The sequence below is a fragment of the Ylistrum balloti genome, unplaced genomic scaffold (assembly GCF_031769215.1).
Source record: "Ylistrum balloti isolate Yb309-2 unplaced genomic scaffold, AGI_CSIRO_Ybal_v1 Utg370010, whole genome shotgun sequence".
Lineage (NCBI taxonomy): Eukaryota > Metazoa > Mollusca > Bivalvia > Pectinida > Pectinidae > Ylistrum > Ylistrum balloti.
This window is the reverse complement of record NW_026782083.1, coordinates 3,149,520-3,217,752: the sequence shown is the minus strand read 5'-3', so window position 1 is coordinate 3,217,752 and position 68,233 is coordinate 3,149,520. Positions and strand designations below refer to the sequence as shown.

Sequence of the window (68,233 nt, the reverse complement as noted above, 5' to 3'; positions counted from 1 at the left end):
AAGAAACAGAAAATAAGTACCAAAAATCTGAATTGACAAAAGTAATTAATATTTGTTAATTATCATCAATGTATGCCTGAAGTATGGCAACAATCGTTATCAGAAATTATTTGGTATCTTAAATTTATAAAAAAAAAAAATAATAATAATAATGATAATGAAATTTGAAATATTTTCTGCCATCACAAGAAAATCTGTCACTGGAACAAATTTACCAGTCCTGGAATTCGTTGTAGTATAGGTACTTTAAGTGCATATATGTGGCCAAAAATGAGTATAAACTGTAAGTTTCCCAGCAATTTTGCAAAACGTGAATTTGTTGAAATTTTTATGACAAGAAATATGATTTTTCCCCTGTTAAATTCATACCTTTTTATATTTGTAATATTTAGCTTTATATTTGAGTTCAAAGCATGCAGATTCAATGAAGAGGATAATATCCAATTTAATTATTTATGATAAGTTTTTGAACAAGTTTTAGAGTAAGATGAACATCCTGGCTCACACCCATGACAAGAATCATGAAATAGGCCATAGCACAGGCCATAGGTGCCTTATGATATTTTTAAGCATACATTCTTAGGGGTTACTACAAATAACACACAGTAAAGAATAAAGTGGGATATGGGCAAAATTAAATGTACCGTGAAACAGGTCCTTTGTCACAGGTGATTTATAATTTTAAGCACATATAAGTTTTTAGCTGTCAATGCGTCTTGAATATTAATATCCATGGATTCTGTGATTTAGCAAAATCGCAATTATATAATGCGTTTTTGTTGTACCTGCACCGAAATGTACTAACCTATGTTAGGAATTGTGTATTAAATAGGATTATTCCTTGAAAGGTTTGTACATTTCCGCTATCTCAAACTACCCACGGATATGAAATATTCCGAAAAAACATGTCTAACTACGAACAAAGTTAACTATAATTTGGTACTTTATTAATGTTGATTTGATGGAACGATTACACAACAACTTTATTATTAACTTTAGTCGAAAACACTCTTTACCTCTTGAAAAATAAAATAAATTAAAAATATCAAGAATTACTTGATATACGTCCTGTTATCGCCCTTATCATAATATATGCGAGACGCAGCCCTATCCTTAATTCAATGCTCTCTCCATATGAGACACTGTGTACGTTAAGACATTTAACGTAATCCCCAAATGTAAGGTAAATGCAGACCGGATGTAAACTCCTCATCTTTCAGGTCATATGATGAACCCATTAGATTTAAAAAGACAAGTCTAGAGAGAATCCGTAAATTTGACGATCGACTGCGATTTAAAAAAAACTCAAATCACGGAGAGATTAACACATTTGCACTTATAATCAACATGGTCATTGACCGAATTAGACTTTCGTGAATTTTTAAATTCTTAATATTTCCTTGTCCACTACTTAGTGTTTTGGCCAATGAAATTCACTTACAAGCATATAATTAGCTATCATAGTAAAACGCGACAAACAACCACTTGGAACAGATGTACGAGATTAAACTTCCCGAAATAATCGGTCACGTTCATTATTAGAAATCATGAATAAGTTTGGTTGCAAGGACACGCAAATCATCTTTGAAATGTGTTTTGCATGGATGAAGTTATATATGTCTTCATAAGCAATCATCGTGCAAATGATTTACCAAGTTATTGTCGCATTATCACTCTGTATGCACGCGTGTTTCCAAAGAGGAAGTAACACAGTAACATATAAACATAGTTTCCTATGCAATCTCTACTAATCCCACTCATTTGGCTAGCAGTAGGCGTACGTGTGGATAATGACCCGCTTCGATTCAAAGGTAAGACATTGCATACAATGATATTTTGAGGCATGTAGGATAAGACGGTCCTATCATTTATATCAATTAAAATAAATGAATTATTGACAATTTTCAGGTATTTCTTGAAAACTGTATCAGGCTAAAATATACATTTAATAACGATTTGTAAATACATTGTTAAATTAATAGGAATAGTAACATAATCAATATATCTCATGTAAAGAACACAGTGGGTACAATAATAATATTTATATTCTTTTTTATACAATGATTAATCAGTTCGTCACATTTCAATATTGTAAAGAGACACACAGGTTCCTAGTAACTTTCCATAAAAACTAAGAATTAAATGCAGGAGCAAAACAATAAATTAAACTGCACTATACAGCCTGTTTGATATATCAAGGGCTCGTTACTGAAGCTAAGTGCTTATATTTTGAAACCTAGGAGGCAACAGAGGAAAATCAACATTGACCGAATAAAATGTTACATAACACCATAATGCAACAAATTTTGTAATGTTCACACGTCCGAAAATTTTAGAACAACGTCAAGTAATATACATGTGTATATTCTGAAGCATGCCGCTACTCGAGTGAATAAAAAAGTGGTATGCAGGTTACAAATGATCTCGGTGACTAAACGTCAACCAGGCGTGCCTATCACCTGCAATCTCTCAGATAGTTTAACAAAAGTGAAGACCGCCCTTCAACATCAATTAAGAATCATTACGTGTTGTGGTTTGTTGTATCCAGGGTTGCTTGCACTGCGACATATCGCATGCTTTGGTTTTCTATGTTGACGACGAGTTTCCGTCATATTTGTTACTTGTCCTGCTACAATGACGTAGCGTGTTTCCATAGACTAGACTTAGGTAGTAATGGTGTATCGATATTGTGAAATTTACATGCGAACAGATTCATTAAGGGAACTTGCAGTGCTTTCATGAACTAAGGATATTTGGTACGAACCTATTTTTCTTCTATTTTCTTCATAGTTTATTCAATCAGTGTTTTTACCGTATAATTATTTATTCAAAATATAATTTGCAGATTCACAATAATAAAAGCAAAAAGAAAATATTACATCCAAGTTATGACCTAATGGTAATGAACAAATTCTGTTATGAAAATACTAGATAATTATCGTGAACTTTTTTGTTTAACGTATTCACTGATAGGATAATATCATCTTCGACAGAAGAAAATGACCAAAACAAATGTACAATTTGTAATATTTTCAAAATAACATAAGGCATATTTGCATAATCTTAACCGAGCCACCTTTAAAATACCTTAAAACGACCTATGTGGTAAAACTACATAACACTTGTTTTGTCCAACCAGGACTCATTGATTTTAGGAACGTAATTGAGGAAAATAACGATAGGCATAAACAACTCTATAATCTAATCATTTCAATGAAGTTTGCAAACTGAATTATTTATGCTGAAGCTTCATTTCTATGCCAAAGGATCGGTCTCAGTTTTGCTTGATACATAAATATGTATATCAATTTTACATGCACCATGGTATGCTCATACAGTCGTTTACACGCATGCAAATGGATTACTACACGGGAATTTGTAGAATGTCCTCCCTTGAACACTGCTATAAGAATACATACACTCTCGTCCTCCATCTCACAATCCCAAACACCATCACACACGCACCTCTGATATCTCTCTCACAAGCGCTCCATCGCCTTCCCTCTAAGACCCCCACACTCCCTCATACACAGCCAACATACATCTTCTTTCTCAAACACACACATATTCTTGTATGAAATTACTAGTGATGTTTTTCAATGGTTATACAAACAAGTGAATATATAAAGTAAAGTATGTTCATTTAAGTACATAGCTAAACAACATCCATGTATGGTATATGGTTTTTCATTGCTTTTACTCATAACATGACCAATGATATAACGTGATATATCAAGACACCAAACGTGAACAGTGAACAGTGATGGCGATGTAATGTGATAAATTAAGACTCCAAACTTGATCAAGGATGTAATATGTTATATTCAGACTCTTCAGTGTCATGAACTAACATAATAATGCGAATGATGATTAATTATACAATTCTTTATATTACTTTTTTTTACTTTAAGCGGCCTTTGGGAATATCACCGTTCTCTGAGGTGACCAATTTTTCGCTGGTTTCAGGTTAAAATTGCATTTTGTCGAAACCTTTGGGAGACCTCAAAACCAACCACAGGAGAGGGTATTTCTAAATCATATAACAAAACATGACCAATGATGAAATATTATATATTTAGACTTAGATATGCTAGTATCTAGGAGAGTAGACATTCACAGGAAAATCTGTCCTTTTATCAACTTTTTTATTCTCTGGTCTCGATCAGGGTTTTGAAAGAGGTAGGTTGTTGACATTATACATAAAGATAATGGGTGAAGTAGGGAGACGTCAATTGTTTGGACATCGATGTTAGTAAGGCTATAGCATTTAAGACACTAGGGTAGAATAACATATGTTAAGTCGTGATGAGACTATACTAAACATTGAAGAGTCTGTATAACTATGAAATCGTGATGGGACTATACTAACCTTTGAAAATTTTGTATATGTATGAAGAATAATTATTCATATATACTGATACAATATGTCTTAAAATATCTTGAAAAACATGGAGACAATACATTAATGTATTAGTTTAGCTATTTGTATTGCTTTTGACTAACAGTCGGAGGAAAAACTAGGAAAGTTTAACTTTTGAGCTGTATGGTAAGCAATGTTGTTTTAATACCCCAGAGAGATCTTTACTCCCCAAAATAGGTGGCATATTCATATCGCATTTGATTGGATATTCTTGGTCATGTTACCAGATGCTGAAAGCTGACGGAAATCATTTACAACACAGTTTTTCAAGGGATACAGATCAAGCCTAATACATTGAAACGCAAATAATGACCTACGATATGGTGTTATGTACGAAAACATAATAATGCGAATGCAGACCAATAGTTTTATAAGATTTTTTATCTTTATTTCTTTCCTTAGGTAATATCACCTTTCTCTGAGGGTTTTTTTTACCGGTTTCAGGTTAAAATTGCATTTTGTCGAAACCTTTGGAAGACCTCAGAACCAATCACAGAAAAAGGTTTTTCTAGGTCATATAACAAAACATGACCAATGATGTAATATGATATATGAAGACAACAAACATGACCAATCATGAAATGTGATATATTTAGAATCCAAACATGACGAATGATGAAAAGTGATATATTTAGACTCCAAACATGACCAACGATGAAATGTGATATAGTTAGACATCAAACATGACCAATGATGAAATGTGATATATTAAGACAACAAACATGACCGGTGATGGAATATTATATATTTAGAATCCAAACATGACGAATGATGAAATGTGATATAGTTAGACACCAAACATGACCAACAATGAAATGTGATATAGTTAGACACCAAACATGACCAATGATGAAATGTGATATATTTAGAATCCAAACATGACCAATGATGAAATGTGATATATTTAGACACCAAACATGACCAATGATGAAATGTGATATATTTAGACACCAAACATGACCAATGATGTATTGTGTTACATTTAGACACCAAACATGACCAATAATGTAATGTTATATATCAAGACCCCATTGACGACCAATATATAATATGATAGTGCTGATGACTTATGACGTAGGAAGATATGAAACTCTAACAATAATTCACGATGAAATGTTTCAGTACTGTAATCCATGTTGAGTTTAAATAGGATCAATCAAAATATTTCATAGATAAACAACACATAAACTCGAAGTGAGAACATTACGTTTTCCTTAGAATATGTGTGTGCAGTATGATTTTTTAAGTCTCGATGATTAAATATATTCCTATTTGATCAATCGAAATATGGGGGAAACTCATGGCTATTTTCTTTTAAAAAAATATGTCTGGGTTTTGTATATAAATCTAAAATGCAGCTTTTGATTTTAACCGGAAGCTGTGGTTTAGGCAAACATTCTGATCTGAGAGTAAACTTCAATGGCTGCTTATATACTATATGAGACGACTTGCCATTATAAATCGGGTCAGCACAAAAACATAAATTATTTTTTAAAGATTTTTTTATAATTTTTTTATGTCTTGCTTCTTACAAAGGTAATGATAAAACCTGTACCCGAACGTGTATTTTACACCGGTATAACAACATGTGACTCGTTGTAAAGGATTATAGAAAATACACCCCTCTAAATACAATACATTAAAATGAGATACGGAACCCTGCAATAAATAGAATCATACAGCTGGTTGTTGTCTAGGACTCGTCAGTAAGGCTTGGAGTCTAAAGTGTAAGACTGATTAGAAAACACTAAATCAGCCAAACCAAATATAAAAGTCTGAATGAGGAAGTCATTTTTCAAATAATTTAAAAAATATCTTCAAAGTACAATATTGTATAATTTCGTATGATATGTTTATTCTTAGCAGAATCGTTATTCACATGACCGTGTGCCATAATTCAATCGTTGTTAATTATAGAATGTGAAATTCATTCATTTATTTGTTGCGTGAATGGGGTAGCTGCTTTGTGTTAAATATCGGAATATCTTAACTTTACATGCTGTCATGGCTTTCTGTTATGATACAGCATGTAAAAATAGCCAAAGAATTTCGTCCATGATTTAACAGTAATATATTAATACTTGTGACAATGGTTTGTTCGTCCATGATTTAACAGTAATAAATTAATACTTGTGACAATGGTTTGTTCGTCCATGATTTAAAAGTAATAAATTAATACTTGTGACAATGGTTTGTTCGTCCATGATTTAACAGTAATATATTAATACTTGTGACAATGGTTTGTTCGTCCATGATTTAACAGTAATATATTAATACTTGTGACAATGGTTTGTTCGTCCATGATTTAACAGTAATATATTAATCCTTGTGACAATGGTTTGTTCGTCCATGATTTAACAGTAATATATTAATACTTGTGACAATGATTTGTTCGTCCATGATTTAACAGTAATAAATTAATACTTGTGACAATGGTTTGTTCGTCCATGATTTAACAGTAATATATTAATCCTTGTGACAATGGTTTGTTCGTCCATGATTTAACAGTAATAAATTAATCCTTGTGACAATGATTTGTTCGTCCATGATTTAACAGTAATATATTAATCCTTGTGACAATGGTTTGTTCGTCCATGATTTAACAGTAATATATTAATCCTTGTGACAATGATTTGTTCGTCCATGATTTAACAGTAATGCCTTAATCCTTGTGACAATGATTTGTTCGTCCATGATTTAACAGTAATATATTAATCCTTGTGACAATGGTTTGTTCGTCCATGATTTAACAGTAATATATTAATACTTGTGACAATGATTTGTTCGTCCATGATTTAACAGTAATGCATTAATCCTTGTGACAATGCCTGCTTTGTACACTTTGACACATTCAGATATTGATATCAGTAGATTTGATCCTGGGAAGGAATTGAGCGGATATTTTTACGTTTGCACTGATGTTACGTAATGACTGCACAAATTTGACTGGGAAAGCAAGTCGAAATCTAATTTACATGGGTTGACAATTTATCCAAAACATGTAGAAACTTGAAAAATGCAAATAATTGCATAAATGGGTTTTGTGTTTATTAGCGAAAAGCACCTTTCAAATCCAACGATGACAATATCAACGTGTCAGCAGAATCATAATCAAGGCTCAAACTCAATCAAACTAGTACAAAATATGAACGTGAAAGATTTCGCGAGCTAACCGACAACCCAACATGTACATCAAAGGTTTTGAGAGAAACATTTCGATGAAGACAAAGAATAAAAATTCTGGTTGTTAACATGGTCAATAGATCGATAAACCTAGGTATGTAAGTTGGTTTCTTAATGTAAACCCGGTTCTTTTACTACGTAACGCGACATTATTTCCAGAGATTGACCTGAATTTTCATAGTTGGTGTCAGTTTGCTAAATTGAAACCATAATTTGTTCTACTAATTAATATCAACTCTATATTACCATTATGTTAAGGGATTCCATAGTTCTCTCCTAACTGGAGAAAGATTTCAATACAAACACATGACTGACGACAATGTTTTGTGACAATACAAGATCAAGGGTTACATGATATAGCGTTTATTTACAGTGTAATGGTAAATTAGAATAAAGAAAAAAATTGTTGTTACAAAAAAAATCAACAACAACATAGCGTTTTAGTAATTAACTGAAGCTGAAGCTAAAGCAAAGGAGACCAAACACCAAAAAGCAATGCGGAAGTAGTTTAAGGCCCTTATTTCAAGGAGAATTTATCCTACCTATGGTTATAATGTTCATTTAAATCATATTACAACCAGTTTCAAAAAGAAAGAGAAAAAACATTTTTTAAATCTGTCATCAAGACCTAAACACGTGTCGATCAACTAAATGCCCGATATATTAGACCAGTGCATTCAATTCTAACTTTATATGAAATAAAAATTGTCGGCGTCACCAGAGCATTTAAAATGTAGTTTCCACAAATAAACACGCATTCTTGGTTATTATCACAACAAAAGTGTATATCATATGTAAGAAGCTGAATATTTACAGGGACTGAATTTTTACGAGCCGAAAGAGCGAAATTTCACCACATAAAGATATCCTTTGACATAGCAATCATGTAAAACGTCTGATTTTTCATATCAAGCGGTATGGTTTTATAATTCTAGTAATACTGTTAACAGCACTATGATCTATATTATACTTTCCCTTACTATAATCTATATTATAATCTCCCTACTGTGATCTATATTATATTCTCCCTTACTGTGATCTATATCATATTCTCCCTTACTGTGATCTATATTATATTCTCCCTTACTATGACCTATATTATATTCTCCCTTACTATGATCTATATTATATTCTACCTAACTGTTATCTATATTATATTCTCCCTTACTGTGATCTATATTATATTCTCCCTTACTGTGATCTATATTATATTCTCCCTTACTGTGATCTATATTATATTCTCCCTTACTGTGATCTATATTATATTCTCCCTGACAGTGATCTATATTATATTCTCCCTTACTGTGATCTATATTATATTCTCCCTTACTGTGATCTATATTATATTCTCCCTTACTGTGATCTATATTATATTCTCCCTTACTGTGATCTATATTATATTCTCCCTTACTGTGATCTATTCTCCCTTATTATCCCTATTCTCCCCCTTACTGTGATCTATATTATATTCTCCCTTACTGTGATCTATATTATATTCTCCCTTACTGTGACCTATATTATATTCTCCCTTACTGTGATCTATATTATATTCTCCCTTACTGTGACCTATATTATATTCTCCCTTACTGTGACCTATATTATATTCTCCCTGACTGTGATCTATATTATATTCTCCCTTACTGTGATCTATATTATATTTTCCCTTACTGTGACCTATATTATATTCTCCCTTACTGTGATCTATATTATATTCTACTTTACTATGATCTATATTATATTCTCCCTTACTGTGATCTATATTATATTCTCCCTTACTGTGATCTATATTATATTCTCCCTTACTGTGATCTATATTATATTCTCCCTTACTGTGATCTATATCACGTGTTCCCTTACTGTGATCTATATTATATTCTCCCTTACTGACATCTATATTATATTCTCCCTTACTGTGATCTATATTATATTCTCCCTTACTGTGATCTATATTATATTCTCCCTTACTGTGATCTATATTATATTCTCCCTTACTGTGATCTATATTATATTCTCCCTTACTGTGATCTATATTATATTCTCCCTTACTGTGATCTATATTACATTCTCCCTTACTGTGATCTATATTATATTCTCCCTTACTGTGATCTATATTATATTCTCCCTTACTATGATCTATATTATATTCTCCCTTACTGTGATTATTTATATTCTCCCTTACTGTGATATATTATATTCTATATATATTATATTCTCCCTTACTGTGATCTATATTATATTCTCCCTTACTGTGATCTATATCATATTCTCCCTTACTGTGATCTATATTATATTCTCCCTTACTGTGATCTATATTATATTCTCCCTGACAGTGATCTATATTATATTCTCCCTTACTGTGATCTATATTATATTCTCCCTGACTGTGATCTATATTATATTCTCCCTTACTGTGATCTATATTATATTCTCCCTTACTGTGATCTATATTATATTCTCCCTTACTGTGATTATATTATATTCTCCCTTACTGTGATCTATATTATATTCTCCCTTACTGTGATCTATATTATATTCTCCCTTACTATGATCTATATTATATTCTCCCTTACTGTGACCTATATTATATTCTCCCTCACTGTGATCTATATTATATTCTCCCTCACTGTGATCTATATTATATTCTCCCTTACTGTGATCTATATTATATTCTCCCTTACTGTGATCTATATTATATTCCCCCTTACTGTGATCTATATTATATTCTCCCTTACTGTGATCTATATTATATTCTCCCTTACTGTGATCTATATTATATTCTCCCTTACTGTGATCTATATTATATTCTCCCTGACTGTGATGTATATTATATTCTCCCTTACTGTGATCTATATTATATTCTCCCTTACTATGATCTATATTATATTCTCCCTTACTGTGATCTATATTATATTCTCCCTTACTGTGATCTATATTATATTCTCCCTTACTGTGACCTATATTATATTCTCCCTTACTGTGATCTATATTATATTCTCCCTTACTGTGACCTATATTATATTCTCCCTTACTATATTATATTCTCCCTTACTGTGATCTATATTATATTCTCCCTTACTGTGATCTATATTATATTCTCCCTTACTGTGATGTATATTATATTCTCCCTCACTGTGATCTATATTATATTCTCCCTTACTGTGATCTATATTATATTCTCCCTTACTGTGATCTATATTATATTCTCCCTTACTGTGATGTATATTATATTCTCCCTTACTGTGATCTATATTATATTCTCCCTTACTGTGATCTATATTATATTCTCCCTTACTGTGATGTATATTATATTCTCCCTTACTGTGATGTATATTATATTCTCCCTGACTGTGATGTATATTATATTCTCCCTTACTGTGATCTATATCATATTCTCACTAAATTATTTATAGACAACTTCCTGTATACCTCTCTTCCTTGGAAAATGCAAGGATATTAACATGTTCTCATTAGACCGTTTTATGATGTCCTTTAATACTATATTGATGAAGTAACTCGGATTTTTTTTAATTCTTATGCTGAAATTAGTTCCTGTTCATAATAAATACATCATATCCACGAATCAGAAAAAGGCATGTTCCTTTCAACTCCTTATCATTGTCAATTAAGTAGTTGATGTAATTGATGTGATGGTCACCTGACGGAAGTATATTATTAAAAAAAATCAGCCATCTTATCGTCCATATTTGTCAGCAAGTCTACACATTATCGTACAAACACTTTTACTTTAGTAGAATGTTTCTGTGTAGGAGTCTCCTGTCGGCCATACAATGTTTCAAAATTTATTTGAGATAGCTAAGGTAAGTTTAATTAAATATCTTGCACATGTCATGTTTGTTATAGCAATATAACCAAACCATTTCTCTTAGAAACATATAAACATCCCATTTGACTCTCTAAGCCCCAGTTCCAGGAGCCTTTGTTCCAAATATAGCAGTATTTAATCTTAGTATGATTACTCTGCAATTTAATTGTTGTCTTGAGTAAGATTAAATATTCCTTTCATACAAAGTTAAATTTCTCCAGTGACTTATGTCCTCTCCGTGATAGTCGCATTGTTAATAAAACATGTTGGTTGATTATTCATTCTGAATCACGTATATATGAAACAACGGAATGTCACTGGTGGCCTAGTTATTGGATAGCGACCTTTCTTGACTTGTAGATTGTCATACTTAAAGGTGCATTCTGATTGGATCATTGGCTGTAACAACTTCCTGGTAGCTACAGGTAAGTTTCCTTTTATACTAGTACTTACGGAACTCCACATCTTGACAATTTTGATTTCTACTTTTTGCTGTTGTAAGTTATGCTTTATATTTGTTACATATGTATTGAAAAACATTCAAATATAATCATCACATGTGGATGTATTGTGGCGAGAAGGGGGAAAACACGGAGGGTTGGAGGACCGGGGGTGGGGATTTTGAATGAACTTTTTTGATTCCCAAGTGCAGATCCGAAATCTCATAATCCTGCCAGAATACCATTAAATTAGGGCTCCATTGCTATGGATCATGTAATACTTAAGAAAATATAAGAAAATATTTATGTCATTCAATCTTATAAACAAGCCTGGAATTTTGCAAGTGTATGTATACTAACAGCAATAAGGAGATAAAAAGATATATTAAGTATACACAACTGGCCGCGTTATGATATTTATCATTCATTACAATATATCAGTAGTACAGTTTCGTTATTGTACGTATTCCTGTCTTATTTTTATCGTCGTAACCGGTTACAGTTTCCAAGAATTTCTTAGGTTAGGAAATACCTTTTATCTCCGTTTTCTGTAAACTATGTTATTACGCAAGGTCAGGGCTCAGCAATCTACGCGTGCAAGTAATCATAATAGTAATTGTATATTTTTCAAATACCTATTATTAAGTGAAGTGGGTTTTTTTCCGTCTTCATTGACCACATAACGCCAACCGGTATCTGTTCATACAATACAAACAGCTAACAGAGCATGTTATACAGTTATGATGTTTTCCTTATTCAGAAGCGTAAAATGTATCGAGGCATTTGTCATCAGTCAAAAATGATAAATAAGCAGTTCAATAGCAGGCGTCTCAAAATATTAATATTTTCATAATCAGTGGTATACTTTCATAACTTCAAATCTACGTAAACAAACCGATTGCTTGGTCGATGAAAACAAAGAAAAAAAAAAAAAAACAGAAACATTGACGTGGAAAATATCAATATATGAAAGATGTCTTTGCTTACATCAGAAAATGATTCCTATGTTGAGAAGTCAGTACATAATTGTTAAATGATTCGAACAGATGGAACGAACGACAACACAACAGTATATAAATGAATGTAGAGAAGACTTGCTTCAGTAAGTAGTGGATGAATATGTAAATAGTACGCTGTATATATACATTTTACACACATTTTCACCGGATATGTAATGGACTTATAAAGTATAATGACCAAAGACAAGAAACAAAGAATATAAATAGGGAATTCTTGGTCGGTGTCTTTTAAATTTTCGTAAAAAAAAACGTATTCATTACACTATATAAAATTACTTATTTCAACAATTATTTAAATTGTTAAACGTAATTTAAAGTAAATTAATTCTAATTCTGTCGAATTGCCGCACGTGCTAAATTACAGCTGTTTTCCGTCGTCACTGCTGAACACAGCAAAAATATATGTGGCAGGTGTATTCCGACAATGGCAGTGCCAATTTCAGGATAAAATAAAATTTTAAAAGTTGATACGACGGAGAGACTTTAATTTCACAAACCTCAAGTAGTTGTTTTCTATGTTAAAAATTTAGAACGTGGAATGTTTGTGATTAATCATACGTTCGACACGTGGAGACATATGTAATAGTACATGTTGTAATAGTCTTAGAGACATAACACGGTGGCTCCGTCAAAACAATCCAAGTTTATATTTCAATAAGTAATAATGATGTTTACACGTTAATGAAGAAATAGATTATTGAAGACTAATATCAAATAACATAGAAATTGTATAGTTGTCAACCTATCCCCTAAAGTATATGAGAAATCCAACAACTAAACACTGGCATATACACAAACTTGTGAACAGAAGTTCATACTACACAATCAGTAGCAGCTTTTAGTGTGACGTTTCAATAACGATACGGCCACCTTCATCCGAAAAAAAAGTGCCGAAATAAATGACTTGTGAAAAAACAGACATGGCGGAGACCATAGCAGTCAAACTATTGCAGTTACAACTAGCTGTTAAGGATAGGTGGCTTTTGAATAAATGAAAACACACCAAAGATAATACTGATGATATTTAACACTGGGAAAGTGACAACAACCATCAGGTTAATGCTTCACGGGGAGACCGCAGGTGTTACAAGCATGAATGTACAATTTTGTTGATAAATCATCTGTTATGGTTAGTCATTCAGAAAAGATAAGCGATACTCCCACGTAATAGAGAGTTTTGTATCTTTGCTTTCGAATTAAGAAAAAAAACTTTTTGTCTCAAATGTTTGATAAATAAAATAATCAATAAAAAGAGGTAAACTGGGTGTGACGTGTTACCAAAATTTATAAACAAGAATTTTAATTGCTACACTAGTTCCAGCAATTACTTATGGATCAGAAATACTGAATTTTATCAATTTATTCCAGTTTTTGTTAGTTTTTATCATCATATTTACTTAGTTATTCCTAGTCACATTCAAGATACATTATCATCTGAAAAACAGAAAGCCAGTCGGGTTTGTTTCTGATAATGATGCTGGGAATTTTATATCATATTCACAATGCAGATTTTTTTTTCAAGCAAAACATTAAATAATAATTTTTTTTTATTCATTTTGCAAAAAAAAGTAAAAGCTTTCCCTGAAAATAAAACACGTGTAGGCATGGAAACGTACAAATAGCCATACATATTTGTTACCGTCGTGGTATTGTGTGACGTTAAAGCCTTAATATCTTATCAAAATACAAACAAATGTACATTTTATGTTTTAAAAACATTGACAAATTAGTATTGCACGTAACATTTAATATCACACACACTTTATAACTTACTGTTGCTGAAAGTCAAATGCTAGTATCAGAACACAGATTGCTAATGGTATCTATTTATTTACTTCAACACACTGAATTTAGTATTGACTTAGTAAGATAAAATTATAATGGTTTCTGTTTACCAGATATGTAGGGACAATTAAATATTTAATGCATAATGAATCATAGAATATTTAACACTGGGCAGACCAGAACAATTCATTCAATGGAAAGAATTTTTAATCTAGTGTAATACTATATTAGTTACAGGATATATACATAGTTACGTAATCTGTTGCTAAAAATACATATTATGTCGGTTAGAGTTATCTTTCTTGTTAAAAGCTTAACTCTATTTGTAATTCATACACATATTCCGTTTTGTGTTGTGATGAAAGCTATACCTGTACATAGGTGTATGTTACATATACAAGTATATATTCATTACACACTATATTTACTATTTCCATCTAAATGTTGTATCAACTTTCAAAAAAAATCTCTGCTCAATGTAACTGCAAAAAACTACCATCTATAGTCAATAGAAACAATCACGGAACAGATACACGTAAAATATACTGAAAAGTTAGCATTGTGGAATATCACATTTAGTGTTCAAGTTCATATATCACTGTAGATGTATATCATTATATCTGCTTTCAATATGGCTTTCACTCTGCCGGAAAAGAATACATTGGAACCCGGAAGTAAATATATCCGATCCATGCTTTCTTAAAATCTAAACCAGGACTTATCAAACACTTCTTACCTTGTTAATAATACGTCCAGATACTAATTCACTGTCCTAAAGAATCAAATATCCCTTAAGAAAACTGATTCCGTATCCGAGATGAAACCACAACACTTTAAATATCGGGAAGTCGGTTTTCCCAGATTTCTATGTAAACTTCACAATAAAATGTAATGAAAACAAAACGTGTGATATGTTAAGATGTGTACACAAATAGTTAAATCACAAAAATAAATAAACAGTGCTTACACTATAAAAGTTACATCACAAAAATAGTAACCCCCTTCCACCCCCCCTCCCCCCTCTCTCTCTCTCTCTCTCTCTCTCTCTCTCTCTCTCTCTCTATATATATATATATCATATAGTTAAACTTATATTAGAATCGAACAATCAAAGATCAGATAGTTAGATAATAGAACACAAATGCATTAATATTTACACATCTTCAATAAAAAAAATTAATACATACACTATATACACAAATAATTACTAGATAAACATTCAGAAAAATAACATCATTTTAGTTTATATCTGTAAGGATTTAAAATAAACATCAAGTTATGTTATTAGACACACCCTGTATATAACCAAGGAAAATATACTTACATCACATTAAATCAATAATATATACATCAAAAGTGTCCTACCATAAGATACCATTTTAAACACATTTCCAATAACTTTGTTATACCGATATTCATACCAAATCAATAACAACTTTTATCAATCGATATTTAAACCACACACAAATCAATGTAGCCATCAATAATAAAATCACCTTAGAGGTGTATGAAGGTAAGGTTAATTTTTCAGTTTTCTTTAGGCGGTGACTTCTTGAAAAGTGAATATAAAGAAACTAATTTAAAAACAATGAATTGTTACCGTACTTGTTTTACCGTTACAAGCGTCAGAGTATGTGTTATGGGAATTTTTTTTTCTTTATTTTCTTAATTTGTGAACGAATATTGATTAAAATGTTAAAACACTACACTGGGATAACATGAAACACAAAATTTAAAAAAACACACTTTTTTCACGTGATTTTTACAGGATTCAATCTGCATAGGAGCCGAAATGGTAAATTTTGAAAAAGGTGTTTTAATATTGATTTTGACAATGTTCATAATTTACATATTTTTCTAAATTTTCTAAATACATTCTGACTTGATACAAAAATGTTTCGAGATTCTTTTTCGTTGTGAAAAAGACGGGGTTGCTGTGTTTATTTTTTTTCACAATTTTATCCAAATGTCCATTTTTCAAGACCTGATCTCATATGTTTATTAACTGACCTAAAAATCACGAAAAGTGATTCGTCTGTAAGCATTTACGTATCCACGATTTTAGTGATATGTCGTGCGTTGAATGCTTCCCAAAACTTCCAAGGTTGTTAGCAAGAGTAACAGAAAAACGTTGAAGTTGTCCATGGTAATAAATTAATCACAAGGTCAACTTCGCTGACACAAACTGAAGCCGACAGACCAGAAATCTACAAAACTTAATACTAAACGCTCCACTATTGGCTAAAGATAAAACTCTGAAAGTCTGAAATCACGTTGGAATTTCTTTTAAACAAACACATGTCAAACTAGCAGCCAAGCAACCAGACTTCCACGCATTCTTAAAGATGTATAAACATACAGAAACCGCTGTAATCATGTCAAATTCACTTTTACACAATTAATTAACACCAATATACCAGTTACACGAAAAAGCATTATGTCATCCAAAACTATATCAATTTATACGAAAGATTAGATACATTTGTCTAACTTAGGGGATTTCCTCACTGTCCCTTTACAGGATACCATAACTTTAGTTATACTCAAAGGATTCGCAAATCTATCTTATATTAGGACAGTTCAACTCAGGATATCACAACGTATATCATACACAGGATATCAAAACTTATATCATACACAGGGTATCATAACTTATATCATACACAGGATATCATAACTTATATCATACACAGGATACCATAACTTTAGTTATACTCAAAGGATTCGCAAATCTATCTTATATTAGGACAGTTCAACTCAGGATATCACAACGTATATCATACACAGGATATCAAAACTTATATCATACACAGGGTATCATAACTTATATCATACACAGGATATCATAACTTATATCATACACAGGATATCATAACTTATATCATACACAGGGTATCATAACTTATATCATACACAGGATATCATAACTTATATCATACACAGATACCATAACTTATATCATACACAGGATATCATAACTTATATCATACACAGGATATCATAACTTATATCATACACAGGATATCATAACTTATATCATACACAGGATATCATAACTTATATCATACACAGGATATCATAACTTATATCATACACAGGATATCAAAACTTATATCATACACAGGATATCATAACTTATATCATACAATATCATACACAGGATATCATAACTTATATCATACACAGGATATCATAAACTTATATCATACACAGGATATCATAACTTATATCATACACAGGATATCATAACTTATATCATACACAGGATATCATAACTTATATCATACACAGGATATCATAACTTATATCATACACAGGATACCATAACTTATATCATACACAGGATATCATAACTTATATCATACACAGGATATCATAACTTATATCATACACAGGATATCATAACTTATATCATACACAGGATATCAAAACTTATATCATACAATATCATACACAGGATATCATAACTTATATCATACACAGGATACCATAACTTATATCATACAATATCATACACAGGATATCATAACTTATATCATACACAGGATATCATAACTTATACCATACACAGATATCATAACTTATATCATACACAGGATATCATAACTTATATCATACAATATCATACACAGGATATCATAACTTATATCATACACAGGATACCATAACTTATATCATACACAGGATATCATAACTTATATCATACACAGGATATCATAACTTATATCATACAATATCATATATCACACAGGATATCATAACTTATATCATACACAGGATACCATAACTTATATCATACACAGGATATCATAACTTATATCATACAATATCATACACAGGATATCATAACTTATATCATACACAGGGTATCATAACTTATATCATACACAGGATATCATAACTTATATCATACACAGATACCAAAACTTATATCATACACAGGATATCATAACTTATATCATACACAGGATATCAAAACTTATATCATACACAGGGTATCATTACTAACTTATATCATACACAGGATATCATATCTTAGATCATACACCGGATATCATAACTTATATCATACACAGGATATCATAACTTATATCATACACAGGATATCATAACTTATATCATACACAGGATACCATATCATACACAGGATTAACTTATCATACATATCAAAACTTATATCATACAATATCATACACAGGACATCATAACTTATATCATACACAGGATATCATAACTTATATCATACACAGGATATCATAACTTATATCATACACAGGATATCATAACTTATATCATACACAGGATACCATAACTTATATCATACACAGGATATCAAAACTTATATCATACACAGGATACCATAACTTATATCATACAATATCATACTCAGGATATCATAACTTATATCATACACAGGATACCATAATTTATATCATACACAGGATATCATAACTTATATCATACACAGGATATCATAACTTATATCATACACTGACTAGATAATTCACCTCAGGATATTTTTTATTCAATATTTTCTCAAATGACACATATAAACAAAAATGATAAAACACAACAGCTAGTGAGTAACAAAGTATTATAAGTTTTACATAATAAACTGTTTATACAATAAGATAAAATATATATTTTTACTTATATGATATAAGTTTGAATTAGAATAAATCACACACGATAATTGAGCAATGTCTTTACAAACATAGACTGGTTACATAGTAACAAATTGTTTCATATATGCCTGTATCTGTTGGAGTCCTTCCGTCTGAAATAAGAGCATTATATATATATTTGAGCATTCAGAACACATTAACGTTAGTTAGAGAGGATCCTGGCCCCACTTGTATAAAATATCTCAACTTGAGATTTCCTCAAACCCAGATTTTCCTCAGCTAATATCTCCTTGAAAATATCTTGTATGAAAATTCCTCAAGGAATTTCAGGACATCCTAGCCGAGGACTTCCTTCTGTTCCTTAAGAAAATTTTATACAAGCCGTTTTTGAGGAGATATCAGCAGAGGAAAATCTCGACTTGAGGAAATCTTAAGTTGAGATGTTTTATACAAGTGGGGCCTGATCACTACACATGCAAGAAAACGTAAGATCTGCAGTAATGCATTATCGTACCTATACCGGTGTTTCCTCGGAAATTTCCAATTGTTTTGGAAAGTCTGAAACCTCCAAAGTGAACAACTTATAGAGATGTTCATTTGCGGCGTTTCTCCATCATCAAAGTTCCTTTTTCCACGTGTTTCTTGCTTTTCCCTCTATCGATAACACATCCTTATCAAGATACATCTATATGTAGGATCGAAGCGACACGAATGCCCAAGCCGGCAACTAAGGAGCTGTTTCAAACTTTCTATTGTTTTGTTAAGTCACGACTATGGTTAAGATTCTGAAATAAAATTTAAGCTCTGCCTACAGATTTCATTTATTTTATATAGGACCAAGGCAACGATCTCAATTTTTGGTATTACCACTTTTGCGAAGATTTTATTTAAAATCCTTAAATGGCCATACTACTGGGAAAGTAAATTTATCATAACGGAATCATAACAAAACCTGGGTATTATTATACAACTAATCTGTAACCGTGTGAGAGTAAGTGACCGGAAACGAAATAAATTGTCGAGGGCTAAAATATTATTGGTTGATATTCAATCTGATTTCTATTCGTATTTGCCATGATACAGAATTTTTTTGTGGATTCATATGGAAAAGTTCTATTTAAAATCAATATCAGTGTTTATGTCATCCTTACATATTATGACACCATCAAGCCGTAATGTTTACTAAATCAATTTCTCTGTTTATAATAAATAAAAAAAAATATACGACAATAGGTGTAATTAGCCATTGTAATAATTCGATTAACAAAGGCACTGTGGTTATATGATATAGCTATGTATGACAATAATGTATAACTTAGACCTCGTCATACAGGTTCGTCCGCTGACAATGGAGTATGACAATGACCGTATGCCTCTTCTTCTCACAATGGTGTGCGTGCATACGACATTTTGTAGCTTCTTAAGACAAATGGACGAGACAAACACCTGATGTAGCTTCCTCTGACAATGGAGTGTGCCTAAAATTTTACGTAACTTCCGTCAATGGGGCATGCCATTGACCTCCTGTGGCTATTCCTTTGACAATAAGGTGGGGCTTTGGAGATTGTTATGACAATGAGGAATGACTAAGACCTCAGGTAGCATCTTCTGACGGTGGGGCGTGACTAGGGCCTGCTTTATCTGGGGCGTGACTAAGATCTCCTGAGAATGGGGCCTGACTATGACCTAATTTATCTTTCTCCTACCATGCGGCGTGGCTAATACCGTATATACTCCACTTACGTAGCGTCCTGCAACAATGGTGCACGACTAGGACCGCATGTACCATATTTTGACATGTGGGTGTATCATTAGGCTAGTACTGTATACATCATCCTCTTACCATGGGGTCGACAATTACCTCATGTAATTTCCTCTGACCAGTCTGACGTAACTAGCACCGTACACTGTTTCCTCTGACCAGTCTGGCGTAACTAGCACCGTACACAGTTTCCTCTGACCAGTCTGGCGTAACTAGCACCGTACACAGTTTCCTCTGACCAGACTGGCGTAACTAGCACCGTACACAGTTTCCTCTGACCAGTCTGGCGTAACTAGCACCATACACAGTTTCCTCTGACGATGTGTCGCTACTCCCGCTGACTTTCGGGCATAATACGGATCTTCTACAGCTTCTCCTGATGACGTTGCAGTACAAGGACCTAATACAGCTTCTCCTGATGACGTTACATTACAAGGACCTAATACAGCTTCTCCTGATGACGTTGCTGTACAAGGACCTTATACAGCTTCTGCTGATGACGTTGCAGTACAAGGACCTTATACAGCTTCTCCTGATGACGTTGCTGTACAAGGACCTTATACAGCTTCTCCTGATGACGTTGCTGTACAAGGACCTAATACAGCTTCTCCTGATGACGTTGCTGTACAAGGACCTTATACAGCTTCTCCTGATGACGTTGCAGTACAAGGACCTAATACAGCTTCTCCTGATGACGTTACATTACAAGGTGCAGCTTCTCCTGACACAAGGACCTTATACAGCTTCTGCTGATGACGTTGCAGCTTCTTCTCCTGATGACGTTGCAGTACAAGGACCTAATACAGCTTCTCCTGATGACGTTGCAGTACAAGGACCTTATACAGCTTCTCCTGATGACGTTGCAGTACAAGGACCTTATACAGCTTCTCCTGATGACGTTGCAGTACAAGGACCTAATACAGCTATTGACAATGTGGTGTAATTAGGGTCTTAAGTAGTTTTTCTGAATCTCTGACGATAGAGCTTGACAAGAACCTCGTGTATTTTTTTCTGACGATTGGGCTTCACAATAACAGCATGTAGCTTCCTCTGACAATGAAATGTAATATGAACCTTGTTCTTCTGGCCATGGGGCATACCAGCTTTCTCTGACAATGAAATGTAATATGGGCCTTGTTCTTCTGTCCATGGGGCACACCAGCTTTCTCTGACAATGAAATGTAATATGGACCTTGTTCTTCTGGTCATGGGGCATACCAGCTTCCTCTGACAATGAAATGTAATATGGGCCTTGTTCTTCTGGCCATGGGGCACACCAGCTTTCTCTGACAATGAAATGTAATATGGGCCTTGTTCTTCTGGCCATGGGGCACACCAGCTTTCTCTGACAATGAAATGTAATATGGGCCTTGTTCTTCTGGCCATAGGGCATACCAGCTTCCTCTGACAATGAAATGTAATATGGACCTTGTTCTTCTGGCCATGGGGCATACCAGCTTCCTCTGACAATGAAATGTAATATGGGCCTTGTTCTTCTGGCCATGGGGCATACCAGCTTTCTCTGACAATGAAATGTAATATGGGCCTTGTTCTTCTGGCCATGGGGCATACCAGCTTTCTCTGACAATGAAATGTAATATGGGCCTTGTTCTTCTGGCCATGGGGCATACCAGCTTCCTCTGACAATGAAATGTAATATGGACCTTGTTCTTCTGGCCATGGGGCATACCAGCTTCCTCTGACAATGAAATGTAATATGGACCTTGTTCTTCTGGCCATGGGGCATACCAGCTTCCTCTGACAATGAAATGCGATAAAAAGAATTACGTGACTTCATGAGAAGGACCTCAGTGTGGCTTTATTGATAATGAGGTTTAGAGGACCTTGTGTATCTTCTTCTGAATGTATGATGTAACTAGGACCTGACGTAGATTTCTATGATAATCTGTTGTAATAGTGCCTTATGTAGCTTCCTGCGAGTATGGGGGTTGACAAGCACCTTATGTAGCTTTCTCTGACAATGGACCGTGACGTTCACATCTATGTACGACTAATGTGGTATCCGAGGTGGTGGATGATATGGCTTTATAACATTTTTTGTATATTTACCAAATTAGCAAAGTGGCAAAGGAACATAATTATATTGACTTTACCACATCCTATTGGTAGAGGAACCGTGCTATTTTAACATCAACTCAAATTCGATAAACATGGATGTAAATATGTTTAGTGTAGTCTGTTACATATTAACGTAGTTATCCTTGATGGGTGCTTGAGGAACTATTAGGGCGTCACGTAACATTGCTGAATCTGAAAATGAAATCAAACAAGTAATAATGACATCTAATTCTGATATAAATGTAAAATGATCATCACGATATTGATAATAACGTTTACTCTTAATCGTAAGCATGTTACCAAGGCCATTTAACCTGATCCTCTCTACTCCCTAGAATAGAATAGCATGCTGTGATGTCTATTCGACAGCGAGTTGAATGACTTTAGAAACTTGTCAAAAGATCGTGGCATGGCAGGCTATTTAAAGCTACATAGGTACAATGACATGTATTATACACCCTGTAATTATTGTTTATCACTGAGTACAAATTCTTTCATGAGTAAGGCAACTCGCACACACAAGATATGTTTCCCAGTACTGACCTGCTCCGATGTATCGTTACTGACACAGAGCGACGCTTCTTCTGTTTCCGGATATTAACGTTCTTAGCGGAAGTGTTTCCCGGAAACGTGTATTCATGCATCACGCTGCGGCGGAAGTAATCACGTTAGTGACAACAATGCTCTCTGTTTTCTCTCTAAATGACTGTAGATATGATGTTCAAGCCCTAACCTTCACAATGTACCTGCATAAGAATAAAGCAGAATGGATTATTCGTTTCAGGTAGGAAGTATGATTTTTATTTCATTCGAATCTGATATGTAATGATTATTCTTAAATAGTAAAATATTATCTAATACGATGGCTGTTGACATAAAAGGGAATGTTATAAAATTGTGAGATCATTTTTCAGACAGGTAGTTATGTTCCAGAATGCATTTGTTGTTTACAGAAGTGTATCTGTCGTGTTAAATTTGAATTACGTTAAAACCTGGTACGGTTTTATAATCGACATCAAATTACCACTGGCATCACTATAGTGCCTTGTACTTCACCAACAAAGAACTGTACATAGAGAACGAAACACAATACTTTTTATTGTACTCCCTGAAATCGTGGAATAACATTATAGCATACTTTCATCGTTCCTTTGCAGATCTTTTCGATATTGAAATTTGTCATAATGAAACTATGATAAAATGAAGAAATGTGAGAACATAAATATAGATAAATAAAAAGCATATGCTGCATATCGTGATTAACCGTGGTACATGATAAAGGAATGAGGTGAAGATGTGGGATTCTTAGAACCCTACATTCTATCTTATACCACCTAGAAATCTGACCGTGTACATATCGTCATGTGGACACAGGGGAACGTCACAGCGTTACAAAGGTACGTCTTAAAGGTGTCAAGTGGTATCCGATAAGCAATAGGTAGGAGAAGACATATACACGTCATCCATTCCAAATACATGTGAATGGAGATATGTATTGATATGAGTTTGTCAACTTTACGTTTTCAAACATCTTTTTAGATGTGAGATCATATTTGGATACATAGAGACACTGCGCCAACGCCTGTGTCGTTTGAATGCTCTCTCTGTTTATTTCATGTGTGTTGACATTATTTTGCATATCGGATTTGGAATTTTCATATTTTATATACAATATGTTTTTATATTATGGAAAGATATTTGTGACTTATTTCCAGGGCTATAATTTATTTTGTGTATTAACTACCGGTCTTTATAACAAGCCAGAACACCATCATCTCATACATTTAAGACAAAAGGAAATTAATATCGAAATCGGAAGTGAACGATTCAGTATAATAAAAAATAAACCTATATAGTACTGGTGTATATAAACAGAGGTACAATAAACCTATATAGTACTGGTGTATATAAACAGGGGTACAATAAACCTATATAGTCCTGGTATATATAAACAGAGGTAGTAGTACAATAATACTACTATATATTAACACAGGGTAGTACTACAATGTGGTACATCTACAGTACTACAATGTGGTACCTCTACAGTACTACAATGTGATACCTCTACAGTACTACAATGTGGTACCTCTACAGTACTACAATGTGGTACCTCTACAGTACTACATTGTGTACCACAGTACCACAATGTGGTACCTCTACAGTACTACAATGTGGTACCTCTACAGTACTACAATGTGGTACCTCTACAGTACTACAATGTGGTACCTCTACAGTACTACAATGTGGTACCTCTACAGTACTACAATGTGGTACCTATACAGTACTACAATGTGGTACCTCTACAGTACTACAATGTGTTACCTCTACAGTACTACAATGTGGTACCTCTACAGTACTACAATGTGGTACCTACACAGTGTGGTACCTCTACAGTACTACAATGTGGTACCTCTACAGTAATACAATGTGTTACCTCTACAGTACTACAATGTGGTACCTCTACAGTACTACAATGTGGTACCTATACAGTACACAATGTACTACAATGTGGTACCTCTACAGTACTACAATGTGGTACCTCTACAGTATTACAATGTGGTACATCTACAGTACTACAATGTGATACCTCTACAGTACTACAATGTGTTACCTCTACAGTACTACAATGTGGTACCTCTACAGTACTACATTGTGTACCACAGTACCACAATGTGGTACCTCTACAGTACTACAATGTGGTACCTCTACACTACTACAATGTGGTACCTACATACTACTACAATGTGGTACCTCTACAGTACTACAATGTGGTACCTACAGTACTACAATGTGGTACCTCTACAGTACTACAATGTGGTACCTACAATGTCTACAGTACTACAATGTGGTACCTCCACAGTATGGTACCTATACAGTACTACAATGTGGTACCTATACAGTACTACAATGTGGTACCTCTACAGTACTACAATGTGGTACCTCTACAGTACTACAATGTGGTACCTCTACAGTACTACAATGTGGTACCTATACAGTACTACAATGTGGTACCTCTACAGTACTACAATGTGGTACCTCTACAGTACTAAAATGTGGTACCTCTACAGTACTACGACGTGGTACAGTACTACAATGTGGTACCTACAGTACTACAATGTGGTACCTCTACAGTACTACAATGTGGTACCTCTACAGTACTACAATGTGGTACCTACAGTACTACAATGTGTACTACAGTACTACAATGTGGTACCTATACTACAATGTACTACAATGTGGTACTACAATGTGGTACACTACGATGTGGTACCTATACAGTGCTACAATGTGGTACATCTACAGTACTACAATGTGTACCGCAGTACTTCAATGTGGTACCTCTACAGTACTACAATCTGTACCACAGTACTACAATGTGGTAACTATACAGTACTACAATGTGGTACCTATACAGTACTACAATGTGGTACCTCTACAGTACTACAATGTTTACCACAGTACTTCAATGTGGTCCATCTACAGTACTACAATGTGTACCACAGTACTACTATGTGGTACCTCTACAGTACTACAATGTGGTACCTATACAGTACTACAATGTGGTACCTCTACAGTACTACAATGTGGTACCTCTACAGTACTACAATGTGGTACCTCTACAGTACTACAATGTGGTACCTATACAGTACTACAATGTGGTACCTATACAGTACTACAATGTGGTACCTCTACAGTACTACAATGTGGTACCTATACAGTACTACAATGTGGTACCTCTACAGTACTACAATGTGGTACCTATACAGTACTACAATGTGGTACCTCTACAGTACTACAATGTGGTACCTCTACAGTACTACAATGTGGTACCTCTACAGTACTACAATGTGGTACCTCTACAGTACTACAATGTGGTACCTCTACACTACTACAATGTGGTACCTCTACAGTATTTCAATGTGGTACCTCTACAGTGCTAAAATGTGGTACCTCTACAGTACTACAATGTGGTACCTCTACAGTACTACAATGTGGTAGATCTACAGTACTACAATGTGGTACCTCTACAGTACTACAATGTGGTACCTCTACAGTACTACAATGTGGTAACTATACAGTACTACAATGTGGTATCTCTACAGTACTACAATGTGGTACATCTACACTACTACAATGTGGTACCTCTACAGTACTACAATGTGGTACCTATACAGTACTACAATGTGGTACCTATACAGTACTACAATGTGGTATCTATACAGTACTACAATGTGTACCACAGTACTACAATGTGGTACATCTACAGTACTACAATGTGGTACCTCTACAGTACTACAATGTGGTACCTATACAGTACTACAATGTGTTACCTCTACAGTACTACCATGTGTTACCTTTACAGTACTGTCGTTTATCAATACCCAGGGTTGTGCCCTTTAATACCTATACATTACTAGTATTGATATTATGTTGAATTCCCCGAATGATAGTAGATATTATAAGTTCATCCCTCAGATTACTGACATCGTGGATATATTTTTGATGTAGCCGTGTATAGGCGTTTTATCAGAGGAAGTACATTCTCAGCTAAGTAGTCTAGTGGAAGCTTGATAATATGGTGCAGCGTGACACGAGACTGATAACACACGAAACGTACTGATTACACACATGTACAGATAGTCAGTGTCAATACTGCTCATTCATGTATATCTTGTCTGGTGTACACGAAATCGCTCTGATTCTTTAATCTTGTTGTCATTTATTTAATAAATGATTTTATTGACGTTGTGGCCATTCGCGTAATTTGGCCATCTTATTCCTCAAATAATTAAATCCCTTGAGGTATTGATACAACCGATGTTGTTTGACTTTACTAAATCACCCCGTGCCACGACTGGTAACACTAAAGAATGACCACGTACAAGTCAGTAACATTGGTTATACCTGTATGATAAATGTATGTGTGTTTGTTATAGTGTGTTGTGTTTATATTTAACCATGTTAGGGTGTGAGCACGCCACGACGACTTGCGTAATACAGTGATATACGTACACATATATATCATATACAGCTACACAGGTAAATGTTAAAAATGAGATAAGTCTGATTTTTTTTCTTACCGTCAATGTGACGAGAGACCGATTAATGTACAACATAGATTATATATGTCAGTCTGAAATAACACATACGGTGAGGCATGCGAACATATACCTAAAAAAATTCGCGGAGACCTGTTAACTTCGCCGGTACAAGGAAGTCGATTTGATTGGTTGAAAATGTCCCAATCATATATCCGTTTTCCGGGAGCGCAATGTGTCTGTGACCTCGTCAAAATACCTGTACAGTTGAACGTTCAGCTTCCTGCTGACTGAAAGGCGTTTAGCTGTGTAAGGACTAAATCTACAACGGTAGTTTCGTTTCGTATTATGTTTTGTTGTCAACAGACATACACATAAACAAATAGTAATATCAGGAATGGAGGACATTTCTAATTGAAATATATGATGTATGATATTTCCGTAGTAGTGAACACAGCATAGGCTGATGTTGTAAAACGTGTACAATGTTTGAGTAAGCTGACAATGCTTATAGAGAGGATTATATTTATATATATATATATATACTAACGATTTTCACTATAAGATACGGATATGGGTATAGGGTTTTAAAATTTACACGGGCTTTTTGCACAATACGTCTCCTACAAACCTAACATCAAACAGGTCTTAAGTTAACAATGATTATAATCTATAGGTTTTTGTTACAAAATAAAATCTCGTTGCAGTCACAGAGGTACCACATGGCACAATACTGTCGGTGGATTTGAATACTAAAAAAAACATGTTTACTTTACACCAAATGCAATTATTCCAATGAATGATTACAAACAAAATAGTGTTAACTTTAAATGTGGAAAAAATGGTGTGTATATGCTGTTTAAGTATAATTTGTTGTGACTCTATGTACGTACATGTGTGTACGTGTGTAAATGAGCTGTGTGCGTGCACTAGCACTGTGGTGAGACAATAGAAGGATCACGTACGTATCATGGTCCGATGTCTTATGCAAGTGACCGTAACTACCGTCTGCTGGACACCCTAGCACAGGTTAGTGACCCCATGCGTTGCTAGTATATCACTCTGTACTGTACAGCTATTCGATCGATTTTCAATTTTTGGTTGACGACTACGATGATCACTGTACAGTGTCGTTGCCATTATGTTTCATATCTCAATGTAACCTGCATCCTTACTAACATTATTTCTCACTAATACTGAAGATATCGGGACGTTAGGATTTTACATGGAAAATACGTACTTTTGAGATGAAACATTGCCTGTTCCTATTACAAAGCATACCGTCTTGTGGGTTTTCCCAAAAATCAACAGGAATGAATGTTTGATAGAAACGTTTAGTTGACGAAGAATTGGTAGATGAATCTCTGTATTTCACATGTTTTGTATTGTCATTATTAAGGATACAATGATTTACAAAACTGAATGTTTCAATATCATTAATATGATTTAGCTACTATATCAGTTATTTTAAAATACAAAATGAAAGCGACTATCCTAGGTCATTGGTTTCCTCGAAATTCGAAGTTACTCTAAGGATGGGTATTCAAACGGACATCAAAATATTACATGGATTTCAAAATAGTACCTGTATATTTAAAATACACCGACATTCAAATGATGTTATCGATACCATAAAACCTTACACCAGTCTGCAAAACAGAAATAGAAACAAGAAACTTCTGTTGGTACGCCCTTACTATAAACTTACTGCGCTTCTTTACATGGGATTGTAACATGGAAAAATAAGTGTTCTCCACTACGTACTAATGGGATATTTCACGTGACATTTCTGTGTAAATATCAAAACCTTCATTTTATTAGTTCTTAGTCTCAGAATAGTGAAGGAATAACTTATGGAACAAAATTTCAATTAGGTTACAAACTTAGTCTTTGTTTTCATTTTATGCAGGTAATAACAGGTGTGTTATGATGAATAGTGATTAATAATATCATTTGTCATATTATATACCTTGTGTAAAGACAATTTGTGATACAGGTAATATCTGGAGACAGGTGTGTTATGATGAATAGTGATTAATAATATCATTTGTCATATTATATACCTTGTGTAAAGACAATTTGTGGTACAGGTAATACTGGAGACAGGTGTGTTATGATGAATAGTGATTAATAATATTATTTGTCATATGATAAACTTTGTGTAAATGACAAGTAAAGACAGTTTATGTTACATGTAATATCTGGAGACATGATCGTTAAGATGATTATTAATAAGTAATAACATTAATAATTTGTTATATACGTAATATCTGGAGACAGGAATATTATGATGAATAATGTCTAGTAATACCATTTAGAATGTTATAAACTCTGTGTAAATGAAATAGAAATACAGGTTATATCTAGATAAAGAAGAATTATGATGGGTTTGAGTTAGTAAATAAATTTACGGTATGATATTTTTTGTGGAAATAAAGACACGATTCAGAGCTGATGGCTTTACGTGTTATAGGATATTAATATCATAATAATTAGATTTAAACATGCTGCTACTGACTATCTATATTTTGTTAGTAAATCGATATTTATAGAAAATGTTTATCATGATAATGTAGCTACAATATTATTGTTATTGAAATAGACTACATGGAAATGTAAAACACCTATGATTAGTAATATATCATTATTAATCCCTGCCCTCCCCCCTCCCCTTCATTATAACTAGAAAACATCCAGTACAGTACCCCTAATGGTTCTCTATGCTGTTGTATACCGAACGTTGAGTATATGCTAGAAAATTTCAAACCAATTTAATCTAAATAATAGAATTACAATACATTCCTTTCATTGTATATATTTTCAAAGCAAAAATATTTATATGATAATATACGTATTATCTTCAGTCTATTACTGAAAACTATGACACTACTGAGTAATACAAAATACCTATCAGATTACTATCAGATTATTGGAAATATGCCAAAATTTAAATACATTTTATGCCAGTGATAGGATTATCATTTAATTGTTCAGAAAACAATAAATAACAATATTTTCAATTTTTCTCTTTGTATACCTTAACTTTTTACAATGTTATTTATGGTATGTTATTTGCTGAGTTATGCTCACGTGTTTTAAAGTCTTTATATTATTGTTGGAAGGGCATCAACAATTATATAGCATATCATGTTGTCATCTTAACTAAGTAAATTAAACCGTCTAGCAGAAACTTGTAATCCTAGGCTCTGAGTGGCTGATACACATTCGATGTATAAGGAACATGTCTTACTTTCTATACGATTCTTAATGAATGACATTTCCGGAGTGTACAAATGAGATAAGGACATATCATCAATATGAGGAGGGTTAACCAGGCAATGATGTGAAGCTAATAAAATGATCCATTGAGACAGTGGATATGAAATATAAAATTACCCTCCTCCTCCTCCTTCTCCTCCTCCTCCTCCTCCTCCTCCTCATCATCATCATCATCATTAATGCTTTTTTCACACACAGGAGGTCACATTGAGACAGAGAATAATTCCATATTGCATTTGTAGTAAAAATCAGTGGGAATTATGTGAAAGTTTTTTTCTGTATTTCATTGCTAGGAAGGACAAACTAGAAAAAGATAAATGTTTATACGTTATATTTTCTAGAAAAGCATGTAGTTAGGAAACAAGATTGTACAAAATCACACAAGATAATAACATCTTTCTTTACAAATTTAGAGTTAGATACAATAGAGTTAAACAATGAATTAAACAACATCATACAACTGTTTTATCCTGTTAAGACTCGTCAGTGATAATGAGGGGGCTATATCTAACTAACCAGTTCAATGTTTTAAAAGTTCTTTGTATCATATGCAAAGTATTATGATACTTATTATTGGTAAGTTGTTGTTTAAACTGAATGAAGCAGTATCTGTCTACCAGGTGTGTCATTTACTGTATATCATATCATTTTATGGGTGCTATTATTTTCACAGCATAGTAAGAAAGTAAAACTCTCCGTTATATCATAGTATGAGTGTAATACTATCTGATATATCATAATATGAATGTAATACTCTCTGAGACATCATAGTATGAGTGTAATACTCTCTGATATATCATAGTTTGAATGTAATACTATCTGATATATAATAGTATGAGTGTAATACTCTCTGATATATCATAATATGAATGTAATACTCTCTGATACATCATAGTATGAATGTAATACTCTCTGATATATCATAGTATGAGTGTAATACTCTCTGATATATCATAGTATGAGTGTAATACTCTCTGATATATCATAGTATGAGTGTAATACTCTCTGATATATCATAGTATGAGTGTAATACTCTCTGATATATCATAGTATGAGTGTAATACTATCTGATATATCATAATATGAGTGTAATACTATCTGATATATGATAGTATGAGTGTAATACTCTGATATATCATAATATGATATATCTCTGATATATCATGTATGTGTGATACTCTCTGATATATCATAGTATGAGTGTAATACTCTCTGATATATCATAGTATGAGTGTAATACTATCTGATATATGATAGTATGAGCGTAACACTATTTGTTATATTATCGTACGAGTGTGATACATATAACCCTGTCTATAACATTGTTGTATAGATAGACCACTGTATGATTCTACCTATGATATTGTATAGATAGAACACTATATAATTCTACCTATGATATTGTATAGATAGAACACTATATAATTCTACCTATGATGACGTATAGATAGAACACTGTCTATGGGGGTTTTGTAAGACTGTGATGTTAATGCCGACCTCTTGTTGTACATGAGATTATACCAGAGCTGATATAAATTTTACATCTAAGAACTCTGTTAACTATTGCTGCTCAAGATCGGTATATAGAACATCGTTCTCCCTACATGACGTTTTTATGTAAGAAATGGAAATATTTATAGTGGGGAATAGCGTTACACAGATTGTCAATCACGTCATATTGAAAACAAGTCTGAATAGATACATTATAATATATCTAATGCTATCCATCCGACTTTGATTTCTGAAACCCAATCGTAATATTTTAAATACTACTTCAAACTTAACAATACAAGTGATCAGATGGAAGTTTCCACCAACATTCAACACATTCGAGATTGGATTTATTTTAACAGTCAGTATGCAGAAACGCTATTGCAAGGTAGAACAGTAATAGAAACTGCTTATCCTCTGACAAGACGGTATATTACAGGTTTAAAATTAATTCTTGGTTTATCATTTCCCTTTTGATACAAAATATTGAAACATGTAGGTGATTGATTTAAAAAGTCAAACCAATTATTAAAGAGTAATGAATATTTTATCCCCGACACCAAGATACAATATATATAACAAAAACACCATCATTCTTATCATTTTAGAACATGGAAAGATAATAAAAATAGTTATACGGTTTTAGTTAAAATAAAAGCATATTTAGTAAAAACGATGTTATTGAAAGTACATACCTGTTCGTCAAGGGACAGAGTAGACCTTGGGCTGTCTAGATCTGTAATGGATTTACTTGTCTAACAAAAGAAATTAGTATGTTCATTTGCTCTCACTTCCTTCCGAACCTAGCACACGTGTTTGACTTTCTGTTTCAGTTTTAAATTTTCGGTTTCGATACAGTCACACCTATAAATATCTTAAAAATTCTTCCGTATGGGCACACATCCATGTCTATTCATACATATTCAATATTCTATAAATAGATTTAAGAAATCCTAGCGAACTAAAAATAAAATACAATCATGTACGTATTAACAAGCATTATACATACGTGAAATTTTACTTTCACTTTTATCTCTCAGTATTGGAAATCTGAAACTTCGGTATCGACAACATATTTTATGTGTGCTGCGTGCATATATATATATATTTATGAGAATAATACAAATCGACATCCATTTCTATATTTAGCATTTCTATGTGTCTAATTGTATACGAGATGATACATGTCCCCAGGTAAAGAAATACGTGTTTGTGCAAAGTTGTTTTTATATGACTCCTGTCTATATCTCAGTGGTTAGGAACTATGGAGAGGTGGCCTGGATTCCGAGGATGTCTTTGTACAGATCAGTTATTGATAACTGCATTTATTTGTAGGTTTATTAGCATTTTAATTATTTTGTAACTAAATTGAATCTATTTTCCACGTTTATTTCAATGTTCTCGTTCTAACAAAAGGACGACATTGGTATTAGGTTATAGGTACCATAGACAGCCTATTGGTAGGCAACTGAATCCTATATATAACTCTACAAAGCAGTCTGTGTGGGTTACAGTAGTTTTATGTCGCGACTTATTTTCGATTTAAATAACATTTTCAAGATTTGGGGCTGGATATATGGTTGGACCCTTTCTTGGTAACATGGTAGTCCTTTCCTTGTATTCACTTTAAGGGGTACCCGATCACTGACCGCTCTGTTGTCACCACCCTTGTTCCTGGTGATGATATATCTGTAGGAGATAGTCTATGGTCTCTTCCATTCTACTCATTAAACTTTTCATTGTATCCTAGCCGCTTAGTGACAAGTTTGAATCATACTACCATAATAAATGACAAAATACTCATGTGTACGTTATCTATGTGATAATATTGGTAAGGATAGAAAAAATGTACATAAATAATTGCATTTTTTAATGCAAATAAAAATTAGATTAGATAAAGTAGAGTTAATAAATCAAACAGTATCATACAGCGGTTTGTCCTAAAATCTAGTAGGTGACTGGAATATCAAAATTGATGAAAGAAAAATGTCAGTGAATTTAGATAAGCTGGAGCACGTCCTATACATTCTACATCTATTGCCCATGTCGCTCAAATTCGCGAACATGTTACGTTTACAACTGAGCACCATCAGTAATTACAAAGACAAATCGAGATTAAAGGTAATCTATATAACGGAATGGTTTATTGATGTTTCACTGTTTATTTCACTAAGTTGTGAAAAGTTTAACGTTATATACTTCTTCAGGTATTTAAGTATGTTATCACACTACACGGGTTAGTAAGTATAACAGTTATACTTATTTCCAAATATATAATGGTTGTTTACCATTATATATTTGTAAATATGTCTATTTCCTTTTTTATAGTGTTATTACTCGGTATAAACAGATATTACCATAATCTAGATGAAGAATGAACTTCTTGCACTAACAACGTGGCACTGACAACGTACCGCGCTGCCTTCGGTAACAAAAGTTTCAACACGAAGCCATCCTGGAACTGGAAACCCGAGATTTCACTAAACAAAGTATGGGTAAAAGTGATACCATCCTCTGGTCTACAAGAATTGTGTGCACATCAGATCCAAACTCGGTAAGAATTCCATGAAGAAAGTCTGCACAGGGGGTACTGGTGTCCATGGAGAAAGTCCGTACGGATGGCACGGGTGTCCATGGAGAAAGTCCGTGCGGAGGACACTGGTGTCCATGGAGAAAGTCTGTAGTAGGGCACTAGGGTCCATGGAGAAAGTCCGCACAGGGGGTACTGGTGTCCATGGAGAAAGTCCGTACGGATGGCACGGGTGTCCATGGAGAAAGTCCGTGCGGAGGACACTGGTGTCCACGGAGAAAGTCTGTAGTAGGGCACTAGTGTCCATGGAGAAAGTCCGCACTGATGGAACTGGTGTCCATGGAGAAAGTCTGTAGGAGGGCACTGGTGTCCATGGAGAAAGTCCGCACTGATGGCACTGGTGTCCATGGAGAAAGTCCGTACGGATGGCGCTGGTGTCCATGGAGAAAGTCCGTGCGGAGGACACTGGAAACAGAGACAGTATGAGGAATGAACTGGAGTAGCTGACACAGACAACACTGAACATAATTTGTAAAAAACATGCTGCTGCCTGCCACGTTCCATAAAGCAATTCCTGAAGATGTCAAAGTCACGCCCATTCTCCATTCTTGCTTTTTTTAAAGCCGATGTCCCAACGGACCTTATGGCGAACAAAACGATAAATTTCCAGAATATCATGGAAATATCCTTTGGAACACACTGTTCTGGAGTTTTCAGGCTTCACTTCCAAAAACGCATACAGTCGTTGCAATGAAGATCTGTTTGATTACTATAGAGTAATCCAACGAAATCATTTTTTGGCAATTGAAGCAGTTTCCTCCTGTCAATTTCGGCGGAGATTCTTATCAAGCCTAGCATTGGCACAGCAATATTGGATCTTTTGCAACGAGACAGTCCTAGGATAAGTTTTGCGGCATAGTTTTTGAAGCGACCCAACATCAAGAGGTCGCTTTGGCTGAGCTGTACCCAGTGTTCACAACTGTATAAAAATGAAGTTATGACTATTTTCTTGTAAAGACTGGCCTTTACGAGTGGTCTGATGAGAGACCAGGTCTAATAATAGAATGAAGTGTCTTCCTTCCCTTATTACATGCAGCGCGTATCCTTTCAAGATTAGACAAATTGTTGCAATTCCAAGGTGAACTTGTGTGGGGACGACTTCTAGGTTATCAGTCCTAAGCTTCCATCTTATATATTACTGACACGGTATAAGATTCCCAATCACAATTACTTCGCTTTTAGATTGATTGAAGTCAAATTTCCATTTTATACTATAGCCATAACAGATGTCCAAAAGTCTCTGTTGAGATAGAGGAGAAATGCTGATTAAAGCGATATCGTCAGATAGCGTAGGGTTTCCCGCTTTTACCTACTCGACCTCCGCACTGTGATCACTGTTTTCTTACCTTTACCAGGAGATTGTCGATGGGAAAAAATGGAGTACAGTGTGTACGAGATGATTTTATCAGTATATCATCATCTACATATATCTGTCTTAGATCACTTCTACCCATTGTCGGTGAAGTTTGTACTTGTAAACATGTTTGGGAATATATTACAGTTATCTGAAAATTATGAATGGAGATGTGATAATTATTGTACGCACTTGTCATCAACCCTTTATTTCTTCCTCAGTGATTATTATTTTATGTATATATATTATACACCAGGAAGATATGGTATGTAATTCATCAAAGGGCAGTATATGTATCTACACTTATGCCTGTCAATCAGGCATTTGAGTAATCTGATCAAATATAATTTTACACCTGAGTATCCTAATATTCTGACATATTCGACATCTGAGTGTTCCGTTATTCGTACTGTCTGTTTTGACATATGAGTATTTGGATATCCAAGATGTCTAATTTGATACCTGTGTATTCTAATATTTTAGATGTCTTATTTCTGATCAATATGTCTTGTTTCTTATTGATATTTAGATATTCTGATATTTAATGTCCAAGTAGTTTGAAATTCTAGTTAATACGACATCTGAATATTCTTATTCAGTATTCTGATATTCTAGCTAAATTGACATCTGTGATGTCCTAAGAGCCTAATTTGAAATTTGAGTATATCTTAGCAGTCTAAATTGACTTAAAAGAGTATTCTGTTAGGTCTGTCTATTGATATATTTCCTAACAGATGGAATGATATCTAAATGATATTGGATTGAACATTTTTTTAACTATTTTTTAAAAAAAATTTTTTTTTTTTTTTGGGGAGGGGGGGGGGGCAGGGGGGAGGGGTTCTAGATAAATTTGATGACAAATCGGGGTATGCAATGTAGTCATAGTAACCATGCTAGACCAACTAAACCTCATAAATATGTTGAAATAGACATTGCAGTTATATTTGCTCAATTACATAGCTTTTTCCAACATTTTTGCAACATATGAGGCCGGTAGCGGATGGGGAGCGGATGAGTTTCTCTGGGATTGGCTAGCTTAACACTGGGTGCACCACTTATATGGCTATGAGTAGAATTAAGATAATGCCTAGGAATGTAAGGGGACTGAACTCACACACGATAAAGAGAAGAGATTCTCCAATATTCTTTGAGAACTTTCTGTCCACTTTACAACTCTTCAACAATAGTCCATTGATATGTGGTGATTGGAACACGTTACAGAACAGATAAATAGACACTCATAATATTCTCAAACTACATATGACCTTATAGTCCCCAGGAGGTGTTTTTATCCAGATTTGAGAAACTTTGCTTGAGGGCAATAAAAAAATCCTTTTCGACAAAGCAAGCTAGGTAATTTGTTTAGTTTCAGAAGGCATATATTCAAAAACAAAAGATTCAAAAACTTACCTGTTACAGAACAGATCTCTCTAGTATAGTATTAGATTTAAATTTCAGCAACGTAGAATGTTGTAGAGGATACTGGTGACGTAATGCTGCTCTCTTAGAAGATTTGACTTTGAACAACAAGTGAGGGACTGCATTACAGAAACTGTAGATGGATAGATTGTCGAAAGAAGTAATAAACTTATTTTCAAATTTGAAAGGTTAAAATTCGTTCACTCTCAATTTCTCATTCCATTTCAAAAGCAAGAAGTAAGATACAACTTAAGAAAGACTTAGAGATCGAAATAGAGAACTGGAAAAACAGATGCGTCAATGTCCTAGTGATTGATCACGGGGAAATTTCAATAACAAACGACATTAACTGGAATCTATTAGGTGAAGTAAAGTGGAAGGTCTTATTTTACGATCGAAAGCAAATTGGTATGAAAATGAGGGAAAAGCAACAGTATTTTTGCGATTTGGATAAGCGTCATTTTGTAAATAAAAGTATTACTAATTACAGAGGGTGGGGGAATATTGGATTACCGGGGAAGGGGATAATTGAAGCAGATACAATTTTTTGATAATCTGTATACATCGAAATAACGGGATTTTAGACAATTAGAAAATTCAGTTTTTCAGCATAATATTAGACTAAATAACACTGGTAAGAATGGCTGTGAAGGGGAACTAGCAAAGGCCTTTTAATGTATGGATAATAGGAAAAGTCCATGGCAATTAATTATGCATATAACACATGTCATTTGTCTGATTGTCAAAATCAAGGAATTACTTTTTTGTATTCAAAAAGAGGATAAGGACAGAAGGTATTTAAAAAACTGGTGACCCACTTCTTTATTAAATGTAAACTACAAGATTGCCACTATAGCTATAGCCATCAGAATTTTAAATGTTCTTGCAAAAATTATAAGTTAAACACAAACAGGTTTTATTAAGGGCAGGTTCATATGGGATAACACAATACTTAAATGACATCATGGACTTTTACAGAAATCTACTCTGTACTGGATAGGAATTAAAAAAATATCAAATAAAAACAACTCGTTTATTACCGAAATTTGTTCATTTGTTTTTTGACACTTCCAAATCCTTCTAGAATATAACTAAATAAGTTAAATATATGTAGTTTCATATGGAATTTTAAAACTGAAAAAAAGTCAAACGACACAGTCTAATTCCATGTAGGGAAGATGGGGGATTAACATGAATTATGTTTTCTCTTTTAGTGAATATCTAAAATGAATCAGATGAATATTTGAGGAAACTAGAATACTTTTGTTAAAAGAAATTCTACCATTTGAAATTGAACTTTTGTATGATCTTGATAGCAAAACACTAAAGGAATTAGTCAATTTTTATGCTAGTTGAAAAATATAGTTATGTAACCAGTGGAAAACACAAACTGGTTTAGGTTACGTTAGGGATGTTTTCCACGATGGTGTTTTTAGAGAATTTAACTATTTAGAAACAATACCTTATTCAATATTATTATTCTAAAGAATCATAGAATAGAACATCATGAAGTTAGGAAGGAAGATATTGTATCATTGCAAATTTGTTTAACACGTTGTCATAAAACTATTTAGGAGTTAAGAGTAATGGAAATCTGTTATAGAAATAGATGATAATTTTAACTGGCATGAGATATATGCCAATACATTCAAATATACAACGGAAACAACAATACAAAATTTTCAAAATAAAATCAGTCATAGAATTCTCCCTACAAATGAATAGGGGAATTTTTTGTTATAGGGAAACAGAAACATAAGAACATATCTTTGTTCACAGCTATTATATATACAATTTATTTGAAGAGTTCAATTTAAGGTACATTTAACATAATGATAGACATCCATAATACAACTTTTCCTCTCGGTGATAAAAACTATGGACAATTATCAAAATTTTCTAATTTTATAAATCATCATATATATTATTGTTGCATAAAATTTCATTCCATTTTAGGATGAGCAGAATTATTTTTTACAAAAAAAACTATGAAATTAGAGAAATACATCAGGAAGATAAATGGATCATTAATTACTCTTCCAGAATAAATGGGGTGTTTTTGAAACAATATTTGTATGACAGATTAGGGACAACAAAGATATACTGTATTTCTTCAGCAGAAAATAAGTTATCTCTCTTTGAAAATTAATACATATATTGTTTTGGCTCCATGGGTGGATTATTGAGTGTTCAGTTGGCTTGTCGAGAGGTATGCCTCATCTATCTTATATGTTATCTCAGATCAATATTATGTCAGATTTGTAAACAAGTATGAATGAATTATTAACTTGTATTAAGATATAGATTCAATCATTGCAAAGACAATTAATATGAATAAATAAGACTTTTGATGAATGAATGAATGAGTTGAAGAATGAATTATGAATTACAAATTGAATAAATGAATTACAAAATGATAGGCAAACTAATTACATAGAGATATGAATGAACGAATGAATGAATGGCAAACTAATTATAGAAAGATCTGATGAATGAATTAATTGATTGATTAATTAATTAATGTCATGACAGTGTTGCTGAGAGCATTCTTGCATGAGGACATATTTGTACAGATGTTGAATCAAGGGTCCTAACCCTGGCAGTGGTCTATGCGTTCAAATGTTCTCGGGCAAAAAGATATTGAGTTTAAAAAATGTCAATTAATGTTTGATTAAGAAATATGGATAACACTTACTCATCACCGTGCGCATTATATCAGTGTATGAATCGTGAATCGTGTTGAAGATTCTTCCTTGGACGCCAAAGTCGTTAAGTATACATATGAGACCTTCGTGCCAGACAGTGTCAAAGGCCTTCCTTATATCCGATAAGGCTAAATAGACTTTCAGTTCAATTCGAGATTGTGATAAACGGCTTCTTGAAGGCGAAATGTGGCTGTCAAACAACCCTGTTCCTTACGCAAGCCGTTCTGCTGGGCGCATGGAAGCGGTGCAACAGAGGTCTCCAGACAATATTGTATTTTGACACTTTTCAAACAATTTGTACAAGCAACATAACAGGGGATTAGCCGATAACTAGCAGGATCACAACGGGACTTATTACCACGTCTGAAGATGGGGAGAACGATGCCTTTCCTCCAGATACAAGGTGCATTTTCAAGTTCAATACATTTGGTGATGGTTTTATGTATACATAAAAGCATCCAGGGCTTTCTTTAGATTTAGGTTTTTAATGGAAAATTCAATTTCGGCAAGTGTTGGCTTCTTGTTCAGATCAACAGAATAAAAAATATTAGTAGGTTTATCTGACAGATTACAACTGATATTGTCTGATAGACCAGCGTTAATCCTATAGATGTCATGAAAATAATTACTTCCGCGATACAATCAGGAGATCTGAGAGTTTCGTTGTTGGCGTTCAGCGTCGAAAAGCAGCGCCGAGTAGGCTCTTTAATTCGCTTCAGAGCCTGCCAAAAAATTTGCTGTCACCGTGTGTCGCGTCATTCAGTTCAAGCTATAGGGAGCGTTAATGTTCCTCATATGCGTTACATTGAGTGTTTCTGAATATGCGCTTGGCCACTTTGTATTGACGATAGGAATGATTTTGGAAGTCGCGCGCTTTTCCTTCCTTAAACACCGCAAAGCGTGAACAGTCTTGTAAGCTGTTTTGACGTCATGATTCCAGTAAGGTTTCAAATGTGGGTTTTATCTCGATATAGGGATGCAAGTGATCAGAGAGTCTATGACAACGGTATTGAACTTGTCTATATCAGGTGATGACTGACAAACATGATAGAGCATAGCATTTATAGAAATATTACAGGAAACTGGTTTTTTCGTTATATATGTTTATATAGTACATATAGTATGTTTGATTTTGGTTAATGATAATCAAGGATGTTGACATAAGCATACGGACACCTCATATAACTGGTTTGTTGAAATTCATATCCCTCATGTTTTGTGTCACCTTCCCGTTGACTTCATATTTGGTCCGTATCATCATGGTGTCAAATTAACTCTCACATTACTTGAATAGCTCGACAGACTAATCCTGTACACATGTAACATAATCAGAAATTTAGAAAATAAGGAGCGTGGTATCGATTAAGACGGACAAGTATTATATCAGATACAGAATTAGACATAGCAGACAGATAAAATACGTTGTAGGGGCAGAATACAACACAGAAGACAGATAAAATATTACATAAGATACAGAATTAGACATTGCACAGCAGACATACATATCCTGAAGCTTCACTGTCGTAGTATCACGCGGGAACCTTTGAGCTAAATTGTTAGGGCATTATTCAAGTATCAAACAGCTTCACTATCAGGGAACAACACGAGAACATTTAAACTAAAATGACAAGGCACCATATAAAGCTACATATGAACTATCAGGGCACCACACAAACATCCGACAAGTTTAACAGTCGGGGCACCACACAAGTATCCTACAGAAAAACAGGCAGGGCACCAAACACATATCTTACAGTCTAAACTCAGAGCACCACACGAGTATCTTACAGGCAAACAGTCAGGGTATCCAACAATCAGGGCATAGCACAAAAATTCTGGAAATTAAAAGTCAGGGTACCACACAAATAGCTTACAGTTAAGCAGTCAAGACACCACACAAGTGTCCCACAGTTTAACAGTCAGGGCACCACACAGGTATCCTACACCTAAACACTCACTCAGGGAACCACAGAAATATCTTACAGTTTAAAGTCAGGACACCACACAATTATCTTACGGCATAAAAATCAGGGTTCCACACAAGTATCTTACAGCGTAAAAATCAGGGCACCACACAAGTATCTTACAGTCTAAAGTCAGGGCACCACACAAGTATCTTACAGTCTAAAGTCAGGGCACCACACAAGTATCTTACAGCGTAAAAATCAGGGCAACACACAAGTATCTTACAGTCAAAAGTCAGGGCACCACACAAGTATCTTAAAGCGTAACAGTATCACACAACATCATGTGAAGACCCGTGAGCTAAATTGTCAAGGCACCAGACAAGTGTTTACCGACCATAATGCGCAAAGGGAATTAATCGAATTCTCTTTTAAATCACAACTGGTCTACATGGTGTACTGTAATAACCTGCATCGGTAATCATATACAGAATCTTCCTTGTCCGGATGGTAGTGAGCTGGCGTTTTATAGAAATGTATTGCCATACTGTTGATTCCAGTTTTTTAAATATAGTACTATACACAGGAACTGTGATAAGAAAGAGATAATCCTTGTCTCTGTGAGCAAACAGTTGCTTGGTTTATCATCCCGGGATTATCCCCTCGTGACGTATGTGGGGAAGTGAATATAGGTGTATGTCTGTAACACTTCGTTATCCTTGGTTATAGAGATGATCCGAGAATTTAATCAATATTCAAGTGTGATACTGGTTATTTGTACGTTTTAAATATATGTATAAGATATGCGAAAAATACTTGTTTTGAAAACAATGGACGACGCTTCTTTTAGAGGTTAACAAGTGCCAAATGGGAAGGTTTATATATGCTTTAACCAAAACGAATGATGAAAAACATAATAATACTTAACCACCAGCTGATTTGTTTAAATTTGTAGATTTTCATGAATGAGGATTCAAATAAAAACACTCAGTTATATCTAAAGACAGTCCGGAATATTCCTACATAAAAGAAAAAGTAAAGCTACGACATAGTCCTATATTGGCGTCGAATGCAAACAAACAGTTCATTAGGTGCAAATAGTGCATTTCATCATTAAGAGGATCCTCTCTTAACTCTGTGACAGATAACGTTGATAATTCATAATACTGATATCAGTAATCATTTAGAGATAAGATAAAGCTCTATTTTAAAGTATCACTAAAACTGCAAAGAGAGATGTTTCTACTACAAACTTATGTGAAGAAAACAATTCTGAAATTTATTTACAATTGTAGAAAAATAAGACTTTATGACAAACACCTCACCAACCATTTACAGTACAAATACTTCACCATTGAACCCTGACTTAGTATAAACAATAACAGACACTTCGCCATCGAACTCTGACCAACCATTAGAAATAAACAATTCACCATCGAACCCTGATCAACCATTAGAAATAAACACTTCACCATCGAACCCTGACCAACCATTAGAAATGAACACTTCGCTATCGAACAAAGACCAACCATTAGAAATAAACACACTTCACCATCGAACCCTGACCGAGCATTAACAATAATTAACACTTTACCATCGAACCCTGACCAAACACTTTGCTATCGGGGCTTTGATTGACTATGACAACACCAAACACACTTAACACACAGTGATACCCGACATTCAGATTCTCATTATATTCCTCTGATATCTATAAAAAGGAGTCTCAGTGTCTCTCAAGTTTATTTTAACTATTAGAAATATGAACATGTTTCTCGGAGGGTAGAAGAAATTATCAATGACTATCATTGATTATAAGTATATAGCGAGTATTTCAAGTTATTATATGTTTGTGTTTAATCAATAAAAACGGTATATAGATAGAACATGCCAACAATAAACAATGGCAATATTTCATTTGCGAGTTATAATCTTATATAGATGTATCCATGTTACATATCACTCATAATGTTTTAGTTGAAAGAAATATCTTACTAAGAATATAGCATTATTTACGAGTAATTACAACAATATTCAAATATCTATAGAATATACCTAGTGCATGTCAACAGATCGATATCTTCACTACCTAGTCAGTCAACATTTAATGGGACATATTATCAGAAGGTGTGGTCAAAGAAGGAAGGTTGAATAACGATTGTAGAGACATTCATATTTTGACATGCAACGTGCGTGATACCTACAGAGAGTCGCCTTCTGACCGCATTTTGCCCCTTCCGGGTGAGATTCGCAGAATGTTTTAGGGTCAAGATGATCTGGCGTTGTCACGGAAATCGCAACTGTCAGAAATGGTATTTTATAAAGAAACTTCCAGAGCACATACAAAGGGCATGAATAAGGGCTTTGTGAAATGATCCTGTTTTAGATAGTTGTTCAAATGATTGGTATTAGATCGACAGGTGGCTATGCGAATTTGTGCAAATACTCGAGGCATAATATCAAATCACTGACATTGACGGCGTTAGCGCAACAAATGGTATTTAATATTGCTCATTGTATTTGTGCTTAAGTATGCAAGTTTATGTAGTTATTCTAGTTAACTGTAATTTTACCCATTCTAATGTGATAATTTCGATCACTGAGATATGCTAGTATTAGTATTTAACAAAATTGCGCGTAGAAATAAAGCTAATATATTTGATATTGTAAATTTTATTTAATTCATACTTGTAATTGTATTCTAAAACTAGCATTATTACACTGAAACGATGTAAGTGAAACCTACTCTTCTGTTTTTTGACAGTTAAGATTTTCTCTATTGTCTCCTAGGTTTCAGCATTTATTCTCCTACTATCACTGACATGCCACATTGTATGCTGCAGTGTGATTAATTATTAACGAAATTTAAAATCTGTGTTGAAGGAAGTCATCCACTCTCTTTTGTACAATCATGTATCCGTCTTTACAATATTTCCCTCTGATCTCCTATACTTTCGCTGTCTTTACCTTAGTCACCAAAGCAATTTGCTAACACCGGTCCCCCACTTTTTTACTCATTTTATCAATGGTGTACTCTGACCTTCTGACCTATAATTAATCATCTTCTAAACAATTTGTTTCACCATTACTCATAGTTTAGCCATTCTAACAATGGTGTACTATGACCTTCTTTAATCAAATCATCTTCTAAACAATTTGTTTCACCATTACTCATAGTTTAGCCATTCTAACAATGGTGTACTATGACCTTCTTTAATCAAATCATTTTCTAAACAATTTGTTTCACCATTACTCATAGTTTAGCCATTCTAACAATGGTGTACTATGACCTTCTTTAATCAAATCATTTTCTAAACAATTTGTTTCACCATTACTCATAGTTTAGCCATTCTAACAATGGTGTACTATGACCTTCTTTAATCAAATCATTTTCTAAACAATTTGTTTCACCATTACTCATAGTTTAGCCATTCTAACAATGGTGTACTATGACCTTCTTTAATCAAATCATTTTCTAAACAATTTGTTTCACCATTACTCATAGTTTAGCCATTCTAACAATGGTGTACTATGACCTTCTTTAATCAAATCATTTTCTAAACAATTTGTTTCACCATTACTCATAGTTTAGCCATTCTAACAATGGTGTACTATGACCTTCTTTAATCAAATCATTTTCTAAACAATTTGTTTCACCATTACTCATAGTTTAGCCATTCTAACAATGGTGTACTATGACCTTCTTTAATCAAATCATTTTCTAAATAATTTGGTATACTAGTCTTCTATACTTAATCTATCTTTACAATGGTGATATCCAGCCTCCATCTTTGAAATATTGTAGTTTGATATCGATGTCATCGTATCTTTTAGTCAAGTGATATTGTTAAGAATATATGTATTACCATGCTTATTTCATTTCTTGTTTGACTGATATGAACGTCATTACATGCTTAGGAACAATTAAAGTATAAATCACACACTTTGATTTGTAATTAAAATTGGATTTAGTTGTGAATTTTAATCCGTTATTATTAAACGATAGTACAAAATTAAACAACCATAGGACATGTATCACATTTAGATGTCTTACATTTGACACCCGAGAACTCAAATAAGAATGATCAAATTTAGAGAATGTCAACATTCTTTCGTGTATACTAAGTAGGATATGAATGTTTATCTCTTCCTTAATGTTTCATACTACACTGTTTTTATTCTTCACATTTGGAGTATATATTAAATTTCATAAGGTTAAAGGAGATCATTTATTTATCTATTGGTCGAAGACATTATGCAAAAACACTAATTTCGATATTTTTTTGTATACAATTTTCTATTTTTCTAATTTATAAAAGTGAAGGAACATTACTTGAATTTTACTTTCCATGGTCATGTTCGAAAAGATATAACGACGAAAACAATTCTTTTCTAATTGAAACAATATCTAATCATATTTATGTTTTATAATATGAATCATACTTATCATATAAGATATGTCTTCAGATACACGTATCATCATCATCATCATCATCATCATCATCATCACTATCTTCATTCTTACCTTTCGTCATCGTCATTCGGCCTTTTCTTTCTTCACAGTCATTATTAAAAATTATCTATCATTTAATGATGAAAATATTAGCCTGCAAATGGAATTATATCTGTTCTAGGATATGATGTACAACGGCTGGCAGCAAACAGTGTACCAACCTGTTGCGCAGACACTGGTACTACCGGCCAGCCTCGGTAAGTCATAATATATCTATAGTTCATATCTACAAAACGTGCTGGATATCGTATAAAAATTATTTTACTGATAAATCTTGACACCTGAACGTTTACGTCACCTGTTTCGATGAATGTAAGATGATAAAGACTATATGAAAGATTTGCGGTCGTAACCAGTGGTCTCATTGGGAGACATTATATATCCACCTACGAAATTAAAAAAGTAAACATTCTAATATGATGAATCCTATTCTCATTTGGAAACGTTATGTAACTTGAGTTTACTAAAATTCAATGACGAGTGTCGTTGAGGAAGGAGAAAATGCTTTCTTTCCAAATCATCTGGTCATTCTTCTTAAACTTTTTGATGTGTATTCGTGTTAATCTTTTATATGTTTAAATACGGTAATTATCTTTTTTTTGGTTAGAATTAATATTTTGTTGACTTGTCGAAAGTCTCTTGTTGATTCTCTCGGAATCCGCTGTTCTATGTGTCCGTTGTGTAATTGCCTTTTTCATTAACTAATGCTATAATATTGTCTATCAGCCATGGATAGTTATACAGATTTTCTTTTTCTATTTTTATTATTTGTTTTTGCAATTGACCGTTTTCACGAATGTGATTGTAATGCCAACTCTATCGATGTCTATGTGAATCAGTTGTGTCCTAAATAAAACAAACGTTGTCTATGTATAATTGATGTTTGTTATATCAGAAGCGCTTCGTGGTAATAAACGTTTGAACGCCACCGCTTTTTGCTTTCAGTTAAAATAAAACTGCAAGCCAGGGAATCATTTTTCTTCTTTACTTGGTTACCATACTAAATAACACAATGTGATATTCAGACAAAGAACTGGAGATCATTAAATACTTGTTTCAACCAAATATAATGCTTTATAATTGGACGCATTAGTCCATGAATTTTAGTCACAATAAAATATTTGTAAATGTTTCATAAAGGAATGTGAATGACTTCCTTTTTTTGTAGATACGGAATAGTTCGGTGTTATCCCTGTAGTACTGGTCATTCCGTAACAACGATAACACGTTCAATCTACTTCAGTGATAGAGACAGTTAAGTTGTTGCCTCAATCATCACAGTTAAAGCTTCTTTATCGCGACATAAACTATTGGTTATGATCATAAACAGATATACGCAGTTGGAAATCCGTTTCTCCATATTACAGTGACGTCATAAGTAAATGATGCACTAAAACGGCAACAGTAAGATACTTATAAGACCGTACGATCATTTCCTTCAATCCTATATGTGCACGTAATACTGCCACGGGGAGAAGTATTCGGGTTACAGATTTCTGAATCCGCTGGTCGGTTTTCTGTTGGATGTATTTGAATATCGCGAGGCAAGCAAGAAAACACAATTGAATATAAACTCACATTAATACCGAGATATTTAATTTCATATATCCACTTATATTTTACTTATATCCATTTGTCTATGATACCATTTTGCAACGTATTTGACTAGTATTTGTATACTAACAGAATACGTTGTTTGAGGTTCGGCTTTAAGTATAATAGGACCTTTTACGTTCTCTTTAATAAACAAAAGCCTGTCATACACCGATGTCTGTGTTTCGTTTTGTTCTTAACATGTTAATATCCATATATGATAGCATTCCTGTTTAATCCGGAAGAATGTATGACATATAGCTGTTAAATGTCAATTAAGCCATGTGCATGAATAACAAAGCCATTATCTGATAGCACATTTCTGTTCAGTACATAAAATCTTATGTCCCATTTCACCTCTACACCTAATTCTAAATGACATGAAGGATATCTATCTTTGTCCTCGGTTGATACTTTTTCCGCGTTAATAAAACTGAGGTATCGACTTCGAAAGAAGTCTATAACGGTATTCATCACATAGTTCAGCTATCCACTCAATTTTCCTATGAAATATCATGAAAATTACTTATGGTCACAATACAACTCTAAAAACACACTTTGTTCGTTTTGTGATAAATGATATTTCAAATTTATTCTATTTCATATGAAATTTTATTAAACTCGTCTCTAAGTTTTAATTTTCATCCGAAATGAAAACTCATTTATGATCTTATTATAATATATATAAACTCGTCTCTAAGTTTTAATTTTTGCGATCCTTAAATAAATAAAAGACTCGTCTCATAAAATTTCATCCGAAATGAAAACTCATTTATGATCTTATTATAATATATATTAGTATGCATATTTGCTTTGAATGTTTCTCTCTGAATGTGGATAACAGGACAATTTAATGTAATGTAAACCTGAATGATGATCTTTGATAATTTGACTCTAGTCGGCACTTGGTTTCCTTCGTGTGTAGTTTTGTATTTAGATTCCAGGAGTGTTTTTCCCATATGTTTGCTTTACTGGGCGCAAATGAAATTATACACTGATCAGACAATTCTTTAATAAAAAAAGGAAAATAATCCCGGTCGACTTGTGATCTTGATATGTTATGAATTTAATAAGGATTGTCTTTTTTTAAGTCTAGGTTTTGCATGCCTTCTCGTTCTGTCTATAACAAAGGTATTTTGATACTATAATTGAGGCGTCGTTTAACCTTGGCACGTTCCACCCAAGTAAAACGTGACCAATGAATAAAACTTCCGTATTAAAATTCGTGGAAAAAAATCTGGCCAGTGACCCCTGATATACATGATATCCGTGTCCAGCGCACCCTGATATATCTGTAGGAGATGTGTGGATTACCTACCGATTACACATACGTTTAGGGTAGCATTAAATCACCCGTTAAATTGTCGTTACTTATGACGTGTTTCTGTATTATATCTGATATATGTTATCTACTTACACAGAACAAAAAGACGCTGGTTGTTGGTAAACACCTATAATTTTTAGTGTAAACAGACGTCAGATTTTTTACGACAATGGACTGTAAGAAGAATATATATGTTTGTTTGTATAAAAATAACTCACGAATGTAGCGCGCCCTATAGACATATTTACCAGTCCAATATAAAAATATTATTGAAGGATAGCTATTTTCTAGTGATACGTTAAAACTGAGGCAGCGTAAGCAAGGGCGGGATTTCTATATATTGATCGCCCCGATAGACAATATTTCCACACTCTGATTGAGTCTCCTGCATCAGTTAGAAAGTATTGGTAGATACCCTTGCTCACCAGTAGGTTGTCTAAAGTGTGGTACAGTACCTAGATGATACGTTTTTTGTGTCACTCTGTATCAGCGCAGATGTATATCTCTGTAGCTATATATAGACGTAGATATAATACAATAATGACTTACCTGGACATAAATCTTATTCGAGTTCCCGGAATCTCGCCCGCCACCAACATAGGACTTCCTGTGTGTTATGGTGGTAATCAGTTGTAGGCAGTATGTTACTGGACCAACACGTATCTACATTTAGCGGAGAGAAGTCAGTGTACAGGCTACAAAGTCTCTTACAATCAAGTAGGTGGAACTCATTGCTCATGTCACATGAATTAATGTTACAGTTATTTTCTATTTTATTTTTGGGTTCTGTTTTTATATCGTCTCGTTGTTTTTTTCTTTTTCATTTTCTCAAAATAACACTTCTAGCTAAGCGGAATATTTTTTATATCCAATATGTCTTAGTATTAAAGCCGTTTCTTATTATCATTATGGAGATAGACAATATTCGAGTTTATATATATATATATATCTTTAATGTATACAAAACATTAGTTGAAGATGAAGGAGATATTTTAATATTAAAGTTTTTTAAATGTTAAATTTTTCGAGCCACTCGTTGGATTTATACAGAACATAGATATCAATATCTTCTTCCATACTGATATTCATTTAAGCACCATAACATGACAAGTTTTAAAATCTAAGCATTTGTATAAATTCCATGTATCATTATCGAACTGACCCAACCATACTATCACATTGTAAATATCGAGTATTTCATCGATTTTCTAATGTTTAGATAAGTCAGTACGCATAATATTCGATTGAATGAAAAGATTATTTAAAAATGTGAATAGCACCTTTCAATGTAAATTTCGAACTAGATACAGCAGATCCAAATTATAAAAGTCAAATACTATATACAAACTTCAAATATATTACATGTACTAACTCAATTGAGTTGATAGGTGTTTCCTGGAGAGATATTAGTGCGATATGTTTTTGTTTTGGTCATGAAGTGGAAAATATCAAGTGTGTGGGTTGAATTAGGGATTGTTTGGTATAGCATATTAATTGAGATAGGTACTTTTTAAAAACTGCACTGTTGAATTCTAAGTAAGACTATGCAAATTCTACACACACCTATTTTTGTTAAATAGCCATTATGTGTATATTACAGTGAAGAATAATTTAACACCTCCTTCGTTTATGTCAAATTTAGAATTACATGAGGGATTTCTATATGGAATTGAAAACTAGAGCCCTTTCACTGTATGTAGCTCCACATTGTCCCCAACAAAATATTTTAAAACAAAAACAAAACAAAAATCCTCTTTGAAGTGCTACTGTTTTTTTTCTTGTAGGCATATTAATACTATATGAAAAACTAGCAAGATCAAAAAGTCTTCCTATGAAAAGAAACACTCCTTCGTTAGAAACACGACAATCAACCTGCTCTCGCATATGAATGCTTAATGACGTCACTGTGGTTTTAGTTTCTACTTAGTTATGACTTTCCAACGTGTTAAACGTTATTTCTGTCAAAATATAAATGAAAATAATGTGACAAGTGAACTTTGTGGGTAATTACAATAAACCATTAATATTCGGTGTGTGTTATCGTCACTCGAGTTTAGTATATTGTGACAGAAACTGAGGACTGCTAACGTTGTAACACGGGCGAAATTACATCACCGAGTGTGAGCATTACCAAATGATAAGGAATGAAAGAAAAATCAGTAAATTATTGGTGAGGTATATCATTTAAATCAGTTCGAAACACCTGTGTGTCCGAACTTTATTTTATACGTCATGTTTGTCACTGATAACGTACTCGATTACATAATGTACTGCTTTGTGCGAGTCTTACTAGTGTGTCTAGGAATAAAACAGACTGTAAAATAATCAAAGTGTTTTTATACCGACCTGCATCCGTGATCAGTCGTCCGCCCGTCCGTCGTCCGCCAGTACTTAAAACAATAGTTGTGAATTTATTTCTTTCGAGGATAGCCGAAGTGATCTTTTGAAATTTCATATGAAGACTCTCTTTGCTCCTTAATTGTGTATTTTTGATTCTCTGGGGGAACAAATGGTTGATAGGGTATCCCTCTCGGATTTATACTATGAAAGCTTTCATTTTTATTTCTTGGGACGCACGATTTGGATCTTACTCAAATTTTAGATGTAAGTTTACCTTGGTCCCTAGTTGTGCCTCTCTGACATATTGTCATTTCCTTTTGTTTTGACACTAGAAGTTTGTTACAATTTTCGTCACTTTAACAAAAAACATCAAGGAAATACAACATGGCAACATAATCATAATCCCAAACTCAACTTCCATAAAACTAGGGCCTCATCGACGACACCCGCAATGAAATATTCTGAAAGACCAAGAACAAGGTATACAACATAGGAACCAACAGACAAACTAACGAGCATCAGACAGCTTCATATCACACAAACAAATAGAATATAATTCTCATTTAGATCACTATGGCGATCATACAACTTCCCCATAATTTTTTTTTATCAACCAGCATCTTTCGAACCTCTGTGTTACGAAATTGTCCGTCAGTTTACAACCCAGTTGACGGGAAGCCATCTTGAATTGGATATTGAAATATAATTATCACAAGGAATTTTAACATTGAAAGTATATGCTTTCTTGATTATGTTTAAATGAATAAAGCAATTCACGCATGGTTTTCAGATCAATATTTAACTATATATCTTTTTTCAGCCAAACATCCCCAGCAATGGAGCAAACATGAAGTAGGCACTTGGCTCCGATGGTGTTCAGAAGAGTACAGCATTGATAACATACCTCCAGACAAAATAGACATGAACGGTAAAATCAATTTATCTATGTATATATAAATCTCCTGTATCAGATCTTTCTTTTTCTTTTCACAAATTTCATGCACTTGTGCACTCTCACAGAATGAATATTAAATAGTTGAGAGAAAAGGTGATAGAATATACTTATGTGCGTGTCATGATACAGTAGAGAGTATCTATCCTAGTAAATTGATGTCGCGGACATGTTAGTGAAGGGTTCAGGAAATGATTGGATGCATTTATAATTTTCATTTATAATGGGTATTCTTTAAGTGGGATATTTGCTGTCTTTTCGGCACAATACAGTCAATAGATTGTAAGTTCAGCAACGCCTACAAAGGTGTATTTTATCATTTAAAAGCACCCTATTTTTTTTCCGCTCTGCCCACTTTGTCATACAAATAGTTTCCATATCTCACAGGCAGACGAATTGTTTCTATGGCTCTCTCATCTCCTCATTGTACTACAGCCGACAAGGTCGCCTCATGTGATATGAGTTTGAAATTCTATCTGCCTTCATAGCTGTTCAAAATAGTTTTATTAACCACAAGTTTTGAGGCTTAAGAAATTCCATTATATCGAATCGTCCACGTATTTCCGCTCGAGCCGGATACCATGTCCGATCGTCGTCTCAGACTGTTGCGATTGAATTTAGTGTTTCCGCTTCACCATAAATCCCGAAAAATTGCAATTCAGCATCGCCGTGAAAAATATTCTCATGATTGATACCGATCACCGGTTTTACTTACATTACAAACGTTAGGTACGAAATAATACGAGTTAAACAAGTCATGAAATTACAGTACATGACGCTTTAAATCAAGTCACAATCAGTCAGTTAGAAATAAAAGGTTTCTGAAAACTGCTGGCCTTCTTCTAGCGTAGAAGATTTCATGATGAAAGATCTAAAAGTTGTTGAAACTTGCTAATGATATCAAAATCACTCGTGATGAAACGTAACAAATGTCTATCACAGGTAAAGCGTTATGTCTACTGGGTCGGGAGGACTTCATGACGAGGATACCGAAAAATGGGGACCTTTTATACAATGCCCTACAGAAACTGATACAACGAAACCCTGGTAAGTATTAATGACTTCAGACTATCGATACGTTGATTAGTGTTCACACATTACTTTCTTTTTCACCGCAAATATTTACAAAAAAATCCAAGTTTGAGATTTACTGATGTCTAAGGCCTTACTTCTGTCTGCAAAAGTTCTTTAAAATCATAAAATATGAAACAGAAAATCATTGATTGAATCATGGGGAAAATATTTTACACAATCTTTCCTGTATAGGGTTTGATTAGCATCAACGTTGGGATTTTTAACAATTTGAAACCTAGCATCTCTGATTAAGCTTTCATGGACGAAACAGTTGTGCATTTTCACTTATTACTCGGCATATTGCCAATTTCGTATTGAACGGTGAAATTCACTTCTGAATTTCCTGTACAGTCCTTAGATTTCATACCCAATGTTTCAACTGGTACTGAAATAACAAAAGCAGTAATAGTTTGGCAAACGTAAATCTTCAAGCCTTGGAAATATGTCAAACATCTATTTTCAAAAGTCAAATGATGCATTGATGTTCTGGTTAGTGTTTAGACGTGCCTTCAACAGAAACAAAAAATAACACACACTGGCGATTGGCCAACATATACAAAAATCACATATATGACTAGAACATTACAATAACATTGAAATTATCAGATGTTTAGAAAACTACGTTGTGATATTAGTCTTCTTATGAAAATCAAACTAATGTTTCCAGCAAAAACTAATCAATAGTAAAAACTAGAATGAAATAGAGATAAAATGCATTTTTCCTGATGTCCAATTCAATAACACGTGGAAAAATCCTTTGACCCAGTCGCAGTATAAATGATTTGGAGCATATTCTAAATTTATCTATAAATTAGAATCACATATTTTTGTAGAGAAGAAATCGTGGTTTTGTTAACGTAACTATACAAAAGTGGCTTACCACTTTATTAATCAGGAAGATGAAAACCTTTGAAAGTTTTCACACCGTAACTGCGCATTAGAAGAATCAATTTACTGACGATGTACTACTATATCTCTGACCTATTTACTGCAGTTTCACTATTTTCAAAGCGGAAGTTTATTCGGAGAAATGAAATATATATACTTATAACGAAGAATTGTACAAAACAAAACAAAAACTCTGAAATTGAATATCACCCATCTGTACGTAATTTCCTCATTAGATATTGAGAGACAAGTAAACTGCATCAGGCAGCTGTTCCGTCCTTCGAGGAAAATCTGAAATAACTCAAAAATGACTGAAAGCCGTCTGTGAACTGAACGCTACGTGATACAATAACGATACTGCCTCTGTGTATGTATCACTTCTACAAGGGCCCAGTTGTCCTGTCTGTGTAAATGTTTGTATCAATTCTACAAGGACCCAGTTGTCCTGTCTGTGTAAATGTTTGTATCAATTCTACAAGGACCCAGTTGTCCTGTCTGTGTAAATGTTTGTTTCAATTCTACAAGGACCCAGTTGTCCTGTCGGTGTATACTTGTTTGTATCACTTCTACAAGGACCCAGTTGTCCTGTCTGTGTAAATGTTTGTATCACTTCTACAAGGCCCCAGTTGTCCTGTCTGTGTAAATGTTTGTATCACTTCTACAAGGACCCAGTTGTCCTGTCTGTGTATACTTGTTTGTATCACTTCTACAAGGACCCAGTTGTCCTGTCTGTGTAAATGTTTGTATCACTTCTACAAGGACCCAGTTGTCCTGTCTGTGTAAATGTTTGTATCACTTCTACAAGGACCCAGTTGTCCTGTCTGTGTAAATGTTTGTATCACTTCTACAAGGACCCAGTTGTCCTGTCTGTGTATACTTGTTTGTATCACTTCTACAAGGACCCAGTTGTCCTGTCTGTGTATACTTGTTTGTATCACTTCTACAAGGACCCAGTTGTCCTGTCTGTGTAAATGTTTGTATCACTTCTACAAGGACCCAGTTGTCCTGTCTGTGTAAATGTTTGTATCACTTCTACAAGGACCCAGTTGTCCTGTCTGTGTAAATGTTTGTATCACTTCTACAAGGACCCAGTTGTCCTGTCTGTGTATATTTGTTTGTATCACTTCTACAAGGACCCAGTTGTCCTGTCTGTGTAAATGTTTGTATCACTTCTACAAGGACCCAGTTGTCCTGTCTGTGTATATTTGTTTGTAGCACTTCTACAAGGACCCAGTTGTCCTGTCTGTGTAAATGTTTATATCACTTCTACAAGGACCCAGTTGTCCTTTCTGTGTAACTTGTTTGTATCACTTCTACAAGGACCCAGTTGTCCTGTCTGTGTATACTTGTTTGTATCACTTCTACACGGACCCAGTTGTCCTGTCTGTGTATACTTGTTTGTATCACTTCTACTGACTTATATAACTATATATTGATATGAAAGAAAACAGCATTTAAGGTCTGTTAAACGCAACATTTCATGACAATTCAGTTTTCATTTTTTGTTTCTTTGCTAAATTGATATACTGAATATCGTCTTCCATATAGGTTCCATTACAGTTAATTCTTAATAAAGATCTCATGTTATTTCTGTTAGACTTCTATATGCCGTATTCAAATTCATAATTAAAACACGATAGGAAATCGAAAAGATCATTTAAGATTTGGAATACATTAAATGTAGATTGTCGCTTTTTTATGCCGTGACAAGTCGTAATAACCAATACTATAAACACTGCCAATGTCGAATTAGACAACATAAAACATGCTCTGAAACAGGTCATACTTCAATTCAGATTTCATAATGTATACTTCCGGGAACATTCGCTAAGTAAATAGCATTTGTCCTTTGTGACAATCAGTTCATATTACTTGATACACAAGAAGTACTTAGTATCACCATATGTCGCCTCACATTCCTAACACTCTACTTCCGTTAGATGTTTATATACACTATATGTAAAAACCCGGATGTAATACTAATAGCTTTCGTATCAACATGTTATTGCGCAGTTTAAAGAAAACACATCCTGTTGTTGTTCAGAACATTTTTTTATAGATCTTTTCCCTGTAAAACAGACGTTGATCTCCAGATTGTACTTTAGAAATGAAACCGAACTGTGCCTTACTTTCCAATATTTTCATAATAAAAAAATGATGTTTAACAAATTATTACAAACAGAATTTAACGGACTGCATGTTATTATCGCAGCATAACGACTAACATAGTGACAACTGTTATAATCTTGTAGACATTGCATTTTGGATTCCTTTTCTTGAAAAAAAAAAACTACGCAACTAAATGGTTTTAGCTACGTAATGTAAGTGGAAAATGATTATGATAATTTGGTTAGTGACTAATCGCATTAAAAATCTACGTCTTCATTCTACCACATATTTATCCCAACATCTTAACCGGATATGACTTGCCATCAAAACGATAAAAAAAAGTCACACATGAAATTTCACTTAATTATTTTCGATTAATGATGTTTTTGCTCGCTTAAATGCAGTTAGTGTTCTATACCAGTGGATATCCAGGATGTACTATATGTGCGAAACGCAGATCCGTCAGGCTGGAATATTACCATACATTACGGAGTCAGTATTGTAACGTAGGCTAGCAAACATTGCGTAAAAAATAAGTTCGCATTTCTTAAAAATACCTTCGGTCGGCTAGCACGGAAAATATATACAAAGATTTAAAAAAGTTACTTTTTATCGCTTTAAAATTGATGATAAACATGTAGATCATTTTCGATATTGATACCAGACTTGATAATACATTTTTTTTACCTTCGGGGAACAATTTATGTGGTGTATGCAGCTTTTAGGGGTGGTGAGGTATAAAATGTGATTGGTCAGTTGATTTATGTCTGGAACTTATCACATATTACAACTATTGGTTTATCGAAGATGTCCTTAATAAACAATGTCAGGGCAGAAGGGCATATTTTATCAGGATCTAGAATGTTGACATTTGAAGTGAAGATTTTCAATTGTCTTCATATTCAAACCGGATACGGTGCTCATTGGCTACCGGTAAAAGTAGATAAAGTATATTTAATGTCATCTTGATGTTGTCACGAGTTGGGTTTTGGTTGCAGTGGATATATAACTAAAGTTGCCCATTTCTTGTATTTTCATCTGCAGCCAACCTAGTCTGTTCACCCGTGCCGACCTACCATCCGTCCATACTGCCACCAGTCAGCACCAGCTTCTCAACGGCTGCATTTCAACAGAACAGGGGAGGTAAGTAGTGATACATATTAAAGACACATGTACGGAATAGTTAATGTTATTATCTCGCCTGGCCCAAAGGTGAATTCTACAATCAGACTAATTTCATTGAACATGTACCTCAGGACCTTGCCAATACAAAACTTCAGTAAATTTAAAGAAAGTTTGCTGAAAGTTGATATCAAGTCTTACTTTACTTAGATCTTGGGCAAGATCAGCTATGTAGCAAGTTCAGTCATAACTTCCAATGTTATGCCTTGGCTATTTTATAACTGGACCTTGTATACACAGGAACTCGGGAGTACCGAGATGTGTAGTTTAAAATCAAGCCATTTCAAACCCCAATTTACAGAGCTGTTATCGTTTTCTGTGATATACATCCCTTAGTTTTACAATTTTCATTAAATATAATATGCAATACCTATTCAGAAATAATTCATGTTATCCATTTAAGGATAAAACATTTTTGATTGTAGGGTTAAGGCCCTTTTCTACATTTTCTATTTGATGGAGTTAAATGTCACAATACAGTACTCAACTTCCTCATTATCAAATTTCTTGAACACATTGATCCATGCAACATTACTGACAATCTTCAATTACACAAATGATGTTCACCAATAACATACTGCCAATATGTTTGTATACAACATAACTTCAAGCCTTATTTATTCTCAGATAACCATTAAGGTCCATTTACCTTGTGTTTCTTTATTTAAATAATGATTTTTATACCCATGTTTTTGTTCGTCAAATGAATTTCAAAAAATCAAATATATACCAGGTGAACGTTTCAGGCCCATAGGGCCTCTTGTATATTTTGGTATACGTGCTGTAAATTTCCTTCGGTGTTAACAGAACAAAGGAGCAATTCAAATACACAAACAGTTCCTATATTGATACATCCGCACATGGCTGACTTCATCTACAAGAAAAAAACAACCGGATATACGTGACACGTATTAATGATAGCTGTGGTATCACACCTACTGTAGTAAACGTTTAGTGACGTGTACCTATAGACCACACTTCCAGGTATTCCATGACAAGACAATATGGGTCGTACGTGATGTTATTGTGACTCACTCTGGACTTTACAAATATCCGGTTCCACTTCACACTACAGTAGTTTACACACTTTATCGTATATAGAAGTTCTGCGGTTATCCTTATAACCTTTGACAGTCGGCGCAAATTACTGAAATTAATCATTATGTTTGTGAGTACATGTATATTTATATATATCTTATGAATGCCTTGTTCAACAACGAAATCTGTGATTCATTACTACTTAACCTGCAACACTACAAATTAGTAACAAACCCATGAGAGAGATTCCTTCACAACAATAACTGAAGTCAAGGCCCGAAAAATAACATTGTTAACAAATCATTCAGGGAGATAAAAGAAGGCGTGACATTCTGAAGCACATTTATGTATTTGAATGAAGCCCTCTAAATAAATAATCACTCATGCAGAAGAGTATATAACAAAAATGATCAGTCTCAGATATGCATGATGCATACCATTTTCGTACTTTCGAATGATATAATTTATCGGAAACTTTAATGTTCTCTCTATCCCTACATATATAATATGTACATATATACACACATACATATATATATATATATGGCCCTTTTTTCCTTTTAACATTGCTAGGTTACGGTATACACGTGTCTGTCTCTAGTTGATGCCCGACCCCTCCCTGGGATTATTTTAGTTAATATTGAGATGTCATATTTCATTTTAGCAATCATTTATAAATAAACGCCATGTTTTGATATGCAGTAACATTTTGGAGTTTGTGCCATGACAGAGAGGTTTGTTTTTTTTACTTACAGATAATAACCATAACGCTGGACTAATTGTCCTTAGTTCATCTGACACCTCACAAGCCACGACAACGTCCTCTCCTGCTCGTCTGGGACAACAACAACGCTCACTGGTTCCAATTTTACCTCAACCGCCAAAAGCATCACCCATTCATCATCATAACACAGTTGTTCCTAACCCGATCGCGACTACTTTGCACCAAAATGACATATCATTACAGCCAACATCCGTACCAGGTAGTCGTGCATATTGTGCTTTTTAGTAGATAAAAAGTTGAATGTATAATGAAATATGTTATGAATCTTATTTCATCACTTGTTTGTCGTGATATTTAATGAATATAATCATATAATATATTTATGTATGAAGTCATGTAATTAGATTTATTATGACGTCACACATTACACGTGAAGACGTTACAATGGAGACCGATGACGTAAAGACAATCAAGTATCGATTATTAGCTCATTGCAATACATAATTAAATGTATCAATTTTCGTGAAAGGTGAATTTAACATACATTTATGTACGATATCTTTTAAACAATAGATGTATGATATTTGACTTTTGTAGGAGTTTTAAGTCCGGCCCCTACGATTGCTGACACCGACAGTGCGTCTGATGAGGAGCCAGTGACAGATCCAGACGGTCAGTAATTGACTAATTTAACTACCTTTTTCCTCAACTCTAATGTTTCTCATTAAGGACAGTTTTGACGAAAACTGTAACAGGTTTCGATTCAACGTAAAATATGTAAGCAATTAAAAGTTTGCTACTAAACAGGAAAAAGGAAGGCTATAATAAGTAATATTCTATTCCCATTACCTACAACAACATTAACATTTACAAATATACCCACCAAGCAGAGAAAATTAATTGTGTCCAATAGAGCGAATTATTTATATTGATTAAGTCTTGTTAAGCAGTGTGTATGACATTAACCATAGTTAAAATCACCTATCAATATATCACAGTGATCGAAGTATTTATGGCAGAGAAAATCAAACACTCGCATTCTTACCTCTCTCCTGGTCTGGTATGCTCCTAATGTGATAATGATCAATATGATACTGAAAGTGAAAGTAAACCCTGAAGATTTTTAACCCATAATTAGGATTCATAAGGAGAGAGAGGGATTATCTACCATTACCAGAAAGTGAAACATTTATTGAATTACTATGTTTTGGATACGATGCATTATATTTAGAATTGAACTATTTATTCCAGATTGTGACAAATTACCCGACGAGAACAGTTTATGTGATAGTTTGACGTTTTCCCCCAACATGCCATCAACATTACCTACAGGGGACACAACTCTGTCACACTCCCTGATGCTCCGTAAACAGGACTCCGGTATGTAGCTAAATTACATACTGATTACTAATTGAAGTAGTCTCTTTTTGTTCACTTAAAAGACAGAAATAATTTGCTGTTTTTTATGAGGAATGCCCAATTTAATTGGAAATGATATTAGCTTTTTGGAATACAAATATATTGATGTTGTCCAGTAATATTTATTTTGTGAAATAATCTCAACAATGTTGTAAAGTCAAAAATTACTTTAGTTAGATATCTTTACGCATTATACTAATCGTATGTTTAAATATTGATGTCTCCTTATGTGTGTCTGAGTGATGTCATGGTTTCTAGGCGTAAAATCTTCTGTGGGATACATGTATATACACATTTGTATATTTCATTTCATTTCATCAAATTTTATTGACAAGATGACACAAACAACTTATGCTTATAAATTCTCTCCATCAAGTGGCCAAGATAGAATCAACTAGAGCGTAAGAAATAATCTATATTTTATATCTTAAACAATGGGATGTACGAAAGAGGATTCTTTGGTGAAATATTCGATACTGAAGATTACTTTGATTGGGTGGCCAGCAATGACAATATTTGTTCCAAATTTCTTACTTTGTGAACGTCAGTTCTTATACCTTTTATCATTTTAACTACAAAACAACTTTATCATCGGCATTGTTTGCTTATTTGACAGAGTGTCGTTTACTGTGGGAGTTTATTTATCAACTGCTACAGAACCCTCATCAGTACAGTAACTATGTGTGCTGGGAGAATACACAGGATTACGTGTTCCGGATAATAAATCCTACAGGCCTGGCCCAGCTCTGGGGTCACCAAAAGAACCGGACAAATATGACGTACGAGAAACTGTCCAGGGCCCTCAGGTACTACTATCGAATGAACATCATCAAAAAGGTCTCAGGTCGTCGGCTTACATATCAGTAAGTTGGTTTATTTTTTGATGGGTTTCTATATTTATTATCAGAAGTTTCTATTTTATGAGTCCATATCATTATAGTTGATTTCTTTGAAAGAACCCGCAATAGCTGAGTCGGTGGTACGTCAGGTTTTTTTGCCTACACTAACACCAATAGGACTTAAAGTATAGGTGGACATTTGGAGGGTAGAATATCTACAACGACCGAAACAAATTAACCCAATTATACTGTAACTCATTTTTTGATATTTTCAACATTTTAAAAAAAACATAAAGTACTTCAATAATATCATCAAATGGTGGGTTTTTTCAGGTTTCTTCAAGCTCCGTCCAAAATCCAAAAGGGTCAGAGGGGTGCAAAACCACACAGCAAGACCATATCACCACCCCAAACGCCGGTCAAAAACGAAGTTGATCATGAAGAACGTTCCGAACGGGTTGAAGAGGTAGATGAGAGATCACAAACGTCACCCAACATTCCTTCAGTCATAAAGTCTGAATATCATCCTAGTGATAACTCCCACAATAACTTCAACAATCACTACTGTACTGATTTTCCTTCTGGACTTCCATTTAACAACGGTTTTATTAATATTCCTAAAAGTGTACATCAGCATAATGATGGGGGGATCATGGGTGGATTCCATCTGTCGGATTCTACTGATCTCATTGATAAAAGTAGAGTTAGTCCGAGTAATTCTAGTGGAGTAAAATCTGAAAGAGGGACGCCGTCGAGGAACTCTCCTGTGTTTGATGATGCTGAGGCATCAGTGAAGCTAGAAGTCCAGAACGAGCCTGAAGACTTATCTATGAACACATTAAAACGTCAGTACTCACATACTTTACCTGATCAACTGGATGAAAGTGTTGTGAAACTCCACAGAGACAACCATGGCAACCGTTTACCAGTCAAAGCGTTATTTAAACAGCTTAGCTGACAGCCATGTATGGCGATAAACATTTCCTCATGAACCCCCGCATACGTACTTAAAGGATTTGAAATACATTCATTCCCATCTTAAGTGGGTGTTTTAACGAGTTTACACGGATTTTACTTAATTTTATTTGTATATTCAATACAATATCGATTTCATCATGAAAATATTCAGAGGTAAAAATATTTGGATTTATCATTTTTTCACAATGCCGTTGTTAACCAATCGATTGGATTAATGAACAGCATTATTTCGCATTCATACTTACCTGTATAGTGGCTTTTAGAGTAGTAAAACAAATCTAAAGATTTGTATCAATTAGGAGTTTTCACATCAAACAATGTACAGTGTTGAAATACTTCCAACATACCTAAAATTTAATCTTTATTATTTACCAATTTCAATATACACTACATAATTTATTGAAAGTAGTTGTGCTAATATTTTCATGGCTTAATGAGAGACAATTTCAAATTTAACAATGTCGTATTAACTAGTCACTGTGGTATATTGATCAAGGGAGGTAAATCCAGAATTCTATTTAAATCCGATAGAGTATTCAACCATTTTTTTTTCAAAATTGATTATCAAAGTGTTAATAAAGGATGAAATACTGTTCAATCTTCTATGGATATTCCAGACTCGTTGGTAGGACCTCTATAAAGGAAACAGATTAGTACAAACAGATTCAATACACTAAATTTTTACAAACAAGAATGTTTAATCATTAACATTATCTCTTACCTGCAGCGATTAATTTATTCGTTTTTGCATCCATGTGTTTTAGAATGGTGGATATTTTGCTTGAAATGTTGAACTTGCCTACCCCTTTCCTTAAGTGGAAAGTATCAGGCATGGGTTCGTAGAAAAAATATATAACTTTTTTTTATATAAATATTTTAGTCTTTTTAATTGACTTCTGCATTTCAAAAACTTTCAATCGCTCCATATTTAAAGAACATTATCACAAAATTTTGGATATATTATGCTACAACAGTATTCGTTTACTACGGTACTGTCAGCACTCATTCATTTTGTTACAATCCTTATAAAAATACGTCAGATTTAGTCCAATATTTGTTACCACAAAGCATATTTACAGTCAATTTCTTAAATAACTTGAAATGTGTAATTGCTTGGGGCTACGGATACGATATTCATTTGTAGCGCTACAAACGACAGAGAAATGAAAAACACGTTTCAATACAGAATATGACATGTATAGGCAAATCAAATGTCTAAACCTCAATATACTTCTGTTTAGAACTCGTTAGTGATGCTAGGTTTAAATCTCGAACAGATTCAAAATTATGAAGAAAGGATATGTATTGCATCGTCATTAACATGCTTAACTATGATATGAACTGGTATTTCAAAATACGGGAACATCTTTGTTTTATGATCATATGTCATGTTGTCTTGTAAACCAGCAATGAAGTTTTCAGCTCTTAATGATAAAGATATAGAGAATAATTTCCGAAAATATCAAACTAGGATATTTGTCCACGATTTCTTTTTTTCGAAAATAAGTTGCAGAAGCCAGGATATGAATCTAGAGTAATATTTATACCATACTTTTACATCACGACTACTAGTGTAACAACTGTACAGGTTAAACTTCCATAGTTATCCGACATGCTAGAAATGTTTGGAATGACATACATACTTATTCACATATGATTCACACCTTATATTACAATACTTGTGGCTCCTGGCACAACCATGGATTGTTATATATATATTGTGCAATATGTTGGTAATTGAAGCACATTAATGTAGGTTTTGACACTATTTCGACAGAGTCCTTGACTTTTGTGTCCATTAACTACCTTCGTAGTTCCGTGATTACGTAATGTTGAGAATTCAGGCTGGTATCACAAACTTCAAGATTACAACCTCTGGCAACAGATACAGAGTATCGCATTTTCAATTTTCAATCTTCAAACCTTGTCATTTCATATGTACAGATACTAGTACCAAAGACATTCCAGTTGGCTTTTCTTCACAAAGGTGTTTATGTTCTTTGTAAGGGTTAACATTTATGATTTTTGAGGACTTGAGCAAAACTAAATACCTTAAAAAGGTATTGAAATCAATGAAAAATTATGTTTACAGCACTACATCACAGAAATGTTTTGAATCTAGGATTTATGCATTTCTTGTCCTCATTTGGCTTTTGTCCGTCAACTGTTAGCAATATTTACCTTAGGTTTGGGTAATATGCCCTCAACGTCTTATAGTGTCGGAGCTTTAATGTCCTATGATAGAGTTCACTTGAAGTGAACTGAATTGTGACCTCGTGTGTTTTTGCTACAAACCATTCCAGGAAATATGTGAAATGAACTATGAATTCATATGTCTGTAATGAAAATCGTTCATCGCAATGTAAACTGAAATATTGACTCAAGCTGTCGCGAGAAATGAGATGAAATATGAACTGGTATGTGTGGTTTTTACATCGTTCATGGTACGGTAAACTTAGTATGAGCTCGTGTGTGTGTGTGTATTGTAAGCCGTTATATGAATATGTGTAATTAAACATTGAAATAATCATTGTTTAGACACCACATCACATTGTTCGAACTGTTAAAAACCTGTAATGTTACCTATATTGTTATGTACAGATACACTGCTCGTTTTAATACATTCACTTGTTTTCAAGAGTAACACTTGCCTTGTCATTAATTTGTCCCCAGCCATCGCTATTTACCGAGTCGGAAATATAACCACGGGGACTACTAGATAGCGCTTTACTACACTGAAAGGAAATTAATTTACCTCTAACGTGAGTTAACCTGATATTTGATCATCTTTTTTTTTAGTTATGGCCCCATAAACAACTGTGGTCATTTTGAGCTGTATTTGAGTCATTTTGTAGTAACCGTTATGTAAGGTTACTACAACATTTATTCATAATGAACACATATTACATCCAATGTAAAATTCAATAATATATCCTTAACTTATTAATATTTTTAAAAATCCACGAGTTTGGAAAATATATCAATAATGGAACTCCTTATTCCGTATATGGTTTACAGGCATATACAGCTCGTGGAAAAATGTAAGAATTTAAATATAAAAGTAGAATTGAAGAAGTAGCGTTTGGAAAAACCTACATAGGATATATAGAAGCAAAGTACAACGATATTTGTTCATTTCGCTATTTACCAGATAACTTGCAAATACTTTCTACAAAATTTTGAAATAATACTAATAGAAAGACCTGCAAGGCTTGCCATGATTTCTGTGCACATTTCAACCATTGCAATGTTTGTTTGCTGTTTTTTTGTTTGTTTTTTGTTTGTTTGTTTGTTTGTTTTTTTTTTTTTTTTTGGGTGGGGCATCCGATAATGAATTACTGTTATGCAAGCATTATCAAACTGATGTGTTTTCCATAGACATCCCAGCAGGTGACATTCACCTAGCTTCCGGATAGAGTTTAACCATGTCAGTTATCTTATTAATTGTGTTGATGTTCTTCCTATCATTGATATCATGTTTTCATCCGAAATTCATTCTGAATCAAATAAATTCCCCTATATCAACCTCATTTTGAACCAAATATATTCTCTTCCCGTTTATGAATCTCATATCCATTGGTTCTTTGTTTGACCAATGAACATTCACGGTATACATGTACAAGCCTAGCAACTGGGGCAAACAAGCAAGCGAGATATTCGTCATCACGATCTAATGGAGTACCATCTAGGAAGTGATCCTCCATCGAAACGGTTGTAAAGTTCGGTCCTAACATGACGAATTAACAGGAAAAACACAACATTAAATGAAAGGGTGCTCCATTTATGAAAGGGAAGACTGTCCGGTATCAGACAACCGATAGGAATGGTTTGACAACAGTCATCAAAAAGCAATGACCAAGTCTTGAATTCCTTCACGAGTAATCCATTTGTAATTTAAAAGCGTCAGGAACCTCGTTTTATGAAGCGATGTATATATAGCACAAAGTGAAATGAGAAATGTCAAAATGAATTCAATTGTTAACTGTAGCATTAATAGTCATGAATATTACTGAAATCAGGTGATCAAGCTAATCTAGAAAATCTAGGAAACATTTGAAAGTGGTATGTTCGATACAAGGGCTGGTGACGACAGAGTAGATTAAATATATGTGAAGACCTGTAAAAGCCATATAACCACTATAAGTACTATACATAAATAATTTGGTTCCTTTAATCTGACTGAAAGCGCGTCGTGCTCATAGGAGATTTTCAATCATGCAAACAAAAGAAGCTTACTGACATCGTGGATAGGAACACCACCAAAGCTGTAGAAAAATAAGAATATAACATCATAGAAGGATATACCTACAGGAGACTAAACACAGCTACACCTAGAGAGCATC

At 33.8% G+C, this 68,233-nt stretch overlaps 1 protein-coding gene across 2 annotated transcripts; it reads left to right on the top strand.

The window, feature by feature from the left end:
• The first annotated feature begins 23,904 nt into the window (after positions 1-23,904).
• On the top strand, positions 23,905-63,998 carry LOC132548434 (transcription factor ETV6-like). 2 transcript variants are annotated; one of them, XM_060212299.1, is made up of 10 exons: positions 23,905-23,920; positions 47,552-47,627; positions 53,508-53,615; positions 54,582-54,686; positions 58,755-58,853; positions 60,686-60,916; positions 61,252-61,326; positions 61,906-62,034; positions 62,690-62,936; positions 63,246-63,998. In XM_060212299.1, the coding sequence occupies exons 2-10, from the start codon at positions 47,555-47,557 to the stop codon at positions 63,868-63,870; spliced, it is 1,692 nt and encodes a 563-aa protein (XP_060068282.1). In that variant the 5' UTR covers positions 23,905-23,920; positions 47,552-47,554; the 3' UTR covers positions 63,871-63,998. The 2 variants fall into 2 exon arrangements, with proteins under 2 accessions (XP_060068282.1, XP_060068283.1); XM_060212300.1 differs by lacking the exon at positions 23,905-23,920 and having other exon boundaries at positions 47,540-47,627; positions 60,686-60,913.
• The last annotated feature ends 4,235 nt before the right edge of the window (positions 63,999-68,233 follow it).

Excerpts from the sequence above, each read along its gene's own strand:
- LOC132548434 (XM_060212299.1), top strand. The coding sequence starts at position 47,555 with ATGATGTACAACGGCTGGCAGCAAACAGTGTACCAACCTGTTGCGCAG. Across the intron at positions 54,687-58,754 it reads ACTGATACAACGAAACCCTG|CCAACCTAGTCTGTTCACCC; the intron begins GTAAGTATTAAT and ends TTTCATCTGCAG. Across the intron at positions 61,327-61,905 it reads GCCAGTGACAGATCCAGACG|ATTGTGACAAATTACCCGAC; the intron begins GTCAGTAATTGA and ends TATTTATTCCAG.